The 72,089-nt window shown below is 38.7% G+C and overlaps 1 long non-coding RNA gene across 1 annotated transcript; it reads right to left on the minus strand.

Annotated features, from left to right (window-relative positions):
- Window positions 1–25,528: 25,528 nt before the first annotated feature.
- Window positions 25,529–40,341, minus strand: LOC123582762. Its single transcript, XR_006704538.1, has 3 exons — window positions 40,198–40,341; window positions 28,417–28,622; window positions 25,529–27,797 (listed from the first exon to the last, which is right to left on the minus strand). It is a non-coding gene; the product is annotated as an uncharacterized LOC123582762 (long non-coding RNA).
- Between the last annotated feature and the right edge of the window lie 31,748 nt (window positions 40,342–72,089).

The raw sequence follows: 72,089 nt of genomic DNA on the forward strand, positions 1-72,089 counted from the left end.
AAAATTTTGGTGAGAAACTATTTCAAAATAAAATATATGTATAAAAGAATCCAATCTGATATTTCACTGCTCTAGATCCTAAAAGGACTTTGCTTACTGAATCTTAGTTTCTTTCATTTTCTATAAAGTGGTTACAATACTATAAACCATAATAGTTGTAGTAACATAACTATATATACCATGGTTGTAGTATATATATACCAGACCATAGTCTAGTATATATCTGTTGCTTTTTAAATCGCTGACTATGCATTCCCCATATCTTAAAGAAATCACTCATTTGTATTTCGTCCTGACTGAACTTTCAGTTAATGGTCTCTGGTGTCTCTTAGACAAGAGCATGAGTTTGGACGGACATATTAATCAGATTAAACCAATTTAAAAGTATCAGATATCCATTGGTGTGTAACAGACCACTCTTAAATTTAACAATTAAAGAACAATATTTGTTATTTCTCACAATTCTGGATGGGCAATTTTTCTGCTGGTTTCACCTGAGTTTACTCATGTGGCTGAATTTAGCTAGTGAGTTAGAAAAGAATTGGGCTTATGTTGGACAGCTTGGCTCAAGTGTATGGGCCTCAGCTGATATGGTTGAGCCTCCTTCTTCTGAGCTCCTTTTCCTTTCATGGGATTTCTTAAACTGAACAAGGCTCTTCTGGGCCTCTTCAGAGCATGGTGGTATCAGGTTCCAAAGGAGTAAAGGCAGAAGCTGCAAGGCCACTTGCAGCCTTGCTCTGGCACTTGCACAATATCACTCCCACCACCTCCTATCACTTAAAGCAAGTCACAGCCCAAGTTTAAAAGGTGATGAAATAGACTCCAACTTTTGATAGGAATTGCTACAAAGAATTGGTGGTCATGTGTAATCTACCACGGCAAGCTCCTCTCTCCTGGGACTCGGAATATGGGGCAGAGTGCTGTAAAAAACTGATGAGAAAAGGCTAGAGTTAATTCATTTCATAGGGGAAATTCCAACAAGACAGTATGTTAATTAGTTTCTGCTTCCAAATCCTACATACTCTTTCCTGACCTTTTTAAACCTGTTTCTTCAGCTATTCATTAGATTCTGTGAACTCCCCCATATCTTTATCATAAATTCTCCTTATTCATTCTTGATTTGGATAGAGTTGGCTTCTGATGCCTACATTTGAAAACCTGATATGAATACCTCCTTCACAGAGCTGCAGTGAGGATCAAATGAGATAATATAAATGAGGCATTAAGCAGAGTCTAGACTTATAAGAAACTCTTAATACACTTAGTTATTACGATTACAGTGATTTCAACTTTGGAGGGGTGACTAGAGAGAAAAGTAAAGAAGAATGGTATTAAACAGATTATTGCTTTCTTTCCTAGGGTCACTAGAAGCTTTGGAACTGAGGCTGAACCTGGCTCTGTGAGTCAGCCCTCTTTTTATAACTTTTATGACCCTCAACAGACACAAAGAGTCTCAATCCAGTCACTGGCAAATTTTATATTTATTTTCATGTGATTCCATAATGAATTTACTCTCTATAGAAGGAGGACCAGTTCCTGTCCAGAAACTCCCACCTCCTGTAGCACAATTCCTTCAGAGTATTACAATAGATATTAAAGTAAATAGCAGGAACACAAGAACAGGGTCATACTGGTGACAGTGATCCTATCAAGGTATCATCCTCTCTTTGTTTCCCTTCCAATGATTTTATACTTTCTGGTGGATTCACTTGTTAGAAGTTACAGTCTTCAGTGACCTGACATACACTCAATGCAAATGGGAATTTTGCAATGATAAATATGGCATCTCAAAATCAGAGAGTAAAAGTACTACTTGATAAATAACAAGTGGGGGACTAAAGAGAGCTATGCTTCAACCATATGCTCACATAAATTCCATATAAATCCAATATTTAAATGTAAGAAACAAATTTATTAAAGGACTAGAGGAAAACGATTTATTTTCAGGTCTTTCAAGTGGAAAAGCCCATATAACTATGACTCAAAATCAGTAGAGATAAAAGGTTGATAAATTGACAACATAAAAGTTTAGAGAGTTGTGTATGACAAAAAATACACACACAAATCCAAATTCATAGACAAATACATAGACAAATCCAAAACACAAATGTCAAATTGAGAATATTTTTCAAATCATATCAGAGACATAAGGCTAATCTCCCTAATAAAAAAAGCCTAAAATAATTAATACAAAAGAAAAGGAAAGGTAACAGAAAAATAAGAAACAATTGAGGAAAAATAAAAAATAAATGATTCCTATATATAGTCAATTCAGGAACAAACTTGTTAAATACATATACAAAACTTAAAACTATACTGAGATAGCATTTTCATCTCTCAAATTGGCAAAACCTGCAAGATTTTTTGGCAGGGATGTGGTGGGAAAATGGGTCCTCTCAAACATTTCTGCTGGGAGAATAAGCTAATACAATCCTTACAAAGGGCAGTTGTCAATTAATGTGAAAATTATAAATGTTATACTTCTCCACCCAGAAGTTACACTTTTAGAAGATTGCCCTAAAAATATATTCTCAAACATATGAAATAATTTGTAATAGCAAAGATTAAAAACAACTTGAATTTGCATCAATAGACAACTTAAATTGACAACCTTCATAAAACCTTCATAATTCATAATAATTCATAATTCATAATAATTCATAATTCATAAATAGACAACCTTCATACAATAGAACTCATTCGGTGGTTAAAGAGAAAAAAGAAATAAGAAAGCTTTTTATATACTGATCTGGAAGTTTCTCTAAGATTTAATAAGAAAAAAAGCAAAGTACAGAACAATGGGGATAGTGTGTCACCATTTGTGGTTAAAAAATAGGTGGGCAGAGGAGAATACATTTTGAAATGTATAAATGTTTTTGTCAGCATATGCATCCAAAAGCTGTGGGAGCTTACACACACACACACACACACACACACACCACACCACACACATGTATAGTAACAGGATGAAGGTGGGAATTGGAGATGGGGAAGGAAGATCTTTCACTGTTATACTGTCTTATGTTTTTTTGCTTTTTGAACTAAATATATTGCTTAGCCAAAAATAGTAATAATTAAAACAACATCAAAGAAAAAATAAAGGTCCTGTCCTTTAAGGAAAACACAAATTGAAGGCCCTCCATTTGCTGAAATTCTAATAAGAATAATTACATGACTAACATTTGTAGAATCTATACATTTATAAAGTATTTTTCTCTAGTCTTTGATCTCCTTGGACTGTATTATTTCTTCCTTAATTCTTAAAACAACTTACAAAGTTGGTTTTGTTGTCCTCATTTGGTAGTAGCGGAGAAAATTAAACCTACAAGGTTTACAAATCTCCAAATCTCACATGCACTAACAGAGCTGGAACATAAACCTGGGTCTCTTCACTTCAGGTCGACTTTATTTTACCACGTCATGCTGTCTTGGGGCACTTGGCCTTGACTCTTGCTTTAATGGCTATACTCCACATGTTTCCATTGTCCTGTAGGATGAAGTCCATACTGATTCTCTGGAGTGATGATACAGATACTTGTGCTGATCTCGTTCCATATCAAGGCTCCTAAAGTCTCTTTACCACACAAGAACATAAACTATCATGTGACATGATAACCACCTGATTCAAAGAACCATATGCCTAGCAAAGAGCACCTATATCACTCAACTAATTGGGCCAGGTGTGGCACATTTGGATAGCTTCCTAATTCTTGACAAGGATGAAAGTGGTAATTTGAAAGATGAATGAGGTGGAATAGATAAGAAAAGGGGCATAGAAAGGACAGTGGGAAACTCACTCACGGCAGGAAGAATCCTAGAAGACTCACAATATATTTGTTCTGGTAGGAATTTGGAGATAGCATAATTCCTTTATTTTACAGATTATAATAGGGAACTTTCATAAGCCTATGTACTAGGCAGTGTTATAAGTGTTTCACATTAATAACTCATTTGATTCTAATATCAACCTAATGAAGCAGATACTATTCTGCATCTCCTTTTTTACATGTGGATAAACTGAGACACAGAAAGTTTTAAAAAGCCATATAAAGTCTAACTGATAGTAAGTGGTAGAGCAGTCTATTCAAATCCAGACAGCTATCTCTGAGTCCATGTTCTTAGTTATTAAACTTCCAGGTAAAGTGATTTGTCCAACTCAACTAGTGAACCAAATGGGCTAGAGCCCAGGTTTTCCACATTGAAGTCCAGAGAACATCCATTGTAGACACATAGCCACTGTTTGGACAGGATAACTGTGATGGAGTTCCAAAGATATATCAGGAAGAGAAGGAGATGGAGAGAGAGAGGAGAGAGAGAGAGAGAGGGAGAAAAGGAAGGAAGATCAGGCCACTTTTCTTGTCCTCAGGGAATATGGTCTAGCTGTCCATTGGCTTCCTTTTGTTCATCTATAGACTGAAAGCTCTGATGGTCTGCTGTAAGACACTTTAAACATATCTCAGAAGACTGATATCATTTTGTCCAACCTGACTTCTGTCGCACCTAAGAAATTAGTAAAAGTGTTAAAAACAAATTTTTATCAGTACATAACACTTACCCTTCACTTTAATTAGATTCATTTCCTCTTCATTCCTGTTTCTGTGCCTCCCCTCATACTTTACCCTGTCACTTAAATTACCTTACCCCCTCTCCAATTCATTGACTAATCATTCAAGGCCCAGCTAAGATCCCATCTTTCTCATGATGTCTCTTCAGCTACACTGCTCTCTCTCTTTACCAAATACTTGGTTGGATTATTGTATTTTCTTATTTTTAACTCATTTCTCAGTGTAACTTAGCATTGGATTGTATTTATATTTATCTATTCCCCCCTCCCTTGGCCCTACAAAGGATTGAAAATCTCTGAAGGGAAGCATATACAACTTTAGGTAATTGTATATGCCTATGTTGGTCAGTTCAGGCTGCTAAAATAAGACACCATAAAGTGGATGGCTTATCAACAATAGAAATTTATTTCTCACAGTTCTGGAGCCTGGAAGTCCAAGATCATGGTGCCAGAAGTTCTGAGCTTTGCCATTATCTAACTGCATGACTGTGGGAGAACCACCCTTGTGGGTTTCAGTTTTTTCCATAGAACAAACAGATCATCTGGCTTATCTCTAAGAACCTTTTAATTTAAATGTTCTATTATTTGTGATTTTACTGTGATCTTATGCCTATTTGGTATCAGTTTCTAAGCATCAAAGAATATCTTTGACTCAAAGTACTATGTCCATCTGGCTTGCTCAAGGCTGTAGCTAATTTCTTATTATTTTCTGCATCCTGGAATTTCTCATAAGTTCCAATATCAGTCTCTTTAGGTCTGGTTTATAAAGGATACAACTCGTCTCTAGTTTACTCTGCTTCAACTGCAATATTTCATAATCAACATGACTTATCCAAATTTTAAGATAAAGTTTCTAAACCATAAACAAAGGAATTTTCATAATTGGTACAGTGCCTTCATGGCTGGACTCACTAAAATTTGGGGGTTGGAACTATTGAAACCCAAGTTACTCAGACACTGAGGTCTCCAAGGTCACCTGGCTCAGAATAGCTGGTATTTTTAGAAACTGGTGTAGAGTTTCTATTGAGAAATGTGAGTGTTATAAAGTTACTTCCAGCAGTATTCTTGGCTGAACTGAATAATCTTGAAGCTTGTTTTGTCTTGTGATGACAAGGTGAACAAAGTGTATAAGAGTATGGGATTTAATGCATTCAGAGATCTTTTTCTCACAAGCTTCTAAATGAAGCTGATCTCAAATACCAAAAGAGTGAACACTCTTTCTTAGAGGATTTTATAATATCTTTGGTAACTTGAGGGTTGAAGCATCAACAGTACAGGTTTCTCAATCTAGGATCTCAGGAGGACTCTTCCTTACTGGACATAATGGTAGTTCAGGTGACCATATCAGTAGTGAGGTGGGAAGGAAGTCTTGATGTAGTTGCTGGTCTCAGGGCTAGGGAAGGAACATAGAGCTATGAGGTAATAAGAAACTAAAAGGTCATATTTAGATGTTCCTAGGTTGGTGTGCCATAAATTCTCATAGAAAATATCAGAAAACTTTAATGAGAATTCCTGGTTTGGTGGAGCTATTTTTGTTGTTCCTCTTCTTTTCTGTGTTAGACCATTTTTCAGAAAATCCAAACTTCCCGTTAATAATCTATTGAGGACCTATCATAGTCTAGACCTCTGATTTCTAAAACAGTAACAGTATGGGACTATTTAAATTTAAATTAAATAAAATGAAAAATGAAAATTTCAATTCCTCAGTCACACTAGACATATTGCAAATACTCAGTAGCCACATAGGACTAGTAGCAACTATATAAGACAGGGAAGAATAGGGAATTTCCATTATTGCAGGAAGTTCTTTTAGACTATGGTGCAGGCACTCTCTAAATGCATTATGGGTATTATTCCTGATCCTCACACATCTGTTAAATATTATATATTATATATATTATATAAAATACATATAAATAATATATAAATAAATATATTATATAAAATAATTTATATAAATCATATAAATAAATAACATATGATAATAATATATAAAATATTATATATATTATAAATATTATTACCTTATTTTTGCTGCTAAGGAAACCAAATCTCAGAGGGGTTCAGTGATTTGACCAAGTTCATGTACAAAGTGGCAGAGGTAGGGCACAATTTTAATTTGGTCTGGTTCCTAAGCCCCTATTCCTCTCTTTGTACCATGTTTCTTAATTGTAGTTTCTCATCATGGAACCTTCTTTTCAGAACATCTTTCAGAAGGGCATTCACCAAAGAACAGAATTATTGAGCTATTGAGAATTTAAGTAGACAATCTGATAAACTACCAAGGTGAAGGGTTATTTAAGCTGTTAGAAAAATGGCATAGGAACTTCAGTATGGTTATGTGTAAATATACTCTATAATATTTAGGCATAAGTAAGGCAAACCAAATTTGGAAGCTGTTAGACTATATCCAATAGCTCGTCATCCAAGAAATGGATATACACATCCTTGAAGGAATCATTCCATTTTTTTTAATGTTTATTTATTTTTGAGACAGAGAGAGACAGAGCATGAGCGAGGGAGGAGCAGAGAGAGAGGGAGACACAGAATTGGAAGCAAGCTCCAGGCTCTGAGCCATCAGCCCAGAGCCCGACGCGGGGCTGGAATCCACAGACGGCGAGATCGTGACCTGAGCTGAAGTAGGACACTTAACTGACTGAGCCACCCAGGCGCCCGGAAGAAATGATTCCAAAGTATGCCTAAAGTCAAGAAGCATCAACCTGTCCTTAGATACCACCTATAAGCAGTGAAAAATAAGCAGAAAATGTGCCTCTATCTTATAGAAATTTATGTTTTGTCTAAAGCAGGAAGACTGTGTATATAGTTCTAGAAAACACCTCAAGAAAGTCTTAAAATAACTGTATAGAAATATTCTAGGGGCGCCTGGTGACTCAGTCAGTTCAGCATCCAACTTCAGCTCACATCATGATTTCATGGCTCATGGGTTTGAGCCCCATGTCAGGCTTTGTGCTGACAGCTCAGAGACTGGACCCCGCTTCAGATTCTGTGTCTCCCTCTCTCTCTGTCACACTCTCTCTCTCCTTCAAAAATAAACATTAAAAAAGAAAAATAAAGATTCCAGAAATGGGGAACTAAATTTATTAATGAAATAGATACCCTCTGGTGAAAGGAGAAAAAATATGAGAGTTTTTGCCAATGGAATAATAAAGGCAGGATTATTACTAGAGTAACTGGTCACTGTGTTTCTCAAACACAAGGCCAGGTTTTGTTTTGTTGTTGTTAATCTCCTACAGCACATTGCATATTACTGGCATACAGTTGTTGCTCATGAGTTATTTCTTGAAATGAACCAAATGTAAGAATTTCTGACTCCACAAATCCTAATGAAATAATTAGAATAATAGAATAGATAATACCATGTGGCATTTTGGTCAATGTTTGCATTAGAGCAGTTTTGCTCTTCTACAACACATTCATCTTTGACACTGTGTTCAGTTTATGTGGCTAACAATTATTATGGTTTACCCTCACAAACTCACTGTGAGAAGACAAGTTCATATCCCTCAAATGTGCAGACTCTTAACTGAACAGAGCTCAGTTCCAATGGAATATGTGTGCCCCGCCTCAGATGTTCATATGATGGTCTGAGTATAGACGGTGAGTCCTTGAGGCTTGGGTGTCTGCCCTGGAAAGCAAACTGGACAGAGATGACACCAGCTGACCTCAAACACAAGAGGACAATGTGTTAATGATACATGGAATAGGAATCAAGTCAGAGGGTAGCAGATGGAAATGGAATGGCCAGAAGGAAACACTCTGTCTTGCCAACATTTTTCTACCTCTAGGCAAGCAGTCATCTTCAAAGCTACTTCATATCAAGGTTACAGTGATAGGAGGCAGATCCTGCCTTACCTCTTTATGCTGTGTATAATCGTACCTTATATTAATAGAATATTATCAGCCCAGGTGTCAGGCTCTGTGATTCACAAGAGAACAAATCAGTGGCACATGTTGGGTAGTTAACTTCCCAATAGTACAAATCCCAGAGCTGGGAACAAGTTCCTGCTCTGAGTGTAGGCAGAAAAATTTTACTAAACTTTTTCAAAGAGGCCTGCCTTGGGTCATGAAAAAAACAACTGTATATTCTCCAAGCCAGGAAATAAGGCCTGGGGATTGATCAGGGAGTGATTTAATGGTTCCCTCTACTTTGGGTTAGATAGATAATTGATAAAAATGGATCAATAGTAGCACAGAGGATATTATAGGGATGAGAAGGAAGGAAAGCACTCCTTAGCAACTCTTAGTGTCTGCTAGTTTTAAAACTCCTCCATTGAGCACTTTTGTGCCAGATCAGTGCATTTAGAAAGCTGTCTAGTCATGTTGGGAATGGTGTTTCAATTCATTCATTTAACAGATATTGAGCCCTAATTCAATAGTGTTTGGTCATGACAGGCCTCTAGGATCACATGGGGGAGTGCCTAAACTAAAATGGGGATGGTGTGTAGAGATCATTCCTCAAGGGAAAGATTTCTGAGATAATGATATTCACACGGCAGTAATTAAAAACAAAACAAAACAGGGGTGCTTGGGTGGCTCAGTCGATTGGGTGTCCGAATTTGACTCGGGTCATGATCTCACAGTTTGTGAGTTGGAGCCCCACATCGGGCTCTGTGCTGATGGCTCTGAGCCTGGAGCCCGCTTCTGATTCTGTGTCTCCCTCCCTCTCTGCCCCTCCCCTGCTCATGCTCCATCTCTCTCTGTCTCAGAAATAAATGAACATTAAAAAAATTTTTTTAAAAACAGAACAAAACCTAGGGGAAGGTTTTTCTTTGCCATGGGAGTAGTATATGCAAATGCCTATGGGTGTATATAAGAGCGAGAATATTCAGGGAAAAGAGATTCACAGTGACTAGAACATAAAACATAAAGTGGAATCAGTATGAATGATGATAGAGAGAGAAGGGCGAGAGAAGCCCTGTAAGCAACATAAGCCTAGTAGCTCACATCAGCCAAGTATTGGTATGAATTGAACACTTTGCTTTATGTGTTTAATTTTATTTACTACTCACAATAGCCCTAGGAAGTAGTTATAATTATTTCCCCCAATTTTAAAGATGAGGAAAGTGGCATTTAGTGAATTTATATGACTTGCCTGTGATCATTGTTCTGTAGTTAATTAACGAGAGCATCAACATTTGAACCCAGGCAGTCTGTCATCAGAATAATTTCAGGATTAAGTGATAGGATTAAATGACGTAAGTCAGAGTTCTAGAATTGTTGAACAAAACTAGATGTTACCATAACCACTGAGCCACAGTGCTTTATAATTTGGTTAAAAGGATTACTAATTAATATCAGAATTTAATTATATAACTCATTCATTTATTCCTTCAGTAATTAATCACCATATACTTATGGAGTTTCCACTATGTGCTAACACTGTTGTAGAAACTAGAAATAAACCAGTGAACAAACACACAAAATTTTTGCTTTCACAAAATCTGCATATCTAATGAGGAGAGTTAGGCAGTTAACAAAAATTACAAAAATATAATAAATATAATTATGATTTATTTCAATAAACAGAAATCTTTAATACAGCTAAATGTATATTCTTATATGATCAATTTTTATATCTATCATTTAAAAATGTTTTTCTACTTTAAAATTTAAAAGCTACCCATGTATATTTTCTACTACAGTTTTCCCCCAACATTTTATTTTTAACAGCTTCAAATCTACAGAAATATTGTAAGAATAGTACAAAGAATGTCCATAGAGTCTTCACCTAGATTCAGCTAGATTTATGAATTGTTAATATTTTAACATACATAAGAATTACTACTATTGCTACTGCTATTTTTATTATTTTACTGAAACATTTAGAAATAAGTTGCAGACATTAAACACTTTACCCTTGAATAGTTCAGCATATGTTTCCTACATTCTCCTGCATAACCACAATAAGACTACAATACTCAAGAAATGTAACACTATTTTATTATCCAATATGTATTTTATATTCTAATTTCCCCAGCTGTATCAAGAACATCATATAAATATGGCACCTAGGGGCAATTAGCTCTTTCTACCATAGCCATGCACTAGGTTATTTCCTTTAGTGAAGACTCAGTACATGAACAAGTGAATTCAGCTTGTTAACCTAACCATGTCCTTGGGTTCTCTTTTATAAAACTTATTCAGATGTTTTCTTCTCCAGGTAGAAGTCTTCAGAATTTATATATGTATAACATACATTATATACATAATTGCATACATACCTAATTTTTTTTTTGTTCTATTTTGATACAGAGTCTAATCAAAGATCACACATCACGTTTACTTGTCATGGTCCTTTAGGCTTTTTTAATCTAGTACCATAGCATCCTTTAATTTTTATAATACTGACAATTTTTAAGAAACCAGCCATTTGTTTTGCAGGTCTCCCTATATGGATTTTTTCTCATCATTTTCTCATGTTTATATTCAAGCTATTATTTGTTCCTGATCTTACTAGTGGTCACAGACCTTTGATAAAAATTCATCTTGGGGCGCCTGGGTGGCGCAGTCGGTTAAGCGTCCGACTTCAGCCAGGTCACGATCTCGCGGTCCGTGAGTTCGAGCCCCGCGTCGGGCTCTGGGCTGACGGCTCAGAGCCTGGAGCCTGTTTCCGATTCTGTGTCTCCCTCTCTCTCTGCCCCTCCCCCGTTCATGCTCTGTCTCTCTCTGTCCCAAAAATAAATAAACGTTGAAAAAAAAAAATTAAAAACAAAAAATTCCCATCTCCTGTGGAACTTCTATTGAAATCTGAAGATCCTGTTCAATCATTGCACTAATTTAAGCAAAGGTTAAGCTACTGTAACAAAGAAACCCATAACTTTGGGTTGAAACAAAATATATTTTAACATCTCTCTCACATAAAACTCCAAAGGTGAAAAGTCTGCCATCCTGGTAGAGTAACTCTGCTCCATAAAGTTACCCAGGGACCCAGGTTCCTTTTATCCTGGTGTTCCAGGATTGTCATCCTCAAGTATTTGTTCATCACAAAGTCAAAGCTGCCTCACTAGCATGACATCTGAATTCCAGGCTGCAGGTAGGAAAAATAGAAAGTAAAGTACATGCAATTTCTCTTTTTAAAGGATCAGACCTGGAAGTTGCTCTTGTAACTTCCACTTGTACTCATTGGCCAGATCTTACTTCTGGCACAAAGGAGGCTGAGAAAGGCAATTGGTAGCTAGGACGCCAACTGCTTAGCTGAAACTCTAATGGTTACAGTTGGTGCTTGAACAACATGGTGATTAGGGGCACTGACACCCTCCCCACCACACACACAGTCAAAAATCTGCACGTAACTTTTGACTCCCCCCCCCCAAACTTAACTACTAATAGCCTAGTGTTCACTGGAAGCCTCACTAATAACATAAACAGTTGATTACCACATTTTAAAAATCTTATATGCATTATATATGTAGTAATGTAGCAATGAAGTAAACCGAGAACAGACATTTACAGTACTGCACTGTATTTATCGGAAAAAATCTGAATATAAGTGGATCCACACAGTTCAAACTCATATTGTTCAAGGGTCAACTCTATATTAATAAAAGGAAGAAGGACAGAGTGTACATTCAGGGGTCACTAGTGGCCTCTGTCATAGCCATCCACTAGATTATTTCCTTGAAGACTCAAAACATGAACAGGTGGATTCGGTACATTAACCTGACCATTTCCTTGGGTTCTCTTTCATAAGACTTATTCAGATGTTTTCTTCTTTAGTAGAGATATTCAGAATTTTCTTAATATATTTTTAAAATACCAAAAATACTCAGTAAAAAATTATCAGATCTAATTTCCAGGGATGGAGGATTGTCATCTCAGAAGTCCTTTTCATAGTTCTGTTTTCTCAAAGACAATTTTGATGGTGATGACAAAATTAATTTAAAAAGCAGAAACAAATTGCTTTCATCTCAGTATCAGTGTTTTTCACTTTTCTTTCATTACTAGTGAATCTCAAGGAGAAAAGACAACATATTTATTTCATTGGCTTATTTAATGTATAAAAGGCACAAAAACATTGAAAGACAGCTATAATATGATAATGTCAAAAATGAACTTACAGGTTGTTTTAACGTTATGTTCTCAACTTATAGGTGATACAAATTATACAGCCTCCCAGTTAATTAACTGTAGATTAAAAATTGGAACCAGATTTCCTGACTCTGGTTCATATTCTCCTCCATGTCATGCAACCTCTAATTGATATAGTTTTTCTGTCCCTACATATCTGGCTGTTACCATAGCCCAGGTACTATCTCTATCTCCTCTAAGTTATCTAAAAAATAAGTGCATTTTTTTTTTTAAAAAGCAAGCAAATAAACAAATAAGCAAAACAATTATTGAGATTGTTTGAGTCATGTTTTGGAATCTCTTTTAAATAGAGGGTAACACATGGTACCTCGGCTGAGTATATCCACCTTCCCTCATACTTGGGGATTATTGGTTCCATCTTTGCCAAACTCCATCATGAGTCACTGTCCAGATCCCAATGCCCTTTCTGTCAACAGCTTCCAAGACTTCATATAAAAACAAAAATCAAGCAGGAAGACATAACCTTATCTTTTGAACTGTTTCCACTTTGATATGAAAGAGATCCATGGTATTTTATTTTTTTAATTCTTATTGTAAAATATATCAAATATAAAAACAGTAACAGACAATAATATGGCACTAATATACCCACTACTGAGTTTAAAGGACTCTTAACATTCTGCCATATTTGCTTCAGATATATATTTTTTTTCAGTTTTAAACCTTGTAGATACTCTCAAGGCTTGATTTTATTTCTTTCCTTTTCTCCTCTTCCTCTTCCTCTCATCCTAGAGGTAATTAATAATATTTGAAATTTTCTCCATTGAGGCCTTGCATACCTGTGTATCTGTTAGCATTACTCATTAGTACATTGTAATTGCTGCTATTGGGCAGAGACTTCTTTTTAACTCTTTGTTTTAAAGCTAGGGAGGTATATTTTGGGTTTTATTATTTTTATTTTTATTTTTAAATATATGAAATTTATTGTCAAATTTGTTTCCATACAACATCCAGTGCTCATCCCAACAGGTGCCCTCCTCAATACCCATCACCCACCCTCCCCTCCCTCCCACCCCCCTTCGGCCCTCAGTTTGTTCTCAATTTTTAAGAGTCTCTTATGCTTTGGCTCTCTCCCACTCTAACTTCTTTTTTTTTTTTTCCTTCCCCTCCCTCATGGGTTCCTGTTAAGTTTATTATTTTTAATTTAGTATTTATATTAGCTTCCTGTGGCCATTGTAGCAAATTACTGCAAACTTAGTGGTTTACAACAACAAATGTACTCTTTCACAGTTCTAGAAACCAGAAGTCTGAAAGCAAGTTGTAAACAGGGCTGAGCTCTCTACAGAGGTTCTAAGGGGAAACACTTTCTTACCTCTTTCAACTTCTGGTGGCTGCAGGATTCCATCATTCGTGGCCATATCACTCTAATCTCTGCCTCCATTCCCTTCACTGCCTTCTTCTTTTCAGTCTGTTGTTGAATCTCCTTCTGTCTATCTCTTATAAAGACACTTGTGGATTGTCTTTTTAGCCCACCCAGATAATCCAGGATAATCTCTCCATCTCAAATTCTTTAACTTAATCACATTTGCAAAGTCCTTGCCATATAAGACAACTTTTATAAGTTTCAAGAATTCGGACATGGGCATCATAGGAAACATTTTCAGCCCACTACAGGGGCTAGGCTTAAATTTGTAGTATACAAATATTCAGCTATTATTGTTCTAACAAAATATAAAGCTGACTACAGCAAGGAGCACTTGCTGTAAGGAGCACTTTATCCTTAGAACACCTTCCATTTGATTTTTTATTACATGTTTTATTTCTACCCATTTTTAAAAAATAAAACATTTTTTAAGTTTTTTTTTTTTTAATTTCAGTTAACACTGTAGTATAATATTGGCTTTATGTGCACAATTTAGCGATTCAACACTTACGTACCACACCTAGTACTCATCACAAGTGCACTCCTTAATCCCCATCATCTATTTAATCCACCCCCCTCCCCTCCAGTAATCATAAATTTGTTCTCTGGAGTTAAGAGTCTGTTTCTTGGTTTGCCTCTCTCTTTTTTCCCCCTCTATGGTCATTTGCTTTGTTTCTTAAATTCCACAAATGAGTGAAATTATATGGTATTTGTCTTTCTCTGACTTATTTCACTTAGCATAGTACTCTTTAGCTCCATCCACGTCTTTGCAAATGGCAAGATTTCACTCCTTTTTTATGACTAATATTCCACTGTATATATATACAACTTCTTCTTTATCCATGCATCAGTCATTGGACATTGTGCACTTAATTTGGCTATTGTCAGTAATGCTGCTATAAACATCAAGGTGCATGTATCCCTTTAAATTAGTATTTTTGTATTCTTTGGGTAAATACCTAGTAGTGCAATTGGATTGTAGTTCTATTTTTAACTTTTTGTGAAAACTCTATACTGTATTCCAGGGTGGCTGCACCAGCTTTCATTCCCACCAACAGTGTAAGTGTGTTCCCTTTTTTTCCACAACCTCACCAACACCTGCTGTTTCTTGTGTTGTCAATTTTAGCCTAAAATAATAATACATTTTTTATTCAGTAGTTAATTAAATTGCCATTTGCTATAAATTTATGTTACTATTGTTTCTGGGACCTGGATTCACTTTTTTCTTGATGATATTTTGCAGATCTTTTAGTAAAGATCGGGGCGCCTGGGTGGCGCAGTCGGTTAAGCGTCTGACTTCAGCCAGGTCACGATCTCGCGGTCCGTGAGTTCGAGCCCCGCGTCAGGCTCTGGGCTGATGGCTCAGAGCCTGGAGCCTGTTTCCGATTCTGTGTCTCCCTCTCTCTCTGCCCCTCCCCCGTTCATGCTCTGTCTCTCTCTGTCCCAAAAATAAATAAACGCTGAATTTAAAAAAAAAAAAAAAAAAAAAAGATCTATGAGCAATTAATTCTCTTGTTGATCTTAATATCTTAAAATACCTTTATTTTGCCTCCACTCTTTAATGATTCACTTACTGAGCACAAAATCATGTTGACTGTTATATTCCTTCAACACTTTAAAACATTATGCCATTGTCATCTATTGTAGGTGGTGAGAAATATATTCTATGTCCAATTCTTCATGGGTAACATGACCTTTTTTTCTGGCACATTGTTAAATTTTGTTTCAATTTATATAATTTCTCTAATTTTCCAATTCACATAGTCTCTCTTTGACAGCTCATTCAAAATTTACATATTCATTTAATTTTGTCAAAATTGTCTCAATTATTTCTTCAAATATGGTCTTTTAATTTAACCATTTTTTTATTCTGTTCTTCCAGAACTTTTAATAGACAAATGTTGAGCCCTCTCTTTATTCTGTATGTCTTACACCTGCTATTTGCTTGTTTATGTCTTTGTGAATTTTGTACAGAACAGAATTTTGTGCTAAATTCTGTTTAGATTTATTTCAGATCTCTAACATTCCAATTTACCAATTCTCTTTCCAACAGTCTAATCAAGATTTAGTCATAGGCAGAATTATGGGATGTTTAAGTGTGAGGACTCTGCTTCCAATCTGTCTAGATTCAATTCCACTTCTACAATTCATTAGATAACTGGCTTAAACAAACTAGCTTCTCTGGAAGCTAGCTGCATTTTCCTCATCTGTAAAATGGGGATAATAGTACTTACTTTGTAGTTATTATAAATATTGTGAGAGCCAATATATGTAAAACACTTAAGATTAAGTCTTAACACACAAGGCTTAATAAATACTAACTTTTATTGATATTGTTCTATTAATATTTAAATTTATTTCAAAAAATTGAGGGAGTATGGGAAGATGGAAGAGAAGAACCCTAAGTTCACCCCATCCCACCTTTACAACTAGATATCACTCATATCCCAGTCAATAAATCAGAGAAGAATCAGAAGGCTGGCAGAAAACACTCTACAATTAAATAAAGAGAAGAAGCTGCATCTGAAAGTTTAGGAACATAAGAAAGGTGGAGGGAGGCTGCCTGCAGGAGAGAAGTAACTGTGTACACAAATAGGCCTTTGCCCCAGGGAGCTCACATGGGGAAAACTAATTCCTATAGTGTTTGGCTCTGAAAACAAGAGGGGCTGATTTCCAAGAGTTTGTATAACCAGTGAGACTTGGAGCCTGAAGCTTTAAAAGTCAGCTGACTCAACCCTGGCTTGAAGGATGGGTGAATAGTAACTGGGTTACCATCCTTAAAGAGATAGCAGCCCACACAGAGAAGCAACATAAAAACGGCAGTTTATACAATGCCAGGGATAAATGTGAAACATATCTGTTCATACTGATTTCAGAGCATGTTGGGGACTTCTCCAAAAGCAAGGGAGCTGGGAGGTGCCATTCCTCTGCCCCTGAGCATAAGCATGGGGGCCATCTGTAGGAAGCAGCGCTGCACAGACACCCACTTCCTAACCTGCTAGCATTGTGGCACACCCATAAGTTCTCCTGAGGACTTGTCTCATCCAAGCCTGTTAGTCTCAGCCCAGGGCAAATGTTGTTAAAGCTGTGCATGAACAGTGCCCAGCCACCAGGTACACAGCTGCTTCCACATGCTGCATCCAGCTACCAAGTACATTGCTGGCATGGTGTGCTGCACCCAGCTACCACACTATTCCCAGCATCTGTGTACTGCCCAGCCACTGCTCCTCACAAAGTCAGACCCAGCCATTGCTGCATGTAGCCTTGCACCCCCCAGCAACCCCTGTGATACATTACATTAATAAAAGAAAGGATAGGAACCATAGGATCATTTCAAAAGATGAAGAGAAAGCATTTGACAAGATACAACATCCATTCATGATAAAAAACCTCAACAAAGTAGGTTTAGAGGGAACATACCTCAACATAATAAAGACCATAAATGAAAAACTCACAGCAAACATCATCCTTAATGGGAAAAACTGAGAGATTTTCCCCAAAGGCTAGGAACAAAAACAAGGATGCCCACTCTCATCACTTTAAGCACATTTATTGGACAACAAAAAGAGATAAAAGGCATCTAAATTGGTAAGGAAGAAGTAGAACTTTCACTATTTGCAGATGACAAGGTACTATATCTAGAAAACTGGAAAGACTCCACCAAAAAACTGCTAAAACCAATAAATGAATTCATATTTGCAATACCAAATTGGGACAGGACAGTCTCTTCAATAAATGGCATTGGGAAAACTGGACAGCAACATGCAAAGAAAAATGAAATTGGACCGATTTCTTACATAATACACAGAAATATATTCAAAATAGATGAAAGAGGGGTACCTGGGTGGCTCAGTCAGCTAAGCTTCTTACTTGGCTCAGGTCATGATCTCATGGTTTGTGAATTCAAGCCCCACATTAGGCTCTCTGCTGTCAGCACAAAGCCCATTCTGGATCCTCTGTCCTCTTCTCTCTCTGCCACCTCTCCCACTTGTGGTCCCTCTCTCTCAAAAATAAATGAACTAAATGTGAGACAGGAAACCATTAAAATCCTAGAAGAGAACACGGACAGTAACCTCTTTGACATTAGTCATAGCAACTTTTCTAGATATGTCTCTCGAGGCAAGGGAAACAAAAGCAAAAATAAACTAATGGGATTACATTAAAATAAAAAGCAAGAGAGGATACAATCAAACTAAACTAAAAGCCAACCAACCAAATGGGAGAAAATCCCAGTCAATAATGGGATTACAATTGAGATTACAAATGGGATTTACAAATGATATATTCAATAAAGTGTTAGTATTCAAAACATATAATGAAATTATAAAACTCAACACCCCAAAACAAATAATCCAATTAAAAAATGAACAGAAGACATGAACAGATATTTCTCCAAAGAAGACATCTAGACAGCCAACAGACACATGAAAAGATTTTCATAATCACTTACCATCATGGAAATACAAATCAAAACTGCAATGAAATATCACCTTACACTGTCAGAATGGCTAAAATCAACAACACAGGAAACAGCAGTCATTGGCAAGGATATGAAGGAAGGAAACCCTCTTACGCTGTTAGTGGGAATGCAAACTGATGCAGCCATTCTGGAAAACAATATAGAGCTTTCTTAAAATGTTAAAAATAGAACTACCTTACAATCCAGGAATTGGTCTACTGGGTAATAGCTCAAAGAATACAAAAACACTAATTCAAAGGGATATATTCACCTTTATGTTTATAGCAGCATTACTCACAATAGCCAACATATGGCAGCAGCCCAAGTGTCCATCAATTGATGAATGGATAAAGAAGATGTGGTATACACATGAAATGGAATATTATTCAGCCATAGAAAAATGAAATCTTGTCATTAGCAATGACATGGATGGATCTAGAGAATTTTATGCTAAGTGAAATAAGTCAATCAGAGAAAGGCAAATACTAAATCATTTCACTCGTGTGTGTAATTTAAGAAATAAAATAAATGAGCAAAGGGGGAAAAAGAGAGGGAGGAAGAGACAAATCAAGAAACAGACTCTTAATTATAGAGGAAAAAAACATGATTACTAGAGGGGAGGGGTTGGAGGATGGGTCAAATAGGTGATGGTGACTAAGGAGTATACTTATGGTGAGGAGCAGTGGGTGATGTAGGGAACTGTTGAATACCTGAAACTAATACAATACTGCGTGTTAACTAACTTGAATTAAAATCAAACCTTTAAAAAGATAAAATAAGGTAATGGGAAAATGTATTTTAAAAGTATTTAAAAAATTTTTAGAGTTTTTATTTAAATTCCATATAGTTAACACACAGTGTAATATTAGTTTCAGGTGTACAGTTTAGTGATTCAGCACTTCCATACAACACCTAATGCTCATCACAAGTGCACTCTCTAATCCCTACTTCCTAGTTTACCAATTCCCTCTCCCACCTCCCCTGTGCTATCAATTTATTCTCAAGAGTTAAGAGTCTGTTTCATGGTTTCCTTCCCTCTCTCTCTCTTTTTTCCCTTTGGTTGTTTTGTTTCTTAAATTCCACATCAGTTTTCATATCATTCTTTCTTGAGTTCCTGCCTTTAAATATAATTGTTTATTTTTAATGCAAATTGCATCTTCATTTATCTCTTTGAACATCATAACATCTTTAAGTATTTTCCATATTGCTCTACAAGCAGAATTTCATCTGAAGAGAATTCTTTTTCTGATTTTTTAGTCAGTTGGCTATTTTATTAAATGTCATGGGTTTGGGGATGTTGAGTAACAGGTTCATTGTGAGTAGGAGATTTTTTTTTTTCTTTTCTCTATTGTTCCAGGTAAACTTGGGATCACCTCTTTCTGTCTAACAGCTTTGTGGTTGCTTCCATCTGGCCTTCCAGACTTCCAAGTAGGAAGATCTTTAAAAAAAAAAGTTTTTTTTAAATATTTACTTATTTTGAGGGAGTGGGGAGAGAGAAGAGAGAGCGTCCCAAGAAGTCTCTGTGTTGTCAAGATAGAGCTCCACGTGGGAATCTATCCACAAACTGTGAGATCATGACCTGAGCTAAAACCAAGAGCCAGATGCTCAACTGACTGAGCCACCCAGGTGCCCCATGAAGAAGATCTTTTTGTAATAATTTGGAGCTGATTCCTATCCTGGATTGATGTTGGGGATATCAAAGATAGTGTTACAGAGACAATTCCTAGTTGGGAACTATGAATTAAATAAAAGCAATGTATTATGTTCTGTGAAATTCAGGATGTGACTAACTGGAGAATACTATCTTATGGCATTTTACGTAACACTCAAAGAAAAGAAAACTGCCAATTAAGTCTTGCTACAATGCTTTGTTATCACATATAATTTTTATTTTACACTTATCAGAAAATATTTCTGGGGTACCTGGTTGTCTCAGTTGGTTAGGTGTCCGACTTTGGCTTAGGTCATGATCTCATGGTTGCTGAGTTTGAGCCGCACATCAGGTTCTGTGCTGACAGTTCAAGAGCCTGGAGCCTGCTTTGGATTCTGTGTCTCCCTCTCTCTCTGCATCTCACCCCCACTCCCACTCACACTTTCTCTCTCTCAAAAACAAATAATCATTAAACAAATTTAAAAATTTTTCTTTTGACTTAGGTGTCAATTTTTATTATAATTACTTTAGGGGTGCCTGGGTGGCCCAGTCGATTGAGTGTCTAACCCTTGACTTTGGCTCAGGTCATGATCTCACAGTTCGTGAGTTCAAGCCCCACATCAGGCTATGTGCTGACAACTCAGAGCCTGCTTGGGTTTCTGTCTCCCTTCCCCTCTGCTCCTTCCCCACTTGGTCTCTATATCAAAAATAAATAAATAAATAAATAAATAAATAAATTATATATTACTCTATATAATTACTCTATAATTTTGCTACTTATGATCTGTCAGGGACATCTTGCCTCACAAATGCCTGCTAAGAGAAGTTCTGGGATGCTTTCAGATTTTAGAGATATTGCAGTGTGAAAAATGCATATCATAAAATTGTTTTTTAAAGTGGCAATTATCAATTTGTATTTATATCCATAATAATATATTTAATAGGATCTGAGATATTTTAATTAAGAATGAAAGGGGAGGCATGTTAGAATTTCCACCACTCTTCTTAAAGGAGAATCTGTAATGCTTAAGAGCCAGCAAGCAAAGCAAAACAAAACAAAACAAAACAAAACAAAACAAGACAAGACAAATATCTACCACTTCTTAGAAATATCACCTTGGTCAAACTAGTTAAGCTCTCTGTACCTCTGTAGTTTTCCCTCACAGGGTTATGAGATGTGTAAAGTACCTAGAACAGTGTGTGTTCATGATTATCCTTCTTCCCATTCCTACGCTTGTCTAACTGCCCAATTCAAAGTTCCGTTTTCTTTCTAAGTTCCTTTCACTGGCAGAGAAAATCCTTACCCCAATCTTTGGCTTCTAGCTGCAAGGTTGGCTCAGGGTAGTGACCTTTCCCCCCTCACCTCAACACTTTCTGGTCAAATAAGGCTTATTTCCAATTATCTTTTCCAGGCAAAATCTCAATTCTGGACACAGTACTTGTTTCCAGGTCCAGAGTCTGTCTCTTTAGCCCTGTTAACTGCTCCACTTCCAACTCATAGAAATGTTTGTCTGATTTTTAAGCTCAGCTATGTCTTTTTGTTTCTCTTTTTAAATATATTTTACCAGTATTAAAAGATAAACTGAGACATATTAAAAATTTTAAGGCTGTATTTAAGCAAGAATCAACTCAAATCAAGCAGCAACAAACCACAAATGGTTGAAGCATTCCACTCCCAGAAGCTAGAGGAGACTTTTATAAAGAAGTCGTGAAAGCAAAACAAGAAAATTATTTGATTGGCTTAAGCAGTTGCATTATTTGGAAAAGACTATTTGGTTATTTGTGACTGATTGTCCTTAGGTTTTGATTTCTTAAGCTTGAGGAATTTACAGGCTTAGGCTTGGATCGCTTACTTAGGGGGCTGCTAAAGTGTTAGGGCTGCCTCAGCCTAAAGGCTTTGTTTAATTTAACACCAATAATTACCATATCTTTTGATTAGAGGGGCGATTACAGCATGAATTCCTTGCGTCACCTTGCTTGAAGTTTTTTTTAATCATGTTTATAAAATATTAAACATATTTTATATTTTTAAAATATACATTTTAAAAATATTTTTTAATGTTTATTTTTGAGAGACAGAGACAGAACACAAACAAGGGAGGGGCAGAGAGAGAGGGAGACACAGAATCCAAGCCAGGCTCCTGTTTCTGAGTTGTCAACACAGAACCCCACACAGGGCTTGAACCCATGAACCCTGAGATCATGACCTGAACCTAAGTCATACACTTAACTGACTGAACAACCTAGGCACCCCTACATATATATCTGTATGCTTTACTAGGGTTCATGCCTTATACATCTTGATGTTAGTCCAGAACCTGATACAGTGCCTGCTGTATTATAGAACTAAAAAAAAAAAGCTGTTTAGATGAATGAAATAAACATTTTAATTTCTAAACTGATCTCAGTATCATTTTTTAATTTTTTTGATGTTTAGTTTTTTTAATTTTTAAATTTTTTAATGTTTATTTAGTTTTGAGAGAGAAATAAAGACAGAGCATGAGCAGGGAAGGGGCAGAGAGAAAGAGGGAGACAGAATCTGAAGCAGGCTCCAGACTCTGAGCTGTCAGCACAGAACCAGACACAGGGCTCAAACTCATGAACTGTGAGATCATGACCAGAGCTGAAGTTGGACTGACGATTAACCAACCGAGCTACCCAGGGACTCCAATGTTTATTTATTTTTGAGAGAGAGAGAGAGCATGAGCAGGAGAGAGGCAGAGACAGCGGGAAACGTAGAATCTGAAGCAGGCTCCAGGCTCCTAGCTGTCAGCAAAGAGCCCAATGTGGGACTAGAACCCATAAACTGAGATCATGACTTGAGTCAGTCGGTCTCTTAACCAACTGAGCCACCCAGGCACCCCTCAGTATCATTTTTTAATGTTTTATTTAGTTTAATTTAGGCTCTATGTTTCTATTTTTGTTCTTTCTTATTAGACTTATTGGTCATGAATTTTTGTGTTTTTTTAAGCAAGGTGGGTTTTTTTTTTGTTTTTTTTTGTTTTGTTTTGTTTTGTTTAATGTTAGAGAGAGCATGAGTGGGGAAGAGGCAGAGGAAGAGAGAGAGAATTTTAGGCAGGCTCCACACCCAGCATGGAGCCCAATGCCGGGCTCAATCCCATGTCCCTGGGATCATGACCCGAGCTGAAATCAAGTCAGATTCTCAATCAACTGAACCACCCAGGAGCCCTTAAGCAAGTTTCTTTTAAATAGTTTTAAATCTATAGAAAATTTGCTAGAGAAATATATAGAATTCTAGCTTTTCCACTTAAAATTTCTATTTACTACATTATCTCCACCTTCATCCTTCTCTCCCTTCTCTATCTATATGTATATATGTATACACTCACACACATACACAGAATTGATGCCCCATCACCCCTAAATACTAGAGGGTGTAACTTCTAAAAACAAGAACACTCTCTTACATCACCATCTATAAGCCTTCCAATTAGAAAATCAATAATGTAACAACATAAGCATCCAATCTATAGACTCCATTCAAATTTTCCTAGTTGTTTCAATAGTTTTTTGTTTTTGTTTTTTTTTTTCCCTTTCTGGCTTAGGATACTATGCAGAAACTACTACCTTATCTGGTTGTCATGTGTCTTAATCCATCCGGACTGCCATAACAAAACACCATAGACTGGATAGCTTATAAACAAACAGACATTTATTTCTCAGAGTTCTGGAAACTGGAAGTCTAAGATCAGGATGCCCGCATGGTTGGGTGAGAGCCTTCCTATGATGACAGTTTTCTTGTTATATGTTAAGGTAGGGGAGAAAAATATATTTTCTCTTTCTGAGTTCATGGCTGAGACCTCCCTATAATAAAAGACAGAGGAGTAAAATCAATTTTAATTACATATGTACATTTGTACACAAAAACATGAGACTCAAAAGGCAGGGATAGGGGTAGGAAAGGAATAGGGGAAGGCAATTCATGGGAAGGTGAGAGGACAAAATATTCCACAAATATTGTCCTGCCCTGTAGATAAGTCTCTCAGATGAAAAAGTTTTCTCTGGTAATAGTTCTCTACCTGGTATAGGCCCACTTTGTGATCTAAATTTCCTTTATAAATGAAGATTTTCATTTCTTCTTTCTTCTTTTGTGTCTTCAGTTGCTCAAAATAATAAACTCAAGATAATTCTTATGCCAAAAAAAGCCTATGTTGGAGTAGCATATTCTGCTACCCTTCATCCAATGTTGGAGTAGCATATTCTGCTACCCTTCATCCAATGTTGGAGTAGCATATTCTGCTACCCTTCATCCACGTGGTGGAAAGGCAAAGGAACTTTCTCTGGCCTTTTTTATAAGAACATTAACCTCATGACCTAGTGATTTTCTGAAGACCCCGCTTCCTAGTAACATCATACTGGGGCTAAAGTTTCAACATATAAATTTGGGGGGGGGGGGCACAAACATTCAGACCATAGTGTCACATTGCATCAATTTCCTTCAGTCTGAACCTGTTCCTCAGTCCTGCTGTCTTGATCCTTCTCAGGCATTTGCTTCTGTGATATGTCCCTTAATCTGGGTCCATTCAACATTATCCCTAGCCAGACAGAGACTATGCAAGCTTGCTAGGGGATCCCACAAAATTTCTGCTGCTCCTTTCTTAGCTCATTAATCATGAAGGACAAAATGTTGGTCCAGACCATTGCTGGTTATGTTACCCTTGATTATCTGGTCAAACTGGTGTCTTCCAGATTTCTTTACAATAAAAACCATTATTTTTTTAGTGTTTGATTAGCATTTTGTAAGGAAATGTCCAATATTATACCAATATCCTATTTCTCACCAAACTTTCTCCATTTATGAGGAACAGAATGTGATACCCCAAAATATTCTCTTTGGCATAAAGATTATCTTGAGGTGGTTAATTTTAAGAAACAGCAGGCATAGGCAGAGCTCTGAAAACTGAGTGGAAGTTACCCTTTTGTAAGGAACATTTACATTTGTAAAGGAAACCTCTGTCTTTTTTTAAGTTTTTTGTTATTTATTTTAAGACAGAGAAAGAGAGAAGGGCAGAAAGAGAGAGGGAGACAATACTAAGCAGGCTTGACACAGCATGGAGCCAAACACAGGCCTCGAGTTCACAAACTGCAAGATCATGACTTGAGTGTAAATCAAGAGTCAGATGTTTAACTGTCTGAGCCACCCAGATGCTCCTTAAAGTTTTTGTTTAAAATCCACTTAGTTAATATACAGTATAATATTAGTTTCAGGTGTACAATTTAGTGATTCAACACTTTCATACAACACCTGGTACTCATCACAAGTTCCCTCCTTAATACCAATCACCCATTTAACCCATCCCACCTCCCAGCCCCCACCACCCTTGTGGTTTGCCTCTCTTCTTGGTTTGCCTCTCCCCCCTCACCCATGATCAAAATCTCCATTTGTAAGGGTGTATCCCTCTTTGTACCAGGAAGAGAAAGAAGGCTCTAAATCACAAGATAATCTTATTAATGAAGAAGGCACTTACTTAAATCTATATAACAGCTTTACCCCTGTTTACTTTCCTTGATAACCTCCCATAATGGCATTCCTCCCTCCTATCCCCACCATCTTTTCATCTTTAGCTGAAGATGGTATTTAAGGTATTGTCTTGGGCCATTTGCAGGTGTTACTCAGTTTTCTTCATATCTTCCATTTGCACAGGGGTTTACATATTATTAAACATGTTTGTTTTTCTATTGTTAATCTGTCTCTTATTGTAGAGGAGTCTCAGCTAAAAAAGTAAAAAGGTAGAGAGGAAATTAATTTTCCTCCTCTGCACATCAACTTCAGCATCCATAGATTACTCCTGCCTATATCAACTACCACTATGAAGGTTGACAAAGAACTATTCTCTATTTCCATTGATGAGATTCAGAGCAGGCCACCCAAAATATGCTACTTGGCATATTGATCATTTTGAATCAAACTCACTTAAGAAGGAACTGGTACAATGAATGACACTTTGATCCTCCCCTGTCCCCTTAAAAGCAAGAGGTAAATCTCCTATATGAAAAGTACTCTCCCTATACCAGAAGATAGAGATACATTTATCACAAGAGATAGAGAATTTAGGGCTGAAAAGCTATATAAACTAACCTTGTTATTTCTTCACCAATTTACTACAGAAGCCCAAATTTCTTTGTCTTGTCAATTCCTTGTGAATTTATTCTTCTTTTGTCTAAAAGCTGCCTGTTTGGTCACCTCTTGGAGTCTCATATTTCTATAAGATTCTAGATTTGTGACATTAAAGTTTGTTTTTCTCCTCTTAATCTGTCTTCCATCAATTAAGTTATTAGACTAGTCAAAGAACCTAGAAGGAAACAAAGGAAACGTCTTCCTTCTCTACAGTTTTGGTGCCCAATATGCAGTCCTCCACTGGCTGGACGCTGCCCATCTCAGGGCTGCTGCAGCTGAGAATTTAGGGCCTCTGACAAGAGGTGGCATAAGGTAGAAATTCTTACCACAAAAGCCTCTTGGATCTCTGCCTGCAAAGTCTGGTGGAAGCAAGAATGATGAAAGTCCTTTTCTTTTTCTAAATTTAGATTAGCAGGAGAAAATACTCATGTGAATTAGTTCCTTACATATAGTGACTCTGATAAAGATTTGTTTTAAATATGTTTGATTGTTACTGATCTCATTCCACCCAGAGACGGTCATTGTTTTCTTTTGCCTCTGTCTTCTATATAGTTTTTCATAAAGAGGAAGCTGTAGAGTTAGAGGGAAAAACAACAACAACAACAACAACAACAAACCTCTCTAAAGGCCTGATATATAAGAGAAGCCATTTTAGATTTCTTTCTAAGTCAGTATGACTGTACATAAACTTTGTTTAAACCAAAAGCCTGATTTATGGCCCACCAAATATATATTGTACATCAGTTTTGTAAATAAGTAGCCTAAAGGAAAACCATTCTGTCCTAAAATTATCAGTCAATGCTTCCACCGCCTGCATTCCTCAATGTTAAAACTCGTGATTCCTGCCTATATGCTAATCTATAGTCCTTTAAACTTTTACAAGATGTGAAAAAAAAAAAGTGTATAGCCCTGTAAAAACTATTCATTCTCTGGAGTACTTTTTTCCCCATGAAGAGTATGTTTTCTGGGCAGTTTACCTAACTTGGGCTTGAATAAAACTTTTTTTACTTTTAGAGATTCTAAAAGGTTTATTTATTTTGTGTCAACAGAGTAGAACCCAAGCTTACTTCCTATCTGCCTGCTGGTGAGCCAGCCTCACACCTTGGTGAGTTCACCATTCTCACCAGACCAGTGTCTTTTTAGTCAAGCTTTGCTGTGGGTCCCCTATGTAAAAAACCAGGAATGGTTTTTGTTTCACCTTATTCTGTGTCTTGAGTGCTTAGCTTTGTGACCAGGGAGAATATTCTCTCTGGTCACTGTCATCCAGAAGGTGCACATACTGATATGGATCTGGTGGCCATTTGAAGAGACTGAGGTTCTGAGATACAAAGTCACAAACAGAATTCTCTTTGTCCAGCTATGTTAATTCTCAAAGGAGTTTGTCATAAGGGATCCCCGTCCTTAGGGGTCTTTGTCATCTCAACCGTTGTTATCTTGCTACTGCTGGAAAAGTCCCAGTCCAGCAGCACACCATCCCCCCTGCCAATGTCAGACAGGAGGAGCCTCATGTTCCTGTGAAAGACCAGAGACACTGTTTTAGTATATTATACTTCTGCCTATGACAATAACGGTCTTTGTTTTCTTAGGATAAATCTGGTAGTAAATTTCTGGGTCATAGATGTTTCACTCCACCCACTTTAGGAATGCCTCTCACATTGTGGTAAAGATTTATTCTAACCCTTAGAAGTCACGTCCAACTCTTCCCATAAAAAAGATACAAAGGAATATAATGGCTAGCCTTAGGGACTCCTTTAATAAGATGAAAAAAAAAAGAAATTGAACTTAGAAAAAAAATTAAAATCTACATCCAATGTAAATTCCCCCTTTCACCCTCTCATACAACTCTTTATTCCCATCTCCCTGTCTCTGACCCTCCAGAAGATTTTTTGAATCTCTGGGCCCCTGGTCTGAATCCCACTTCTCAAAACCCAGCCCCATATCCTCCTCAACAAATTTCCTTAGCTCCCCAAATTTCTCCAACTTCCCCAGAAAATCCCTTACACACCTACTTGTTTTATCATCTCTTTCCCTATGAGATTTACAGAAAACACTATGGCCTGACTTCCAGGTCTAGGGTATACAGACTTTTTATATAAATGCTATATGTCAGGAAAGAATGTAGCAGAAATACCTGGGAGAGGTGGTGATGAGGTTTTACTGTGCCTTGCAGCTCCTCCTCCTTTCCACATCTCTGTAATCAGGTTCTGCCTTCCTATGGGCCTTCCTATGCAATGTCCATTGTGAGTGTATCCTGGATCCCCACAGCAAAGAATTCATGTCCCTTGTACAACAACAGATCTTTTAAATTATAAAGCCTGCTTCTACTTGCAGAAGATCCTACCAAATTTGGAGAGAAATTAGAAAGATTAGTGGTCATTCACAACACCATTCAGAGAGACTGTTAAGGAGTGTTTTTCCCTCCCATCATTGTACTGTAGTTAAACAAGCCAGATGGCCCCCTGGAAACTACCCCCATGCCCCCCCCCATCCCCACCCAGGAAAACAGATGGTCAGAAAGTCTCCCAGGTCCTCCTAAAACTGACCAGGAAATAGCTCAGCTGGAGGATGATATTGAAAGTTTGATAGGAGCAATGTTAGAGGCTTTCCACCCTAAAATGAATTGGTCTAAGGTTGAATTGTGAACTCAGAAAGGAAAGCATCTGAAGGTCTTTGTTGAATGTTTTATGCATAATTTTCAAAGGCATACTACACTAAACCCAGAAGTTCCAGAGCACAGGAATTGTTGTTGTTGTTGTTGTTTTGGGAAAGTAATCTTTTAATTTCCACCTCAGTAGGAGGTTTTCTCCCTGATATAATGAGGAAAATACAAAATAATGTAGTTGACTGGGCCAGCAAGCTAGCCTATGAGATAGAAACAACTACTCAATTATTTGAGAATAGCTTGCAGGAATACAGGGGGGAAAGAGTAAAAAGCAACAATCGTTGTTCTGAAACTTAAATCTTTAGTTAGATAAAAGTATAACTCTAAAAGCTACTCAAAAATAAAATAAAAGCAACTAAAAGTGCACTCAGAGCCCTTCCTATTTTCCTCTAGACAATTGCAGACATTATGAAAGAAAAAAAAGGGGGGAAGGGAGGGCATTGGAAGAATAATTGTTCTGCAATTAAGAGAAAGGAACATTTAAAAACTAATCCACCTAGGCCCCAACACCCCCCAGAGGGTCAGTTTTTTCCCCCTCCTCTGAGGCAATTCACCATTGACTGATTGAGGTCAGCTGATCCTCAGTCACATCTCAGAGTTCACCATTAAATTTTTTTCAAAGGATAAAAAACTGGATTTTAAAATTAACATTGGTGGGACTTTACCACATGTTGAGAGGATTTATCTCTGTCACCTCTGATTTTATTGAGGCTGTCAGAGTCTCAGGGCAACCTATTTCACAACACCATGCCTTTCTAGTTTTCAACTCCTCACTAGCAAAACTTTTTGGTAAAGACTTGTTTCTTTATTTTTTTATTTAAATTTTTTTTTAAGATTTATTCAGCTTTGAGAGACAGTGCAAGTGGGGGAAAAGCAGAGAGAGAGGCAGACAGAGAATCCAAAGCAAACCCCAGGCTCTGAGCTGTCAGCACAGAGCCCATCATGGGGCTCGAACTCATGAACCATGAGATCATGACCTGAGCGGAAGACAAACCTTAACCGACTGAACCACCCAGGTGCCCCTGGTAGAAATTTTTTATGCAAATTAAATGCCACTATAAAATGTAATGCAAAATGCATTTTTATTTCTCCACCTTCAGATAAACCCCCAAATTTCCTACTTTCCTTGATAGCTAGCCCTCTTGATCAACTATAGACCCCAACAGTTAAAACCAGAAATAGGTAAGATCTCTTACTTGACTCATGTTCTAACTGAACACTATTGTGTTTATTTCTTATAACACTTTTTTGAAGCATCGATGAAGGTCATTTGCAATGACTGGGACATCCCACCTCCCAGACAAGAAAATCCCTGATAGCAGTGGAATGCTTAGAAGACCACACCCCACACATCCCCTTCCCTGCCCTTGATCAGAGAGCAGGCAGAGGGTGCGTGATCATGGATGGGGGTTGGTATGATCTCTGCCTGCTCTCTTGTATATACTCCCTTAACCTCTCCTCATAAAACTCCAGGTGTTCATCATGTGGGCTGAGAGGTGGGTTGTTAAGGTTGAGCCTGCCACCTCCCCTGGCTGCCAGCACCCAAAATAAATTTCTCCCTTACTCTTTCTGAATGCTCATTCTTGAGTAATTGGCTTCTTTTACAATGAGTTTATCCAAGTTTGTTTGGCAACAGTGTTGTGAACACAGCCAGGGGCTATACTCTCAATTTGTCCCGCCCATTTGGGATTCTCAGGGAAAGAGCAGTTGGCCTCAGCAGTGCACCAGGGCTTACCTGTCCATTTCCTGGGTTAGCAGCTGTGATAAATTTGTCAGTGATATCCTTACTAGAAATTCATCTTAATGGAGGGAGGTGGGTGGGGGATAGGGAAGATGGGTGATCATAACAAGGAGGGCACCTGTTATGATGAGCACTGGGTGCTATATATAAGTGATTAATCACTGAATTCTATGCCTGAAACCAATATGGCACTCTATGTTAACTACCTAGAATTTAAATAAAAATTTGAAAAAAAAAATTTTAAATATGTTATTAAAAAAAGAAAAAATTGTCTTGATTTAAAATCCTCTGAAAAGAATAGTCTTTAAAAGATGCCCCAGTTAGGGGCACCTGGGTGGCTCAGTAGGTTGAGTGTCCAACTTCAGCTCAGGTCATAATCTCCTGGTTTGTGAGTTCAAGCCCCACATCAGGTTTACTGCTGTCAGTGCAGAGCCTACTTCAGATTCTCTGTCCCTTTCTGTCTGCCTCACCCACTTATGCTCTCTCAAAATGAAATAAAACATTAAAAAGAAAAAAAGAAAGAAACCTTCAGGCTAATAAATAAATAAATAAATAAAATGATGTCCCAGTTAGACTTTAACACTCCACTCACATCAATGGATAGGTCATTCAAACAGGAGATCAATAAGGAAACAGTGGCTTTTAATGACATACTGGACCAGGTGGATGTAACATATATTCAGAACATTCCATCCTAAAATAGTGAAATAAGCATTTTTTCCAAGAGTACATGGGACATTCTCCAGAACATAGAACATATTAGGCTACAAAACAAGTCTCAACAAATTCAAAAAATTGAAGTTATGCCTTACATCTTTTCCAATCACAACACTATGAAACTAAAAACTGACCACAAGAAAAAATTTGGAAAGACCACAAATACATGGAGGATAAATAACATGCTACTAAACAATAAATGGGTCGACCAGGAAATCAAACAGGAAATTAAAAAAACAATGCATGGAGACAAAACACAACAGTCCAAATTTGGGGATGCAGCAAAAGCTGTTCTAAGAGGGAAGTTTATAGAAATTCAGACATACTTCAAGATGCAAAAAATATCTCAAAATCTCAAATAAACAACTTGACCTTACACCTAAAAGAGCTAAAAAAGAAGAAGAAGAAGAAAAACCAAAACCCAAAACTAGTAGAAGGAAGAAAATAATAAAGATTAGAGCAGATAAACAAACTAGAAACTAAAAAAAAAAAAAGAAAAAGAAAAAAAAAAGAACAGATCAATGAAACCAAAAGCTAGTTCTCTCACAAGGTCAACAAATTGATAAACTGTTAGTAAGACTCATAAAAAAGAGAGAGAGAGAGAGAGCAACAACTCAAACAAAATCAGAACTGAAAGAGGAAAAATACAACCAATTCCACAGAAATACAAAGGATCATGTGAGAATATTATGAAAAACTATATACCAACAAGTTGGACAACCCACAAGAAATGGACAAATTCCAAGAAACATATAACCTACCAAAAGTGAAGCAGAAAGGAATAGAAAATTTGCACAGACTGATTACCAGCAAAGAAAGTAAATCCATAATTACAAAGAAAAAAATCCTAACAAAAGTCTAGGACCAGATGGCTTCACAGGCGAATTCTACCAAACATTTAAAAAAGAGTTAATAACTATTCTTCTCAAACTACTCAAAAAAAAAAAAAAAAAACAAAACAAAAAACAGAAGAGGAAGAAAAGCTTTCAAATTCATTCTATGAGGCAAGCATTACCATGATATCAAAACCAGATAAACTCACTACAAAAAAAAGCTACAGGCCAATATCTCTAAAGGACATAGACACGAAAATCCTCAACAAAATATTGGCAAACTGAATCCAACAATACATGGAAAAAATCATTCACCACAATCAAGTGGATTTATTCCTGAAAGATGCAAGGGTTTTTCAATATTCAAAAATCAATCAATGTGATACATCACATCAATAAAATAAAGGATAAAGATCATATGATCATTTCAATGGATGCAGAAAAACAATTTAACAAAGTATAACATCTATTCATTATAAAACATAGGTTTAGCAACATTTTTCTAGATGTGTCTCCTGAGGTAAGAGAAGCAAAAGCAAAAATAAACTGTTAGGATTGTATCAAAATAAAAAGCTTCTGCACACCAAGTGGAACAATCAACAAAACTAAAAGCAACCTCTGGAATAGGAGAAGATATTTGTAAATGATATATCTGATAAGGGGTTAGTATCAAAAGTATATAGAGAACATATATAACTCAACACCAAAAAACTCAAATAATCCAATTAAAAAATAGATAGAAGACATGAACAGACATTTCTCCAAAGAAGATATCCAGATGGCCAATACACATGAAAATATGCTCAACATCACTAATCCTAAGAGAAATGCAAATAAAAACCATAATGAAATATCACCTCACACGTGTCAGAAAGGCTAAAGTAAAAAACACAAGATACAACAAGTATTATCAAGGATGTGGAGAAAAAGGAACAACATGCACTGTTGGTGGGAATGCAAAGTGGCACAGCCCTCTGGAAGACAGTATAGAGGTTCCTTAAAAAGTTAAAAATAAAGTTACCGCATAATCCAGTAATTTCACTACTGGGTATTTACCCAAAGAGCACAAAAACACTAATTCAAAAAGATATACACACCCCTATATTTATGATGACAGGATTTACAATAGTCAGCTTATGGATTTAACACAAATATCCATTAATAGATGAATGGATAAAGAAGATGTGTTTTATACACACACACACACATACACGCACACACACACACGCACACGCACACACACATATATACACACACATATACACACACACACACACACACATATATACACAATGGAATATTATTCAGCCATAAAAAAGAATGAAATCTTGCCATTGGCCACAACATGGATGGATCTGGAGGGTATAATGCCAAGTGAAATAGTCAGAGAAAGACAAATACCATAGGATTTCACTCCTATGTAGAATTTAAGAAACAAATAGAAGAAATAAACAAAGAGACAAAAAAAAAAAAACCTCCACAAAAACCCAAACTCTTAAAAATAGAAAACAAACTGATGGTTATCAGAGGGAAGGTGGCTAGGGAGATTGATGAAATAAGTGAAAGGGATTAAGAGTTCACTGATCATAATGAGCACTGAGTAATAAATAATTATTTAACATTGTACACCTGAAAATAATATAACACTATGTTAACTATACTGCAATTAAAATTTGTAGAAACAATTTTTCCAAAAAAAATTTTAAATGACCCAATTAGTCTTTGGGCCACACATACAAGTGAAGTTGGATTGTTACTGAGTGCAGAGCCTGCATTCATTACTTGGGAAAAAAATATATAAACATTTCCATCAAGTAACCCAATAACCTCTCTTGAGAGATGCATAGTGAGGAAACTGAATGTATAATAAACTTTCTTTTGCCCCAGGGTGTTCTTGGCTTTACTTCCTCACCCTCTAGTACTCCTCCAATCCGACAGGTAAAGAATGAAGACAAATTTGACTCAGAAACCAAATCTATTGGTTTGTGCAAGACCTAAGAGCCATAAACTCTTTTGTAATTGCTCACCTCCCAATACTCCCTAATCCAGCTGCTATTCTTACTTCAGTTTTTGCTTATGTAGCCTGGTTTACAGTAATTTACCTCGGCTCAGCTTTCTTTTGAATCCTATTGCATCCCGACTTACAATTTTTCTTTGCATTTACATTTAGAGTGAGACAGTTAACATGGACTTTCATATCTCAGGCATATTGTGAGTTCTTTAATAGCTTCTCAGGCTCCTAAAGCTCACTTGGATTCTGCAGCCTTTACCAATGGCTCTACTCTTGTTTGTTATGTTGATAACCTTTCACCCTGTAACCAAACTAAGCAGGGCACTCTTACAGACTCCCTTATTCTCCTAAAGGTACTAGCTGAAGGAAACCATAAAGCCTCCTACCTTAAACTTCAATGGGTACAAACAACTGTTACCTACTTAGAACATAAAATATCTCAGGGCATTCAAAAGTTCACCCCAAAATGTCTTGAGTCACCTTTGTCAATCCCTCTCCTCAAAATGAGTAAACAATTACATACAGTTCTAGGGGTAGCTAGCTACTGCTGCCTATGGATTCCTATTTTTGCTATTCCTGCTAAACCTCTATGTGCTCCTTCCAGATATCCCAGAGCCCATTTCCTGGCCTTCAGAGGCATTAACCCTCTTTGAAGCCTTACAATTAACATCACATACACCTTAGCTCTCAGTTTATCCAATTCAGCACCTTTTAACATAATTCCAAGAAAATAATGGGATTGTTGAAGTATTCTAGGACTGAATTTTGACACTCAGATAAATCCTATGGCACATATCTCATGTCATTAGACTCTGTGGGTATGCCCCCATGCCTTGCATGTGGTAGCCAGAGCTGTCACCTTGAATGACAAAGCCAGTACTCTCACATCAGTCTCCCACATTCACCTGTGTGTTCCTCATGCTTTGTCTGCTCTCTTACAGGTTCATGGTAACAGGTTCTGGTAACAGACAACCTATAAACAGGTCCTTTTGATTAACCATTCCAGCATCTTGCATTGCGGTAACACTTTAAACCCAGCCACTTTACTACCCCTCCTTGATGATGAAGAGCCTCATCCCATTCCACATTATTGCCTTGCAACTACAGTAATGGTTTCACACACAAGAGGACTTCTTAGACATCCTTCTAAATAATCCAGACTTAATACTATTTTGTGATGGCTCCTGTAAATGAAGTTTCTGGGAAAACATAATAACCAGTTATGCCATACTTTTACCACACAAAACACAAGACATACTCTTTGCCCACTGTAAAATCAGCCCAAGCTGCTGAACACATTGCCCTTACCAGAGATCGTACGCTAACAAAATGGAAAACTGCCAGTGACTGCAGATATGGTTTTGGAGTCTGCCATGCTGTTGGCACAATTTGGAAATTCCATGAATTCTTAACCTCTATGGTGCTCCTCTTGCTAATGGGTCTATAATTGCTGCTCTGTTACAAGCTATTCATCTCCCTTCTAAAGTTGCCATTGTTCATTGTTCAGTCCATATTAAGGAGGCTGATATTCTCTCTTTAGGAAACAATAGCTGCTAAATATGTAGCTCCAAATGGACCTCCTCTCCCCCACCCTTTTTCCACCCAATTTTTAAGCCTGCTTTTATCCTTGGCTGATAGTCTTAACTACCAGGCAAATGCCCCACGGCCTAAAAAAGATAAATGAATACTACTGGTGCAAAATAATAATCAGATGGATTATACTTTGGGCCAAATAGACTTCCTGTAGCCCCCTCTCTTTTGCCTTTTTTGCTTGTACTTATCTCTCATTAAATGGGACATATATGTACATGAGGATAGCTAAGGAACTAAAAGACAATTGGTTCTACCCTGACATCCACACAATTTCTGAACAAAGTATTTCCCAGTACACCAATTGTAAATACACCAAGTTTCTGAAAGAAATCAGTATACCCCAGCAAGTCTGTCTAGGCCCATACTTCCCTTTGCTGTACTTCAAATGGATTTTATTAATTTGTCTCCAGCTTTTTGCTATTCTCACTGTTTGGTTATTGTCTTCATGTTTAGTGGATGGACTGAATGTAGTTTCATTTACATTTAGAGATAGACAGTTAACATGGACTCACATATCGCAGGAATATTATAAGTCTCTGATGCTGTAATTGTAGTAAAGAAATTAATACCATGACAGTTGCAAATAAATTAATAACATATTATTTAGGTTTTGTCATTCCTTTATGGATTAAGTCAGACCATGGAACTCGTTTTATAGTAGAGACAAACCATTTGCTTGCAAAGACCTTGGAGTACTCCTTAAAATTTCATATCCTATATAATTCTCTATCATCAGGGCAAGTGAAACATAAAAATTTAGGAATAAAAATGACTTTGGTAAAGATCTGTCAAGAAATTGGGGTTAATTGGCCAGAAGCATTGCTCTTGGCCCTTATAAAGATCCAGAATATTTCAAATAGGAGCCATTAATTGACCACTTTTGAAATAGTGTTTGGACATTCAATGCCTCATGGCATCTCTAAATTTTTCATTCCTGGATTAAGTGAACTTTGTGGGAACTTAAGTAACCAACTTGAGGCTATGACTAGCTACATATAAAAAGTAACTGGTATACTAGGCATATCACCAACAAGTGAAAAAGCCATGGCCTCCACTGACTGACAAGCCTTGCCATCCCTTTGAACCAGGAGACCAGGTGTACATCAAGGCCTTTAGAACAAAACATACTCTGTCACCTCTCTGGGAAAAACTTTATGAGGTATGATAACCACATACGATGCCACTGAAATTTAAAAAAAATCCTCCTGAATTCATGCAAGCCATGACAAAATAGATCGAGGTTATCACTCCCATAATAACTGGAAGATAATCCCTAAGAGGGATTTCCAGAGTCAACTCCCAGGTTTATGAAGCAGAAAGCAACACAAAGTGGACAACTTTTCCCAAGATCTTGGATCAAGAAACTTTGCTTTTATCTGTTTCCCTTCCTTTGTAAGACATTCTACCACACACACATACACACATACACATACAGAGAGAGCTTATTAATGGATATGGATACTTTTTTCCTTATTAATTATTTGTTAGAAGACTGACTGGAGATTAATTGTTTCAATTTATCCTACTCGCCTTCTGAGTTTACATAGTAACTCTTTCAATCTGTGTCTTGCTCTTATTAAGCCTTACTTTAACAAGTCAGGTACAGATGAAACACACCCTTATGCCATTTTACCAAATCCTGGCCATTTCAATCAATCCAACTATTGGTTATGTCAACATCTAGATAGTGCAAAAAACCTGAACAAAAATTTCCTGCCAACGTGAATACCTGGTGGACTAAGTATAGAAGATGGATGAATGATAGGGTAAGGTATCCACAACTAGAAAAACATCACTCTGTTTCTTCTTCTGGTAACTTATTTGGGCTCAGAAAACCTTTATAGAAGTTCAAGGACTTCCCTTTTCCTAGAGAAAGGCAATAAGTGGAATTATTTCCCTTTGTATTGAAAACACACATGACACTGGACCTTTCCTGGGTAACATGCTAGGACAATATTGCAATAAAAGCCTGTGGTTTGATTTCATAGATATCTCCAAACCTGTCATGGAGATTAGAATTGACTGTAGCACTACCTTCTATAGCACAGATGTTTGCCAAATGACAAAATGTTTTGGATGGTTCACAGACTACCTTTGTATGACTTGGGTATCTCAGCTGCTCCTCTGATTAGATTGCCAAATACCCCAAACTATATATGGGTGAAGCAAAAATCTGGACTAACTTGAAAACCAAGTATTATAGTTGCCAAAAATAGACTGCAGGTCTCTCATATCAGACATTTTGCAATGTGTTCTACAAACTGATAGAAGTACATGTAAAGTGGAGATGTATTAATGCTAACATTACTTATTGCAAAGGTCTTGGAATGTCTCAGATCTGGAAGATTACTGATTCCACTCTGACCTTATCTTTGAATCACACTGTTTTTTTGTTTGTTTGTTTGTTTTTTATGTTAAATGGCAATAGGGTATATAAAGTGTTCAATCTAAATGGCCAGAATGATGTGGACTCAGATACCTGGCTCCTTCTGTCACCAGATCTTCCACCTTAAGTGCCAGTCAAATTATAAATTTGGGCTCCTTTGTTCATAAAGTCATGCCATATAATCATATGGGATGAGAAACTGTAGAAAATCTGCCACTCCAAATTCTTTTCAATGTTGAGGACCTTATTTCCAAGCCTTGGGGCTTATTAATTCCCAAGAATTAAGACACAGGAAAAGGCAATCTTAAATCTTTTTATGGTACTAGAAAAAGAGTTCAACACCACTATGCAAACTTTTGAGCTACTCCAGCCACAAGGTAACAACTAAGCCTCTGTTGTCCTCTAAAATCATGCCCTAGATACACTCACTACCCAGCAAGGGATAGTAAAAAAATACTGTTTTTATGTAAATAAAACACAACAAGTAGTGTCTAACTTACATCTATTAAAAAAGATTAATACTTTCCATTAGATAAATGAATCGCAGCCATTTTACTGAGAGTGACCTATTCCCAACACTGGGAGCTGGTTTAATGGGTTGTGGGGAAATGTGCTTCATTTTTTTTTTCCTCTTTGCTAATTCTTCTTCCAATCTATGTTCTTTTCTCCCTTTACAGATTTTTTACCTGCTGTAAACTGATTCTGCTCTCCATAGCCATCACCTCAACTGTTGATATGTGAAACATCCAGAGAAGTTTTAGAGAAGGGAACTGATGGGGTTTAGTGAAGTCCACTCTAAAATATGCCACTTTGGCATTTTGGTCATTTTGAACTAAAGTTACTTAAGAAGAAGCTAGTGCAAGAAGGACACTCTGACCCTATGTTATCCCCCTGAAAGCTGGTGTCTTCCCTGTACCAGAAAGTAGAGAGACATCTTTATCACCAGAGGTAGAGAATTTAGGACCAAAACAAACCTTGTTATGTCTTCACCAATTACTCCAGACTCAAACCTCTTTGTTTTATCAACTCCCTACAAATGTATTGTTTCTTTGCCTAAAAGATATAAAAGCTGTTGACTGGTCACTTCTTTGAGTCTTATATTTTTATGAGATCCTGTACATAGGAAATGACTATTTTTTTTTCTTTTCTTAATTGGCCTTTTATCAATTTAATTATTAGACTAGCCAAAGAACCTAGAAGGAAAGAAAGGAAATGTTTTCCTCCCTTATACCATAATCACTTCTATGTTTATTAAATGACAGTCTAATGTAAGAAATAGACCTTACTTCTCCATTTAATTAGTTAGTTAGTTAGAGTTAGTTTCTTAGTTATTACAGACTCATGATTTTTTCATTTTATTCATTGGTTAATAATATGATATTCAGCATTTATCTTGATACTCAAATTGTCATTTTAGCTAGTAAGAGTTCTGTATCCATTGTCTTTTTGGCATGTCCCCATCATTCATTGAGCACTTACTAGCTTTTTTATATAGTAAGATGGTTCAGCCTCATCTTGGAATTTTCTTACTACAGTCTTAGAATCAGCCATATTTCTAGGGAGTCCTGGTTCCCCTTAGTGGAGGATGATGTTTAGAAACCAAGATCTGGAATCTTACTCTTCCCATCATTTTGTGTGCCTCTTTCACCCCACCTCACTGTCCTGCTTCTTCAGACACCAGACAATCCCTTCATGCTACACCTCCTTCCACTCACCATACCATTTCCTAGGACACCAACATTCCATTCCAGGAAGGAAAAGGAAGACAAGAAAGATGGGAATAGTGGGAAGACAAGAAGGGGAGAAAGAGCTGATCTTTATTGTTGTTGTTTTATTTTCTTCTCTGCTTCTGTTTAAAAGATATAAGAGAACGCTTTGGCTCCAAGTTTCCACAAAAAGTATAAAGTAGATGATAATCTCAAGACCCCATTTTTGTGAGAAGCTGATCTGTCTAAACAAGGATGCTCACCCAGCAGCAGCTCTGGGCCTCCCATCGATGCTGGTGGCAGCAAACTCCCTCCGTTCCAAATCTCTCACTTGCCTGAAGTTCTCTAAGTTCCAACAGTTGGAAGGATAAGTAATGCCACTGATTGAAATTCTTTCCATTTCACTGGGAAACAAGTAGAATGATCTCTGTATGCATGGGAAGGAACAGAACCAAAAATATCACAGGCTTGTGCAGAGCTGTTGCTCAGTGGCATTCAGGATAGAAAGGATGAAAGAAGGCCTCAGGAGACTGATTGCAGCTGGCAGAAGCTCTGCTGGAGACCCACTCACAACTATTTTCTATTTGGCCACCCAGGACACTCTTGTTCTTAAAAACTGGCTTCAGGAAAGCTTTCCACTATAGCCAGTCAGTAGACAAAGAGCCAAAATCTATTGGTTCAGTTATAAGATATTGAGTTTGGGGCCTTTCCCAGTTAGTCTCTGGTCATGTGTTCAATTTCTACACCCTTATGGACTGGCATGATGAGGCTGCTGGGTTCCCTGTTGGGTCTCATAATAGTTAAACCCCAAGCCAGCTGAGGTTCTAGAAATCCTCCCACACACTCCAGGGAAATGACTCCAGGGGCAGGGTTTCAGCAAATGTAGAGGGCATCCTAGTTCTAGCAAGAACTAATTATGAAACTTTGCAAAGCACTTTCTGTTTTCAGTTTCTTCATTTGAAAAACAGATAAAAACACTCAAGAATTTTGTGACTCTCACAAGACATATTAGATGTGAATATATTTTCAACAATTATGAGGTACTATTATTAAGGATCTAGTTAATTTAAACCTAATTGAAATGGATTTACATAGTGCTTTCCAAACAAGAGTGAACTTTCAACCTGTTACTAAATTTATCCTAGTCGAGAACTGCCTGGTGCTTCAGAGAGTGGTCTGAGAATTAAGGGAAATTAGAATCCTACTTTGGCTAGAAATAGCCAATGCTCTCGGTTTGTTTTATTAGCCTTGGCTGTGACTATCCCACTACCATGAGTGGTTTTCCAGCATATATCCTTTCTCCCTTTCTCCATTCAACTTTCTGCTCTATGTTACATTATTACAGTGGCCTTCCTTGATCATCCTGTATAAAATGCCTCCACCCTTGACTCAGTATTTTTCTTCCACCACCCCTGCTTAAATTTCCTTTTATACTATGCCTCACCACCTGACAAACAATATGCCTATTTGTTTATTTGATTATCATGTGTTTCCCCCAACTAAAATGTGAGCTCCCTACAAGTTAGGACACTTTCCAGTTTTATTCACCATTGCCTCCCTAGCACTCAGAACAGGTCTGGCACATGATAGATACTTAATAAATACCTCCTTAATAATTATTTGAGTTCTAATTTTTATAACAGGGCTTTAGTTTTCAAAGAACTTTCATACATGTTAATAATAACACCATGGGATAGGTATGGTAGCTATTTACATCCTCATTTTAAAGATCAAGACACAGAGAAGGTCAGTCACTGGCCCAATATCACACAGCTACTTAATAAGAAGATACAGATCTCCAAATCTCTTTTACATGACATAATTTACTAGGTTATATATGAAAATTTCCAGAAGAATTATTTACATATTAAAATACCCAAATCTCAGAATCATTTGGTGAATAAAATAGACAGGGCTTCTGTCATCAGAGAAGTTGTAGCCTAGATTGTTGACTACTAATGAATAGACTTTACAGTTAAAAAAGAAATCTACTAGCAAAATAAGTTTTATATTCTTAAATGTTCTTGATAATAGAGACCACAATAGAAAGTAAAGGACCACCATAAGAGATACTAAAAAAAACAAAGAAAAAACTATCTGTACAAGAATCAGTATATAAGAAATCATCTTAAGAATATGGGCCCCAGGATGCCTGGGTGGTTCAGTTAGTTAAGTGTTTAACTCTTGATCTCTGTTCAGGTTATGATCTCATGGTTTGTGAAATCGAGTCCCATGTTGAGCTCGTGCTGACATCTCAGAACCCACTTAGGATCCTCTCTCTCCCTCTTTCTCTGCCCCTCCCTCACACACACTCTCTCTAAAAATAAATAAATAACCTAAAAAAAAAAAGAATATAGGCCCCAAATACACATGAGCTTGGAGGAGGACCCCCAGGTCTCAAACACCTTAGATGCAGCCTTGTGGGACACTGAGCAGAAGATTCATTTCCAGCATGCTGAGACAGCTGACACATGGAAACTGTGGAAAAATAAATATATGTTTTAAGCTTGAAAAAAAAAAAAGAAAAGAAAGGGAGGAAATAAGGAAGAGAAAAGAGAAAAGAAAAGAAAAAAAAAAAAGACAAAAAAGAATATAGACCCCAAAATGGAAGACGAAGGAAGAGTCATTATTTTCAGGCTCCAGAATGGCTTGGTGGCTCCTGTGAATTCCTAAACCAATGGAATAGTACCTGCAATGAGTTTTTACTAAACACTTTCAAATTCCAGCCAAGATTCAGTTGAGCCAGGTCTGGAAAAGAGATCCACATGATTAAGTTTAATGTAAAATATAGTACTGCCACTCTGCGCATTCCCTTGCCCAATGATTGTGAAGGTCATAATGTGAAACACAAGCCTTCTCCAAACTGACCTTTCCCTCCTAGAGCATTGAAGGGAAGCTGAATTGGAATGAGAGTTTTTGAAATGACTTGAACTACTGTATTTTATGCTGGATTTGTTCTCCTAACAAATATTAACTGTTGTTGATTCTTGGTTTAAAATGGCATCTGGCTAGCCATCCCTCCAACTTCTCTGCTTTATGAATTAAAATACCCAAGAAGATAGAAAAATACAAAAAATAAAAATGCTGGATAATTTTGAGAAATTTCCACAAATGGTAAAGCTATTTGAACCACTGAAAACCAAAAATGGAGATAAAATTTACTGTTTTAGCATCATTAAGACTTTGAGACTGCTTATACAAAAATAAGAAATAAGACTACCTCATCTTCCATCCCTCCATTACACTTGCCCTAGGTCAGAAAGACAAAGTTTCCACCAACCAGAAGACTGGCCAGCTAAATTTGATTTAGCTAGTATATTCTCCTACCCTGCCTCCATAGTAGTATCTCTCTTCCTATAGCCATATGAAGTCTGTAGTTCTAAGAATGCAATTAGGAAAGTGAGGGAAATGAAGGATGTCTGGTTAGTTGCATCTTGGGAAGAATGCATGTATCACCCTTTAATTTTGAGTATAATTCATGGTTATAAATACATGTAAAAGTCAACTAATATGTTATTTATTTATACTCTACATTTTGGATATATCTCTAGAGTTCATTTATTCTATTTTTACATTTTCCTTTACAAGTGAACCTATAATGATATGGCTTAAACCCAATAAGCATCTCATTAAAGTTAAAATAATGATTTTTGACATTTCTAATTATTTTCATTCCTGTATTAAGTCTTTAAGTCCTTTACTTCTTATTACTGCCATCAACACTTATTTTTTCCATTTTATACTCCATTTATGAACTGAAGGATGAACTAAAATATTCAAATAGTTCAAACACTGTTATAAATACAAAAATTATAATAAAGCTAAAATATAACTTGTTGGCTAGGAGGCACGAGCAGTGAGCAATAGTTCAAACATTCGTGTGTCAGTGTATATACAAAATTCTGAATATGATGCATAAAAGGCAAAACTAAATAATTGAGAAGATGTTTATATGCTATACTAACCATTTTTTTAAACAAGGAAATGATAACTACAAAAATCTTTACAGATATGTCTGCAAGAGAGAGCGATGGGGTTAGGAGAAATACGCAGATAGATACAATGTTACCAGTAATTCTAGATCTTATTTTGGATAGTAGGCTCATACATGTTTGTTTTCTAACTATACTTCATAATGTACATCTATGTTATATATATATATATATATATATATATATATATATATGACACATATAGATCATATATATAATTTGATTTAGTGGTCATACAAATTAGCCCTTCTCTGTAGAATTATGAATCCCAAACCTGTTGGGAGTCATCAGTTATTGTAACATAAGCTAGTGTATCCTGACTGGCATGGGGTGTGTGTGTGTGTATGTGTACCAACCATTACATCAATACATTTGAGTACTTGGAGGAATTAGAAAATAATGTACAAAAACATGTTATAAAAATTTTTATCTTATGAAAGATAAGGACCATCTGCAGTTCCCACAATTAAATCAATAAAATGAATGAACAAGATGGAAAAAGCCCTAGAAGCGGTGCAATCTGAGAACAGTAGATTTTGAATATATTCCATCTGTTCAAATTATCAGAAATCCAGGAAGTCACATAGAAAAATATCCCACTTTAGGCCAAAGCAGCCACAGTAGAGTATTTGTTAGGTTTTAGGAACTGGGTTAGAGGCTCTAAGCCTCTACCTGCCACCTCCCTGCAACACTCAGGAGACACAACTGTACTAGGGTATGGAAATGTGGAATCAGGAAGAACCACACACCCTGCCCGTTCACCAAAGATAGGTCTGTGGGGTTTCCTCACTCATAGATGAGTACATATGAAACAAAAATATATGGAATTTGTTAAAAATTTAATACATATTTATTGTGTATCTTGTATTAAGGGGTGAAAATATCCTCCTGAAATAATAGGAACTTCTAAAAGAAGAAACTTTTAGAAAACTATTTATTACTGTCAATAATATGTGATGGCACAAGAACAGACACTCAGATCAATGGAACAGAATAGAGCACCCAGAAATGGACCCACAAACATACAGCCAACTAATCTTTGACAAAGCAGGAAAGAATATTCAATGGAATAAAGACAGTCTCTTCAGCAAGTGGTGCTGGGAAAACTGGACAGCGACATGCAGAAGAAGGAACCTGGACCACCTTCTTACACCATACACAAAAATAAACTCAAAGTGGATGAAAGACCTCAATGTAACACAGGAAGCCATCACAATCCTTGAAGAGAAAGCAGGCAAAAACCTCTTTGATCTTGGCCGCAGCAACTTCTTACTCAACACGTCTCCAGAGGCAAGGGAAACAAAAGCAAAAATGAACTACTGGGACCTCATCAAAATAAAAAGCTTCTGCACAGCGAAGGAAACACTCAGCAAAACTAAAAGGCAACCGACGGAATGGGAGAAGATATTTGCAAATGACATGTCAGATGAAGGGTTAGTATCCAAAATCTACAAAGAACTTATCAAACTCAACACCTGAAAAACAAAGAAATCCAGTGAAGAAATGGGCAAAAGACATGAATAGACACTTCTCCAAAGAAGAAGACATCCAGATGGTCAACCGACACATGAAAAAAATGCTCAACATCACTCATCATCAGGGAAATACAAATCAAAGCCACCATGATATACTACCTTACACCTGTCACAATGGCTAACGCTAACAACTCAGGCAACAACAGATGTTGGTGAGGATGCAGAGAAAGAGGATCTCTGTTGCATTGTTGGTGGGAATGCAAGCTAGTGCAGCCACTCTGGAAAACAGTATGGAGGTTCCTCAAAAAACTGAAAATAGAACTACCCTATGACCCAGCAATTGCACTACTAAGCATTTATCCAAGGGATACAGGTGTGCTGTTTCAAAGGGACACATGCACCCCCATGTTTATAGCAGCACCATCAACAATATCCAAAGTATGGAAAGAGCCCTAATGTCCATCGATGGATGAATGGATAAAGAAAAGGTGGTATATGTATATATACAATGGAGAATTACTCAGCAGTCAAAAAGAATAAAATCTTGCCGCTTGCAACTACATGGATGGAACTGGAGGGTATTATGCTAAGTGAAATTAGTCAGTCAGAGAAAGACAAAAATCATATGACATCACTCATATGAGGACTTTAAGAGACAAAACAGATGAACATAAGGGAAGGGAAACAAAAATAATATAAAAACAGGGAGGGCGACAAAACAGAAAAGACTCATAAATATGGAGAACAAACTGAGGGTTATGGGAGGGGTTGTGGGAGGGCGGATAGGCTAAATGGGTAAGGGTCACTAAGGAGTCTACTGCTGAAATCATTGTTGTACTATATGCTAACTAATTTGGATGTAAATTTTTAAAAATAAAGAATAAAATTAAAAAAATAATATGTGAGAAGCTATAGCTTCTATTAAATGGGAGAAAAAATACTAAAGGACAGGATGAACACAAGAGGATTAGATAAATAGGGACATATATGAAACAAAGATTTTCCCTCAAATTAGAAATTCAAAAGAATAATTTTAATACCCTTTGAAGGGAATAAAGAATAAAATGACACTACAGAAAACTGAATGATTCATACTGATGAAAAAATTGAGAAATCTTTCTATAATGGAAAGGAGAGGTCAACAAGATAAAACTCTGAAGGAGACAATAGAGAACTAAAGAAATAAGTTCCACCTCAAAAATATGCATGATCTTTAGGGAAAAATCAAGACACAAAGAACAAAAGCCAGGGTGAAAAACTTACCTGGATAAACCTTTCCCAAATTGGAAATATCTGATTACATGCATATCTGAATGAGTATGCAGACAAAAAGTGCCATATTTCAAACAAAAATCACAAAAAGACATCTCTATATCTATTCTTGATTAGGCTTTCAAATTATAAAGAGATAACTCTTCTCCAGGAATTCAGGAAAATTAAAAAGGGCAGCTACTTTTATAAAGGAATGAAAGTTTAACAGCCACGAATAATGGAGTAGTACTCATCAAGTTATTGGTGTGAAAAGGCTTCTGCCTAGTCAGGTTGGACCTCATGGGTATGAGCAACAAAAATAAATGTGCACTGTACTAGAGTTTAGAAAGCATTTTGCATATTGCTTTCCTTGAAAAAAATTGAAAAAAATTTAAAAGATACTCTGTAAACTGGGAACTAATGAAAATCAAATATTCAAGAATATTCTAAATGAAATATTCAAGAAGGCCATAACCTGGCTTTATTGGCTTGGGTCCCAAATTCAGGTAAGAATCATCAGTGGATGCTAAAGTTAGTGAAAGTGTGATAAAAAACAGGATATTCACACAGTCTCAAAGCACTTACCCATAAAATAGTTATTAATTTAAAAAGGAAGAATTATAACTTTACAGAGGAGAAATCATGCAGAAGCCAACATAACCAAATGATTAAAGTTATCATCACCAGTAATGAGGCATAAAGACATCATGTATCTCCTTGTGTGATACACTGAGAAGACTACATCATTTCCATGGCATTCTCCCCAAATGTGAATAAACTCAACTAAACCAGGAGACCATATCAGACAAACCCAAATTGAATTATGTTCTACAAAATAACTGGCCAGTACACTTCAGCTACAAAAGTCATAAAAGACAAAGAAAGACCAGGAGATGGGCATAGAGGAGGTAAAAAAGACAGGACAATTTGATATAACATGGAATTCTAGTTTGGCTCCCAGGCTAGAAGAAGAACATAGGTGGGTAAACTAGTGAAATACAAATAAAGTCTGTAGATTAGTTAACACCTTTATAAACATTTTAACACAATTTTACATATGCTATATGATCATATGTTCAAAGATTTTTGCAAAATTTCCAAAAATAAGCTATTTATTCCCCCAACTGGTGAGGGCCATTTTCTTTCACTACTCTGACTTCTCTGTCACATGGTAGTGTTGGAGAAATGGCACCAATATTGAGATCTTGCTAAGTGCAAGCTGATTTACCAAGACATTTAATTTTGGCTCAGTGGGCTATATTACGTGGCTAAATAGAACGTGGTGTAGTTATTGCTACCTATTACAGCATAAGCATAGCTTCCAGGTAAACCCCTGTTGCCTACTGTGGCAACCATCCAACATTGTACATAAAAGTGAAGGTTAGAGATTGTATTGACACATAAACATATCTATGAACTAACATAGGAGATCATAGGTACAGGAAAAAAAAAAAAGTTTAAAACGTATGGAGCCAGAATCTAGCATGTGGAAAGATGCTCCAAATCGTAAAGCCCCATATGAAAGAATATTGTTGGAGGATTACTCAAATTTGACAAAAGTTTTAGAAATTAACATTACATTGTCAACAAAAATTGTGGAGCTGAAAGAAACTTTGGTAATAGTTATGAAGAACAAGATCATTCACACTAGAAGAAATAATGTGTGCATAACCTCTTATATTCTATTTCTATTCTCTATTATAAAATCATTGTTGTATAAAAAGTAAATCAGAATATTCAGCCCAAATAATGTTTAAAAGGTAGAAAAAAGATATTATAGAATGTATCAGTTAGTTAGCTGATAAAAGCATGTTATCTTTGGATTTTGTAATATTTTTTTAAAATATGTAATTTATTATGCTTTTTTCATTTTAAATATGCTTTCTTTCATCACTAATTTTATATTGGGAGTTAATATTATTTTTTAAAAGAGCTCCCTTCCCTCAATCTTATAAGCTCAGGCCACCAAAGCTGGATCTGTGTGGAAACAGTCTCCCAAATATGTCTTCTGATTGCCTTTGGGACTGCTTCCTCATTCAAAGAATGTTACATAGAACAGTGATACTTTAGCTCTTAATAGATTAATAGGTAGGTATTCAGCACTAGAGATACTAAATCTGAGACACTAAGGGAGAATATACAGAATTTAGTGGAGTGGGAGGCATAAGATGGAATCAGAAGTATCAATTTGTGGTGCTTTCTATGCACCAATGGTTTCATGCACATCAAAGACTGTTTATATCTAAACAGAATTAATTTTTAATTCATTAATGTAAATATTTAAAAATCCTAGTTCTTTTTAAGCCTAGTTGTACATAAGTTTTATGTTGATTTTTGTTGTTCTATTTATAAATACAGTAAATTTTAGGGCACTTGTGTGGCTCGGTCGGTTAAACATCCGACTCTTGATTTCAGTTCAGGTCATGATTTCGCAGTTATGGAATTGAGTGCTGCCTCAGGTTCTGCACTGCCTGCTTGGGATTTTCTCCCTCTGCCCCTCCCTCACATGGGTTTCTCTCTCTCTTTCTCTCAAAATAAATAAATAAAACTTAAAAAACAGTGAATTTTAATAACTTTAAGAAAGATTTTTATTGTCATTTATCAAATGTTTATATTGAACATTACATCCTAATAATCAACCTATATACAACTTAATTATATTTTTAAAAGCATTTTAAACTGCTTTTATAGGTCTAAATATCCTTGCTTTTTTTTTTTTTTTAAGGACTTGGAACATTAAACCTAAAAAGCAAAACCTTTTTTACCTAGCCACTCCTAAATCTAAATAAATTAACTAAAAATATTGTAAATCCCAAATTTCCTTAAACATTTCACTATTGTTTACAAACTTGATCGCTTATCCTTTTCATCTAAAAACTCAAGAACATAAATTACTTAATAATACATTTTAAATTGGAATCACAAAGCTAATTTTTCAGATATACATGAATATAGCAAATTCTCTTAAACATAACACCAAATATACAAATGATTCCTAAATTTACCCCAAAGTATCACAGAATATTTTATTAATTATCTCTCTATACACAATTCTATGCCTTTGCAGGTTAAAAGTTTGACTATCCAAGGCAAATTGGGGTTGCTATCTCCAACCATAGACTTTCAGCCAGGATAAGAAACCTGGTGTGGTATTCTTCAAAGATGGTTGTCTCTATAAACCATACCTGCTACAATCCACACCCCTATATAATTCCTCCTTTCAGAATCTGTGAGTTTCTTGTAACTACTAGAATGTGACAGAAATGAAGTCTTGTTGCGCCCTCCCTCCAATCTCTTTGAATGTTCACTCTGAAGGAAGCCAGCTGTTATGTAAGATCTGACAACCAGTCCACCATGCCTCAGAAAAGCCCAAACTAGCCATAAGCAGATGCCAGCGTGTCCTCTCTCAGCCCACAACAATTTACATCATCCCAGTTGGGGTCTAGATATTGTGCTTCTGAATCAAATCATCCCTGGGGAATCCATCTGATTCCTGACCTATATATAAATTTGTGAAATATAAAAATAAGGTTGTTTTTTTTTAGCCACAAAGTTTTAGGGTAGTTGTTATATGACAATAGGTAACTGGAACACCTACAAGGAGACTAAGCCATTAAATGACCTGCTGAACGCTTTTATGGTTTTTATACGGTAGGATTCCAAGCCTATCTCTTTCAATTAGGATTTCATCCTCCTACTTATTTCTTCCACTATCCTATATATACTATTCCCTAGATCTTCAAATTTGATTTGAATCAGCACCCAACCTGAAGGTTACAGCAACTTCTTTCATTTTTTCGTAGAATGTTACTTTTGTTTGTTAGTTAATTTATTTTCTTTTTGTCTGGACTAAAAATTTCACAGAAATTAAATTACATTTGATTGGATTGTGCATGCCTTTCTTTGTCAGGTTCCAAGACAACAGAATGAAAGTCTGCTAATAAAAAGGAGACTTGTGCCTCTGACAGTATGTAGAATCCCCTAAATCAGCATTTTGGGGCACTACTTCCTTGAGATAGATAGCATTTGCCTTGGCTCTGACCCGTTTCTGCCTTGAGACCAGGCAGCCAGAGGACTACTTTGCTCATAAAATACTAGAGCTATAGTGCTTAGGGACTTGAATCTTGTTAAGGTTTGAGACCTATAGATTGTATTACTGGCTTCAAAATATGCTGATGGAAAAATATTTAATTAAATGCCCACAAATACCTTTTTCCAAAAGAATTCCAAGAATGGGAATGTTCTCAGTATGGCCTGGAGATCCCTACTACGTTCTATGCATTCCAGGGCCATATCCTCCTTCTCTCCAGGAGCGCATGCCACAGCTCCACTCCAGAGAAAGTTGTGCACTTGCAAACCCTCAGACTTTAAGCTCCAAACACTGCATAAAAACTGTGACACTCAGTCCTTCTCACTCCCCAGTCCATGGGTCTAGAGAGGTTTTCCTCTTGTGAGAACTCAGTGCCACACTCACTCAAGTCCTCTCTCTTTTGTTTCTCCACAGAAAGGATTCCATCGCTCATGGCACTACAGTTTTTCTCATCCAATTCACTTCCATGCAACCTCCCACCAGCCACACTGTCTCCCTCCAACCTTGGATATCTTCTTACACTCTGCAGGTTGATGTCCTGGGTGTTTCAAGTAATCTGACCTCAATACAGCTGTGTTGAGGGATGAGGAAGGCCCAGGGTCCTCCCACTTCTCTGCCGTCTTAACTCATTTAATCTTTTCTAAAGACCTAATTTTGAGTTAATTTATTATTTATTTATTTTTTCTCTTTTGCAACTCATTTTTATATTTCTGTGGTTTTATTATTTCTATACCCCTTAGATTTATTTTATTATTTTTTTCTTTATCTCTTAAATAGATATTTCATTTATTTTCATTATTTCGTATTTATTAAGTGCTTAGAACCACAAGCATTGTTTTAGCTAAAATCTGTAAGTACTGATATGTAATGTTTTCATGATTGTTATATTCTAAGATTCTGGAATCATTTCGATTTTATTTTTCTCCTAAACCAAAGAGTTCTGTGAGAAAGTTTTTGTTTTTCACCTCCTTGTGGTGAGTTTTGTTGGTTTCTTTCTTTTTAGTTATGTTATTCATTATTGGTTTTATTATACTGTGATCATGGCTGTCTGTACCATGTCTACTTTTTGGAACTTTTATTAAGATTTTATTAGTGGCCTAGTATTTATGGTAAGTTATTTTTATAATGTTTCACTTGACAAGAAGATGCTTTCCCTATTTTAATGACAAAACTACAGAGATAACAATAAGAATAGCCTCATTTCATTGTTACTTAGGTATTTTATGTCATTGTCTAATTTTTGATGGCTTGAATATTTATAGGTTGAGAAAATGATTTAAAGTCTTTGCTACTCTATTTCTTAATTTCCTATGGAGTTTATTGTGTGAATACTATATTCTATGGATAGAATATAGAATAAAAATTCTATATTTTTTGATATATTAGCAACTATTAGATTCGTATTTTAGATTATTCATCCTATTATGAAAATACATCTTTGTCTCAGTGTTTTTGGCTCTGAAAATAATTTGGTCTGCTATTTTTTTTATTTATTTTTTTCAATATATGAAATTTATTGTCAAAATGGTTTCCATACAACACCCAGTGCTCATCCCAAAAGGTGCCCTCCTCAATATCCATCACCCACCCTCCCTTCCCTCCCACCCCCCATCAACCCTCAGTTTGTTCTCAGTTTTTAACAGTCTCTTATGCTTTGGCTCTCTCCCACTCTAACCTCTTTTTTTTTTTTTCCTTCCCTCCCCCATGGGTTTCTGTTAAGTTTCTCAGGATCCACATAAGAGTAAAAACATATGGTATCTGTCTTTCTCTGTATGGCTTATTTCACTTAGCATCACACTTTCCAGTTCCATCCACGTTGCCACAAAGGGCCATATTTCCTTCTTTCTCATTGCCATGTAGTACTCCATTGTGTATATAAACCACAATTTCTTTATCCATTCATCAGTTGATGGACATTTAGGCTCTTTCCATAGTTTGGCTATTGTTGAGAGTGCTACTATAAACATTGGGGTACAAGTGCCCCTATGCATCAGTAGTCCTGTATCCCTTGGGTAAATTCCTAGCAGTGCTATTGCTGGGTCATGGGGTAGGTCGATTATTAATTTTCTGAGGAACCTCCACACTGTTTTCCAGAGTGGCTGCACCAATTTGCATTCCCACCAACAGTGCAAGAGGGTTCCCGTTTCTCCACATCTTCTCCAGCATCTATAGTCTCCTGATTTGTTCGTTTTGGCCACTCTGACTGGCGTGAGGTGATATCTGAATGTGGTTTTGATTTGTATTTCCCTGATAAGGAGCGACGTTGAGCATCTTTCCATGTGCCTGTTGGCCATCCGGATGTCTTCTTTAGAGAAGTGTCTATTCATGTTTTCTGCCCATTTCTTCACTGGGTTATTTGTTTTTTGTGTGTGGAGTTTGGTGAGCTCTTTATAGATTTTGGATACTAGCCCTTTGTCCGATATGTCATTTGCAAATATCTTTTCCCATTCCGTTGGTTGCCTTTTAGTTTTCTTGGTTGTTTCCTTTGCTGTGCAGAAGCTTTTTATCTTCATAAGGTCCCAGTGTTCATTTTTGCTTTTAATTCCCTTGCCTTTGGGGATGTGTCGAGTAAGAGATTGCTATCGGCTGAGGTTAGAGAGGTCTTTTCCTGCTTTCCCCTCTAGGGTTTTGATGGTTTCCTGTCTCACATTCAGGTCCTTTATCCATTTTGAGTTTATTTTTGTGAATGGTGTGAGAAAGTGGTCTAGTTTCCACCTTCTGCATGTTGCTGTCCAGTTCTCCCAGCACCATTTGTTAAAGAGACTGTCTTTTTTTCCATTGGATGTTCTTTCCTGCTTTGTCAAAGATTAGTTGGCCATACGTTTGTGGGTCTAGTTCTGGGGTTTCTATTCTATTCCATTGGTCTATGTGTCTGTTTTTGTGCCAATATCATGCTGTCTTGATGATGACAGCTTTGTAGTAGAGGCTAAAGTCTGGGATTGTGATGCCTCCTGCTTTGGTCTTCTTCTTCAAAATTACTTTGGCTATTCGGGGCCTTTTGTGGTTCCGTATGAATTTTAGGATTGCTTGTTCTAGTTTCGAGAAGAATGCTGGTGCAATTTTGATTGGGATTGCATTGAATGTGTAGATAGCTTTGGGTACATTTTGACAATATTTATTCTTCCAATCCATGAGCAGGGAATGTCTTTCCATTTCTTTATATCTTCTTCAATTACCTTCATAAGCTTTCTATAGTTTTCAGCATACAGATCTTTTACATCTTTGGTTAGATTTATTCCTAGGTATTTTATGCTTCTTGGTGCAATTGTGAATGGGATCAGTTTCTTTATTTGTCTTTCTGTTGCTTCATTGTTAGTGTATAAGAATGCAACTGATTTCTGTACATTGATTTTGTATCCTGCAACTTTGCTGAATTCATGTATCAGTTCTAGCAGACTTTTGGTGGAGTCTATCGGATTTTCCATGTATAGTATCATGTCATCTGCAAAAAGCGAAAGCTTGACTTCATCTTTGCCAATTTTGATGCCTTTGATTTCCTTTTGTTGTCTGATTGCTGATGCTAGTACTTCCAGCACTATGTTAAACAACAGCGGTGAGAGTGGGCATCCCTGTCGTATTCCTGATCTCAGGGAAAAAGCTCTCAGTTTTTCCCCATTGAGGATGATGTTAGCTGTGGGCTTTTCATAAATGGCTTTTATGATCTTTAAGTATGTTCCTTCTATCCCGACTTTCTCAAGGGTTTTTATTAAGAAAGGTGCTGGTGGGGCGCCTGGGTGGCGCAGTCGGTTAAGCGTCCGACTTCAGCCAGGTCACGATCTCGCGGTCCGGGAGTTCGAGCCCCGCGTCGGGCTCTGGGCTGATGGCTCAGAGCCTGGAGCCTGTTTCCGATTCTGTGTCTCCCTCTCTCTGACCCTCCCCCGTTCATGCTCTGTCTCTCTCTGTCCCAAAAAATAAATAAACGTTGAAAAAAAAAAAAAAAGAAAGGTGCTGGATTTTGTCAAAGGCCTTTTCTGCATCGATTGACAGGATCATATGGTTCTTCTCTTTTTTTTTTGTTAATGTGATGTATCACTTTGATTGATTTGCGAATGTTGAATCAGCCCTGCATCCCAGGAATGAATCCCACTTGATCATGGTGAATAATTCTTTTTATACGCCGTTGAATTCGATTTGCTAGTATCTTATTGAGAATTTTTGCATCCATATTCATCAGGGATATTGGCTGGTAGTTCTCTTTTTTTACTGGGTCTCTGTCTGGTTTAGGAATCAAAGTAATACTGGCTTCATAGAATGAGTCTGGAAGTTTTCCTTCCCTTTCTATTTCTTGGAATAGCTTGAGAAGGATAGGTATTATCTCTGCTTTAAACGTCTGGTAGAACTCCCCTGGGAAGCCATCTGGCCCTGGACTCCTAGTTGTTGGGAGATTTTTGATAACCGATTCAATTTCTTCGCTGGTTATGGATCTGTTCAAGCTTTCTATTTCCTCCTGATTGAGTTTTGGAAGAGTGTGGGTGTTCAGGAATTTGTCCATTTCTTCCAGGTTGTCCAATTTGTTGGCATATAACTTTTCATAGTATTCCCTGATAATTGTTTGTATTTCTGAGGGATTGGTTGTAATAATTCCATTTTCATTCATGATTTTATCTGTTTGGGTCATCTCCCTTTTCTTTTTGAGAAGCCTGGCTAGAGGTTTGTCAATTTTGTTTATTTTTTCGAAAAACCAACTCTTGGTTTCGTTGATTTGCTCTACCGTTTTTTTAGATTCTATATTGTTTATTTCTGCTCTGATCTTTATTATTTCTCTTCTTCTGCTGGGTTTAGGCTGCCTTTGCTGTTCTGCTTCTATTTCCTTTAGGTGTGCTGTTTGATTTTGTATTTTTCTTGTTTCTTGAGATAGGCCTGGATTGCAATGTATTTTCCTCTCAGGACTGCCTTCGCTGCGTCCCAAAGCATTTGGATTGTTGTATTTTCATTTTCGTTTGTTTCCATATATTTTTTAATTTCTTCTCTAATTGTCCGGTAGACCCACTCATTCTTTAGTAGGGTGTCCTTTAACCTCCATGCTTTTGGAGGTTTTCCAGACTTTTTCCTGTTGTTGATTTCAAGCTTCATAGCATTGTGGTCCGAAAGTATGCATGGTATAATTTCAATTCTTGTATACTTATGAAGGGCTGTTTTGTGACCCAGTATATGATCTATCTTGGAGAATGTTCCATGTGCACTCGAGAAGAAAGTATATTCTGTTGCTTTGGGATGCAGAGTTCTAAATATATCTGTCAAGTCCATCTGATCCAATGCATCATTCAGGGCCCTTGTTTCTTTATTGACCGTGTGTCTAGATGATCTATCCATTTCTGTAAGTGGGGTGTTAAAGTCCCCTGCAATTACCACATTCTTATCAATAAGGTTGCTTATGTTTATGAGTAATTGTTTTATATATTTGGGGGCTCCGGTATTCGGCGCATAGGCATTTATAATTGTTAGCTCTTCCTGATGGATAGACCCTGTAATTATTATATAATGTCCTTCTTCATCTCTTGTTACAGCCTTTAATTTAAAGTCTAGTTTGTCTGCTATAAGTATGGCTACTCCAGCTTTCTTTTGGCTTCCAGTAGCATGATAAATAGTTCTCCATCCCCTCACTCTCAATCTAAAGGTGTCCTCAGGTCTAAAATGAGTCTCTTGTAGACAGAAAATAGATGGGTCTTTTTTTTTTTTTTTATCTATTCTGATACCCTATGTCTTTTGGTTGGCACATTTAGTCCATTTACATTCAGTGTTATTATAGAAAGATATGAGTTTAGAGTCATCGTGATGTCCGTAGGTTTCATGCTTGTAGCGATGTCTCTGGTACTTTGTCTCACAGGATCCCCCTTAGGATCTCCTGTAGGGCTGGCTTAGTGGTGATGAATTCCGTCAGTTTTTGTTTGTTTGGGAAGACCTTTGTCTCTCCTTCTATTGTAAATGACAGACTTGCTGGATAATGGATTCTCGGCTGCATATTTTTTCTGTTCATCACATTGAAGATCTCGTGCCAGTCCTTTCTGGCCTGCCAAGTTTCAAAAGAGAGATCAGTCACGAGTCTTATAGGTCTCCCTTTATATGTGAGGGCACGTTTATCAGAATTTTCTCTTTATCCTTGTATTTTGCCAGTTTCACTATGATATGTCGTGCAGAAGATCGATTCAAGTTCCATCTGAAGGGAGTTCTCTGTGCCTCTTGGATTTCAATGCCTTTTTCCTTCCCCAGTTCAGGGAAGTTCTCAGCTATTATTTCTTCAAGTACACCTTCAGCACCTTTCCCTCTCTCTTCCTCCTCTGGGATACCAATTATGCATATATTATTTCTTTTTAGTGTATCACTTAGTTCTCTAATTTTCCCCTCATACTCCTGGATTTTTTTTTATCTCTCTTTTTCTCAGCTTCCTCTTTTTCCATAACTTTATCTTCTAGTTCACCTATTCTCTCCTCTGCCTCTTCAACTAGCCATGGATGTTTCCATTTTATTTTGCATCTCATTTAAAGCGGTTTTCAGCTCCTCCTGACTGTTCATTAGTCCCTTGATATCTGTAGCAAGAGATTCTCTGCTGTCCTCTATGCTGTTTTCAAGCCCAGCAGTTAATTTTATGACTATTATTCTAAATTCACTTTCTGTTATATCATTTAAATCCTTTTTGATCAGTTCATTAGCTGTTGTTATTTCCTGGAGATTCCTTTGAGGGGAATTCTTCCGTTGGTTATTTTGGATAGTCCCCGGAGTGGTGCGGACCTGCAGGGAACTTCCCCTGTGCTGTGGTGTATAACTGGAGTTGGTGGGCGGGGCCACAGTCAGACCTGATGTCTGCCCCCAGCGCACTGCTGGGGCTACAGTCAGACTGTTGTGTGCCTTCTCTTCCCCTCTCCTAGGGGCGGGATTCACTGTGGGGTGGCGTGGCCCATCTGGGCTACTTGCACACTGCCAGGCCTGTGGTGCTGGGGATCTGGCGTTTAGCTGGGGTGGGTAGGCAAGGTGTACGGGGGCAGGAGGGGCAGGCTTAGCTTGCTTCTCCTTAGGTGATCCACCTCAGGAGGGGCCCTGTGGCAGCAGGAGGGAGTCAGACCCGCTGGCGGAGGGGGTCGCTCCGCAGAAGCACAGGGTTGGGTGTTTGCGTGGAGCCAGCAATTTCCCTGGCAGAAACTGGTTCCCTGTGGGATTTTGGCTGGGGTATGGGCGAGGGAGATGGTGCTGGTGAGCACCTTTGTTCCCCAACAAACTGAGCTCTGTCGTCCGGGGGCTCAGCAACTCTCCATCCCTTTGTCCTCCAGCCTTCCCGCTTTTGGAGCAGAGCTGTTAACTTATGACCTCCCAGATGATATGTCGCGCTTGCTGTGGGAACAGACTCCATCCGGCCCCTCCGCTTTGGCAGCCAGACTTGGGGGCTCTGCTTGGCAGGCAGGCTGCCCCCCCACCCTGGCTCCCTCCCGCCAGTCCGTGGAGCGCGCACCGCCTCGCCGCCCTTCCTACCCTCTTCTGTGGGCCTGTCGTCTGCGCTTGGCTCCGGAGACTCCCTTCTGCTAGTCTTCTGCTGGTTTTCTGGGTTAGTTAGGCAGGTGTAGGTGGAATCTAAGTGATCAGCACGATGCGCGGTGAGCCCAGCGTCCTCCTACGCCACCATTTTTCCTTGGTCTCCAATCCTTTATTTTTTAAAAAAATGTTTATTTTTTGAGAAAGAGAGCACAGGGGAGGGGCAAAGAGAGGGAGAGAGAATCCCAAGCAGGATTCATGCAGTCAGTGCATGGCCAGACCCAGGACTCAATCTCACAAACCATGAGACCATGACCTGAGCCAAAATCCAGAGTCAGATCCTTAACCAATGAGCCACCTAGGTACCCCACAGAAAACTCCTTTTGAGAGTCATTAATGGCAGCTATATTTTCTGGAGACTTTGCTTTAGTCTGATGAGGGGTATTCAAAGAAGATTTCCTTCTGATCTGAATTTAGTTCAGATCTTTTTACTTTAAAATAGTTGTGAGGTGGAGTGGCTGGGTGGCTGAGTCAGTCAAGTGTCTGACATTTGATATCAGCTCAGGTCATGATTTATGGGTTCAAGCCCTATGTCGAGTTCTGTGCTGACAGCCTACTTGGGATTCTCTCTCTCTCTCCCCCTCTTTCTCTGCCCTTCCCACACTTGCATTCTCTCTCTCTCTCTCAAAATAAGTAAAAACCTAAAAAGTCTTGGGGCACCTGGGTGGCTCAGTCTGTTAGGTGCCTGACTCTTGATTTTGGCTCAGGTCATAATCCCATGGTTCATGAGTCTGAGCCCTGTGGGCTCCACATTGATAGTTCAGAACCTGTTCGGGATTCTATCTCTCCCTGTCTTTTCCTCCCCATCAAAATAAATAAATACACTTAAAAAAAACAAACAAAAAAAAACACAAAAATAATCTTGATACCAACTCTAGAATTCTGAGTGAATCTCCACAAAGTTCAGCAGGATCCATCAGAGAAATCCAGCACACAACCCAGGCCCCCACCCCAATTGCATGAGGATGAGTACTTAATACTGGGAAGAGGTGGGAAGCTTTGCAGAAGAGAATTAATGACAGAGAGAGAGAGAGAGAGAGAGAGAGAACTTTAAATTGGCTAGATTGATGAAATTTGGAGGGCAATGATGGGGGTTCAGAGCGGATAGCCAAGAAATAGTTCTTGAAGATGTCTTTGGTGCAAAAAGGTGATTTTCTTAAAGCACAGGGACAGGAAGACTTGCACTGGGGTTGTGAAGAATGGTTACTTGTTACTATAGGGAAGTTTCCAAAGAAATTTTCATATGCTAAAGACTTACAGATTACTGGAGGCCTAGTTATTGTCAAGCTAAAGTTGTTTAACCTAAAGGAAAGAGAGGGGTTGTTTAAAGCACCAATTCAAATATTCATGTCAGTTAGAAATCCAGAAATATTTTTTGTGGTAATCTGGAATGTATACACAACATTTTCTTTTTATGAGAGCAAAAGTTCCACCTGTGCAACAGCTAAAACATCTAACACTGTTCTATTTTGTAGAACATTTTTATGCATTTGAATTATTTTAGTATTTAATAATATAACGTTATTTTGAGAGTCATTTAAGGTTTTTAACTGTGTAACAGGTGGTATATAGCCATTACATAGACTCTGTTTTGTTTAGTAAACAACCAAGTAATTAAGAAGAGGTACTTTCATAGAAACAAGAAAAATATAGGTTAATGGTTACAGAAAATTACAAACTCAGGGTCTACCAGTGCTGCCAGTAAGATTTTTTAGATATCAGGCTTGAAGCAGCCTCAGATGGTATGGTAACTGGCAGCAGAGATCATATGGTCTTTCTGGTTTGTAACTCAAATGTCTGTGGTGATCCTTTTGAATGCCCCATTGTAAGAAAGAATTGTTAGTATAAATTGGGGAAAGGGGAATGAAAAAGAAAGGTACAGCCATCAAAAGAGAAGTTTGAAGTCTTCCACAAGTTTGTAGGAATAAGTACTTTAGTTTGCTCACTGCTTTCCTGTGAAGGGGGTACAGGTTTATTTTAGATATAAGAGCTTATGAAGAGTGCCCCTATAACTTTATTGCAGTGGGAGTATATAATATGACCTAGTAGGGGCCCTTCCATTTTGGAATTAAATCCCCTGCTGTATTAGACTTTCAATCCTTTAAATAAACTAGGCCTCCTGGGTTTATATGGATGGAGTGGGTTTCTAGTAACTGTCAGTTCAGGTTTAGGAAGGATATGGTTTGCATATTTATTTATAGATTTATGGATTAACCTGGCTTCAAGTGAGTAATTTAATAAAACACTATAGTCTTCATCGATTGATAGGTCTACAGTGAGAAAAGTCTTTTCATATACAATTGTTGGGGGAGTCCATTCCCCATTTTTTAGTTGTTTAAATAATCATATGCCCATGGGGTTCTGTTATCACCACAGAATAATAAGCAAGAAGATTGTTCATACCTGTGCTGTTGTGACAATTTTTCTGAAATTTACCTCAAGTTGTCTAGCATAGGCAAACATTTAAAGACAATCAGAACTAGAATTTAACATCCATAAAGATGCCTTATTAAAAAATTTTACTCTCTAATAACCTTCATTTCCAGAGATAGTCAAACCAAGACTAATTTATTTGTAAAGCAAGTTCAGTTTTAACAAGTTCGGCCTAATTATTTACATGAGTTTAGCAAGAGTAGTGATTGATCGTATAGATCTTTTAAAATTTGCTTTGCTGGAACTTTTTATAAGGAACCTCTAAATTGAACTTTTAGTAGCCCCTCTAGGCCAGAAGCCAAGCCAAGTACTTGCCATCAGACATGCCTGCAATACCTATAGATTTGGGCAAATTCCTCTTCATGAGATTCCTGAAGTATCCTGAGGTACTTGCACCTTTCAGAAATTGGCATTCTTTACTCACCTGGTAAGGCTGCTGGGAGCTCTATAAGCAAGGTATCAGGCTAGCTTTTCCAAGGAGCTTAATGGCTCCATGTTTCATAAAGTCAACCTTAGTTCCTTAAAATTGTATGGTCATATCTGAGCCTATGCATGTCTCTCAAATACGATATTCCAGTCAAAGCCTTGGTAAAATAAACAGTATTTCCAATGATGTCTTGTTACAAGGTGAACAGAGTCTTATTGAACTTATGCAAATAACTGTAATTGCCATGAAAGAAAGAACACTCACTGAGTTTGTGAATTTCAGAAGATTCAGGTAAAAAGAAAAGGTAAACAGTTCAGTTTGTTTACAAATGAATACTTTATCACACTTCTGTATGTCATAGATGTCTTAAGAGAAAGTTTCCTTAATCTGGAAAAGCAAATATTTGGAGAATCAGCAATATTTTAAAACAAGGGTCACAAAAACTATAATCTTCCTCAGTTCACTTGGTCCGATGTTCCTAATTCTTGTTCAGTTTGAATGTAGCTTTTTAGTTCTGGAAATTCATACCCATTTTAGTATTATTCTTAAAGATGTCAAATACCTGTATTTGTTCTAAAAGTTTTTTATGAATCTCCTTGAAGATGAAATATGTTTTGTGAGAGAATAAGAACAATTATAAATGACAAAAACTCAGAAATGGACACTGTTACAGATCTGATGAGAGTTCATTATGATGCAATTGACAAGGTAATCCAGTTATTTCTGTAACACATCTAACACTTTGATAATCAGAAAATCAAGTGATGACCTTATTACCAAAACATTAAAAGTTTAGGAGTTGCATGTATATTTGAGCAGTTATAGCATTTACCCAAGCAATACAGCCCCAAGGTTTACCATTTGTTTGACAATGCTTTTCAGAGTAACTTTACATAAATAAAGCTTAATTGGTCAAAAATACTTCATTTACAATTTAAAGCTTGGGAAAGTTTGTTAAAACCTTAGAAAGCTATAAAGCACATCCTAAATAGGATTATAGATCATTACAAATCTTATTTAACCAAGGTGGCAATAAGAGGTTCCAGAGGCAAATATGTTAGGGTTATATAGTTAGCAAAACTTAGCTCCTTTAGTGGATCCTGAGAAACTTAACAGGAACCCATGGGGGAGGGGAAGAGAAAAAAAAGAGAGAACTTAGAGTGGGAGAGAGCCAAAGCATAAGAGACTCTTAAAAACTGAGAACAAACTGAGGGCTGATGGGGGGTGGGAGGGAGGGGAGGGTGGATGATGGGTATTGAAGAGGGCATCTTTTGGGATGAGCACTGGGTGTTGTATGGAAACCAATTTGACAATAAATTTCTAAAACAAAACAAAACAAAACAAAACAAAACTTAGCTCCTTTAACATTGAGAAGTTGTAACTAAGTAATCAAAGACCTGAAAAAGACAAACATAAGCTTTGGTTTTCTTGGCAGACAAAAAGGAAAAAACAGAACAAACAAACAAACAAAAAAACTTTTTTTTTTACATTTTCTCATCAAGAGCAGGTCAACAGTCCAAGAAAACTTAGTCTTTTGAGCAGAGAGAAAAGCAGAATCCATTTCAACCTAAGTCTGTCCTAACCACACATAAAATTCCTTTCCAAAATTTCCCTTCATGAACCTTCTACACCTCTCCTTTGCCTTCAAATCATGTCCCAAGCCATATCTCTCCAAACAACCAATCTCATTTAGAACAAAATTACTTTCTTTTACCTTTAACAAAAATACTTTGCATTCCTTTTATCTTTCTTATAAATCTCTTATTTTTTTTTACATACAGAGTTGTTTCCCTTATTTACATCAGTCTTAACTTCATTCAGCAGAATTAACTCTTAGAAACCATAGTCTTCAGTGAAAACTAAGTAGTAACCAATTGTAAACTGTTACACCACAATTCTTTAGATGGCAAATTTATAAACCACTTAAGCACCAAGCATGTTTACCAACAGACCCAAAATAGCCTTATTTGCTCTCCAGTAAATCAAAAACACAAACCTATGTTCAGTAATCAATGCTTTAGTATTTTATCCTCTTTGGAAAAGACCTAGATGTCCAACGAATTCAATCCCATTTATCATGCAAGTGAAACTTCAAAGTTTCATTTTACCAAAGACTTTGAAAACTATCTTAATAATTACCCATGAAAACTTTAAGATAGACAAAATTAACCTTTAAGTCATCTTTTTACTAATAAGTTGGAACAGAGATAATATGAGCTTATTTGACCTTTAGCAAACATAGGTAGAATAAGTTTCATATTTAATGCTGATAACTCTAAAGACATGTCTACCTTAATTAAACCAACAAACTTAAATTACTTTGATTGTTATGCCCAGAATTCATGATCCCCAAAGACTGCCAGGGAGCCGAGTCCGATGGCAAAAGAGCCTTTATTCGAGCTAGCTCGAGCTCAATCCCCTATCTGCACCGACACAGTGGTGAGATACCAGGGAGAGAGAGAGAGTTTCAAAAGGACAAAGATTTTATTGGGGCCTAGGGGCAGTTGGTGAGGTAATGGCTATAGCCTTCCCTGGGGAAGGGTCTGAGTCCGGTAAGCAGGTGGGGTGGGGTTACTCAAGGGGAGGAGGTGTGGTCAAGGTGAAGGTCACAGAACAAGATGGAGTAGGTTGGCATAGGCCCGCCCTTTCATTCCCCCCTTGTCATGTAGCTTAGGGACCCAATCATGGGACTGGCTGCATTTATGGTGACAAGGGGAACAGAGTTTGGAGGTTTACGCAAAGTTCTGGGAACCAAGTGTCCCTGGGGTGGCTCTGGGAGGTCTGATTAAGTATTGTCCCCGAGCTGGTGTCTATGTTCTGCCAGGTGATGTTTTGGGGGCGTGGGGACTCCCGGCAGCATGAGCAATGACAAGCAGAGTTAACAGAGTTACCAATATTAGGTGGGTCGAATGCACTGTAGCTTGAGCTTGAGTGGGTTGTGTTGGTCCCGACTGACGGCCCATCGCGTGACGAAGTCCTTCCGGATCGAGGAGGGGTCCGCTGGCCGAACATAGGTGTGATGGACCCAGGTCGCGATGCCGTCTACTTTGAGAGTGGTGGGGGTTGTCAACACCACGATGTAGGGTCCCTTCCAGCACGGCTCAAGAGTCTCTCAGTGGTGCCTCTTGACATAGACCCAGTCTCCTGGCCTGTACTGATGAGGTGTCGGGTTCGGGCCAGCCTTATAGATGGCATGGAGGCGCAGCCAAATGTCCTCGTGTGCCCTCTGGAGCCCTCTCAAGGAAAGAAAAAGTTCTTGATCTTTAAACTCAGCAAGAAGTTCAGCTCGAAGGCTGGGAATAACAGGGGTGGCCTGCCAAACATGATCTCGTAGGGAGTAAAACCCAGAGTGTAAGGAGTGTTTCTAACCCGGTAAAGGGCGTAAGGTAGGAGAGTCACCCAGTCCCTGCCAGTCTCCATGGTTAATTTGGTAAGGGTCTCTTTCAGGGTTCTATTCATTCTTTCTACCTGTCCTGAGCTCTGGGGCCTATAAGCACAATGTAATTTCCAGTTTGCCCCCACCGCCTTGGCTACTGCCTGTGTTGCCTGCGAGATAAAAGCTGGTCCATTGTCTGATCCTAACATGGCAGGAAAACCATACCTGGGTAAGATGTCTTCCAGTAGCTTCTTAGCCACCGTCTGAGCCGCTTCATGCTTGGTTGGGTATGCCTCCACCCAGCCAGAGAAGGGGTCTGTAAATACTAAAAGATATTTATAACCATACTTTCCTGGTTTGACTTCAGTGAAGTCGACTTCCCATTGGGCTCCCAGTCTGGTGCCTCTGAGCCTGGTTCCTTTTTTATTTGATGTGGCTCTCGCATTGGTGAGTTGGCAGGTCTTGCAGGCAGATACAACTTGCTCTATTTTGGTGTCCTGTTGGTGAATCTTGATTCCAGCATGTCGGATTAAGTCTTTTAATGTTCGGGCCCCCATGTGAGTAGACCGATGCATGTGCTCTAATATTGAGACTCCGAGCCGGTCTGGCAGCACAAGCTCCTTGTTAGGTGTATACCACCATCCCTTTATCTCCTGGGCCATGGGGAGTTTCTTGATCCACTGTAACTCCTCCTGGGAGTATTTGGGCTGGTCTGGTAAAACTGGGTCTCCTGGGTCCAGTAGTTGTATGGTCATGGTGGGGACTGGAGTAAGAACTACTGCCTTGGCTGCCTGGTCAGCCTTTCGATTACCTCTAGCTACTGGGTTATCAGCTTTTTGGTGCCCTTGGCAGTGGATAATGGCTAGCTTGGCAGGAAGCCATAAGGCCATAACCAGGTTAAGTATCTCCTGCTTATTTTTTATAGTCTGTCCTTCTGCCGTCAGTAACCCCCTCTCTTGATAAATTGCCCCATGAATATGAGCTGTGGCAAATGCATAACGGCTATCTGTGTAGATGTGAAGCCATTTTCCAGCTCCCAGCATCAGCGCCTTGGTGAGGGCTATGAGCTCTGCCCCCTGGGCTGACGTTCCAGAGGGTAGAGCCTCCGCCCATACGGTGTCTGTTTCGGTGACCACCACTGCACCCGCATACCTGTGTCCGTCTTGCACAAAGCTGCTGCCATCAGTGAAGCAAGTAGCCTCAGCATCGGGGAGGGGCCAGTCAGTCAGGTCCGTCCGGAATCCATGTACTTGTTCCAGGATTCCCGCACAGTCATGTAGTGGAGCACCTAGGTCAGGGTCGGGCAGCAGGGTTGCAGGATTGAGGGCTGCACTGGGGTGGAACCGCACTCCTGGAGGGTTGAGAAGGAGGATCTGGTAATAAGTCATACGTGTATTGCTCATCCATCTATCCGGAGGCTGTTTCAGGACCCCTTCAATGGCGTGTGGGGTCATGATCCAGATCTCCTGTCCTAGGGTCAGTTTGTCTGCATCCTTGACTAGGAGTGCTGTTGCCACAATAATTCTTAGGCATGGCGGCCAGCCGGCAGCCACTGGGTCTAGTTTCTTAGGCAGGTAATCCACTGGGTGGTTCCAGGGGCCTAAGGCTTGAGTTAGAACCCCTTTTGCTATTCCCTTATGTTTGTCTACAAAGAGGTGGAAGGGCTTCGTAATGTCTGGTAGGCCCAGGGCTGGGGCACTTAGGAGGGCCTTTTTTAACTGATTAAAGGCAGTTTCTTCTTTTTCAGCCCATTTAAATGTTTTCCCCTCTTTGGTAGCTTTATATAGGGGCCTGGCGATCTCAGCAAAACCTGGAACCCAGAGGCGGCAGTAGCCAGATGATCCTAGGAATTCCCTTACTTCTCTTCAGGATGTGGGAGTAGGGATATTTATGACAGTTTCTTTTCTGGCATCTGATAACCGCCGCTGTCCACCCTCCAGGATATATCCCAGGTAACTTACCCTCTCCCTGCATATCTGAGACTTCTTCACGGATGCCCGGTACCCTAAGGCCCCCAGGGTAGCCAGCAGATCCTGGGTCCCTCGCTCACAGTCTTTGGCCATGTCGGCAGCAATCAGGATGTCATCTATGTACTGTAGAAGGGTGAGGCCAGAGTGCTCCCTTTTGTACTCACCCAGGTCCTCGTATAGTGCCTCATCGAAGATGGTGGGTGAATTTTTGAATCTCTGAGGTAGCCATGTCCAGGTGAGTTGCCCACTGTAGCCCTCCTCCGGATCATGCCACTCGAAGGCGAACAAGGGTTGGCTCTGGGGTGCCAGCAGCAGACTGAAGAAGGCATCCTTTAAATCTAGTACAGTATACCAGACCCTGGAGGGCGCCAAGGAGCTCAAGAGAGTATATGGGTTGGGAAGATTTGGGTGTATGTCCGCGACCCTCTTAGTTACTTCCCGGAGGTCTTGTACCTGTCGGTAGTCATTTGTGTGAGGCTTTTTGACTGGCAGTAGGGGGGTGTTCCAGGCAGACTGGCAAGGAACTAGTATCTCTAGGCTTCGTAGTCTCTGGATGTGTGGCTGGATCCCCTTCTGGGCCTCCTGAGACATGGGGTATTGTTTGATCCTTACCGGACTCTCTCCTGGCTTGAGCTCTACCAGGACTGGGGTCCTGTGAGGGGCTAGTCCCATCCCCCCCGTCTCTGCCCAAACCGAGGGGAATTCTCGTAGCCATCTGTCTATATTATCCTCTCTCGGGAGCGCCTCCTGGTGGAGGAGGTATTCATCCTCCAGTTTCATGGTCAGGACCTGGATGGGGTGGCCCTTGCCATCGGTGATCTGAGGCCCCCCTTGTCTGAAAGTTATCTGAGCTCCAATCTTGGTCAGTAAGTCCCGTGCTAACAGCAGGTAAGGGCATTCTGGTATTACCATAAAGGAGTGGGATACCCGGCCCATTCCCAAATCTACTGTTCTTCGGGTAGTCCATGAATACTGGCTTATACCAGTTGCCCCTTGTACCCAGGACTTCTTGCTGGCTAGTTTTCCTTGTGGGGTGCGGAGGACCGAATGTTGTGCTCCGGTGTCGACAAGGAAGTCAACAGGGGTCCCCTCCACTTTAAGAGTTACCCTGGGTTTGGGGAGAGGGTCCGAACCCCGACTTCCCTAATCACTTAGTTCATCTAGCTCTAGGACTTTTACTTGATCAGTCTTGCTTCCCTTCCCACTGGCCCTTTTTGGACAATCACGGGCCCAATGCCCTATCTCCTTGCAGTATGCGCACTGATCCTTCTGCAGCCTCTGCTTCCCCCCCTTGGTGGTTCCTTTACCTTTTCTTGCATCGTCTGCCAGCTGCCGGAGATGGCAGTCTCGTTCCTCGGGGGAGTCAGCAGTGGTAGCTAGTAGTATTCTGGCCAGGTCTCGAGTCTGCTTACTGCTGGCAGCCACCATGGCATGAGCCTGCTTGTCCTCAGGAGGCTCCCGGTTATTATATACCTTTTCGGCTACCACCAGTAAGTCCTGCAGACTTTTTTCTCCTAGTCTATTTATTTTCTGTAATTTTCTCCTAATGTCTATGGCCGATTGGTTTACAAAGGCCATGATAACAGCTGCCTTGCTTTCTGGAGCCTCTGGATCCATGGGGGTATAGGTACGGAATGCCTCCATGATCCGTTCTAAAAAGGCAGCCGGAGATTCATCTTTTCCCTGTTGTACATTTCCTACCTTGGCCAAATTGGTTGGCTTTCTAGCAGCCACTCGGAGACCCCCTCATTAGAGTCTGGCGGTAGACCCGGAGCCTCTCCTTACCTTCTGCCATGTTGAAATCCCACTGGGGCCGAGTTAAAGGGAAGGAGGCATCTATCTGAACCTGGTTGGTGGTGGGATTCCCGTCTGTGCCTGGAACTAGTTTTCGGGCCCCATTGAGGATTCTTTCTCTTTCTTCAGTCGTGAGCAGGACCTGCAAAAGCTGCTGGCAATCATCCCACGTGGGCTGATGGGTAAAAAGAACAGAGTCTAATAAATCAATAAGCCCTGCCAGTTTCTTGGAAAACTTAGGATTCTGAGCTTTCCAATTCTAGAGGTCACTAGTGGCGAAAGGCCAATAGTGATGGGGCTGATTCCCCTCCGCGTCTGGGGGTCCAGTGGCTCGCAGGGGCAGAATAGTGGAGTCGGCGGTGGAGGCGGATTGTTCCCTCTGAGCCCTTTGTCTGGTAAAGGGCGGGCTTCCCACTGGAGTGTTTCTGCCTCCCACTCTCGGAACAGCGTCTGCCTCCCCTGGAGGGGGAGGATGATGTTCTTCCGGCATCCTAGAGGGGTTATACGGGGGAGGAAAAATTAATTCTTCTTCAGTACCCCCCGGTAAGACAGGGTAGAAGGGTGCTGAAGGCTGGATAAGACTTTTCTTCTTCTTTGTCCCCTGCAAAGCAAGAATGGGTTTTGGCTCTGGAGGGAGCGGGGCTAGGAAGGGCTTAAGCCAAGAGGGTGGGTCTTCTACAAGGTCCTGCCAAGTGATAACGTAAGGGAGCTGATCAAGATGGCCCATCTTAGGCCAAGAGATGATACTCCTGACTCGGTGGATGGTAGGGAGGTCGAAGGTCCCCTCTGGTGGCCATCCGACATTGAAAGTTGGCCACTCACTAGAACCAAAAAACTGCCACCGACCCTTTCAGACTTCCACACTGAGGTTGTTAGCTCTTCCCCTCACATCCTTAAAGTGATCAATCATAATACTTAGAGGAGTAGTCTGAGTCTGTCCCATAACATCCGTCCAGTAAGTCCACAGAACAAAACAGAGAAACACAAAAACAAACAAACAGAGGGCCCCTAGAAAGTCTTCCAACTCCATGGAAGCAAAACTGAAAGCTAGCTTAGACCTTTGAGGGGATTCCACGTCCCTCCAAAACTGATGAGGGGATTCCACATCCCTCCAAAGACGACGGCCTCACGCCGACCAGTGGGAGCGACCTGCCTCGTCTCAGAACTTTGAGGGGATTCCACATCCCTCCAAAACAGATGAGGGTATTCCACGTCCCTCCAGAAGGGAGGATTGGAACGTCTTCTGAAACTCCCAGCCCGTGGTCCTCCAGTGCGTCCACTTAGACTGCTTCGGGCACTACCAGAATTCCAGAAATGAGCTCACACAGAAAAGACAGAACAAACAGACAGACACTAACCATGGTCAGTCAGGCTCTCCGGGTCGGGGGTCCCTCGGGGGTCTTGGAGATCCCGGGTCGAGCCCCCAAATGTTATGCCCAGAATTTGTGATCCCCAAAGACCGCCAGGGAGCAGAGTCCAATGCAAAAGCAAAAGAGCCTTTATTCGAGCTAGCTCGAGCTCAATCCCCTACCTGCACCAACGCAGCGGTGAGATACCAGGGAGAGAGAGCGAGTTTCAAAAGGACAAAAGTTTTATTGGGGCCTAGGGGCAGTTGGTGAGGTAATGGCTATGGCCTCAGCTGATTGGCTGGGGAAGGGTGGGAGTCCTGTTAGGCAGGTGAAGGGGGGGTTACTCAAGGGGAGGAGGTGTGGTCAAGGTGAAGGACACAGAACAAGATGGAGTCAGCCGGCGTAGGCCCACCCTTTCATGATCACCGAATATATTTCATCTGTGTCTACTGAAAAGACAATCTGTTTCCCATTGTCAGGTTTTACCTAAGACATCAATGGGGGGATCTGAAGTGGGCGGTCCAAGTGGGTGCTCTTCACTCCTAGGCATTGAGGGTGGGAGGAGCAAATGGTGCCTGAGGCACTGAGGATGGTATAGGAACCAGTTATGTAGGCCATACCCAAGGTGGTGCACAAACAGAAAGAAGGGGAGAGAAAGGCAAAAGAGGTGAGATGCCAGCAGAAGGAATACAAAGAGAATCCCCAGTTCTAAACCTTGTCTTAGGTTCTAAACCTTATCTAGGGAAGAGGAACAGACATCATGTCTCCCCGTCCCCCCCCCCCCCCACCAACTAGTGGAATTAGGCAGTCCATGTCAGGCAAGAAAAGATAGGGAACTGCCCCCCAAAAGTGGAGTTTCAGCAGCTGCTTGGGAATATTCCTTACGGTACCCATCCTGAGGTAGACTAACCACAATTGGTTCCAATTATCAGGGCCATTAACACGGGAGATGAATGAAGGAGAAGACCTCACATCTATTAGGGGAATGAACAAAGAGAAAAGATCATCATCCCCTTTGTTAGGGATGGCCTATGTTTCTTCCGGTGCCTGAGTTCTGTCAGTGATGTGGGAACAAAGACAGAAGGAAATGGCAGATAAAATTAAATTTCCTTATAACCTGCTTGAGGAAGGCAGAGTAAAACTTTTCTCTAGGAACTCCCTACTATCCTTAATGTCAATGCTTTGCTAGAGGGAAAAACAACCTAAGCTTGACAATTGCTATTCCTCCAATTAGTCTTCTTTAGCATATGAAAATCTCTTTGGAACCTTCCCCTTGACTTTACCTCCCCCCAACTCCCAAGTATATAATCAGTCTCTCCTCAGGGTCCCAGGGTAGTTCTTCCTTCCCATGGGTCCTGTCCCCACACTTCAATAAAATCACCTTTTTTTTTTGCATCAAAAATATCTCAAGAATTCTTTCTTGGCCATCAGCTCCACACCCCACCATCACCCCAAAACCTCATCATCAGGAGGTTATTTAAATAATTATCATTCAATATATTAGGAGGGAGTTTACAGACTTGATTACTGACAAAACATGTTCTGCAAGAGGTCCTTGGGTCCAGGGAGAGCCATGAAGGCCTGGACCTAGGGTACCTCTGTCCATTTGCCCTGTTTACTAAGACCATGCAGTATTACAAGGAGATCAGTCCTTTTCTACATTTTGTAATCTAAATTATTTCCAGTGGGTTAAAAAAGCATCCCAAGGGAGAGTCCTTGGAGACTGAAGAAAAGCTCCCATGTTCCTCCTAGAGAGAAAGAGAAGGTCCATTACCATGAGAATCCACCCTCCCTCTCTCTGCCACCCCCCCAACTCCTGGGTGGCATCCCACGCACAGGATATGTCAGAGGTTCCTGGTATCAAAACAACCTGAGGCATCCCTCTAATGAAGTCACTATGATCAATGACCAGCCTTTAAGCGCCCCTGAGGAGGGATGATAGCATCCCCCCTGCTTTCCCATTGCGTTCTAAACTACAGATCGGTGCCTGAGTATGGTCCAAGTTTGCCTTGCTGAGAAGGCCATGAGGAAACCACCATTTTTAAACCATGGAAAGTACTGGAAAAGTTTTATAAGGGGGAATTACCAAATTTTGTAATTTTAGGTAGTAGAGGACATTGACAGAAATCATCACAGATAGAAATCCATCATGATCTAAAGTGACATTCCAGCACATATAGTCTTTACAGCCAGCTTCCTAGAAAACTGTTCCTCGTTGGGTTTTAATTCAATCAGGTACTTGTTTCAGCCAGCTCCCAGGAGAGTGGCCAGATCAGGGATATGCCGGGAATCACATTAGACCAATGAGGAGGAAATCCCACATGGAGTCTTAAGATTGGTAGCTGTCCTGATAACTTAGGTTGCTGTCCCGTGCCCAAGACAGACAACTTTGCATAAGGACAGGAATAAAGAGAGGGCATCAAGTTTCTGGGCCTCATTAAACATTCTGGCCAGGGTACTAACTTCCAGCCTGA

This window comes from Leopardus geoffroyi, chromosome B1 (genome assembly GCF_018350155.1).
Source record: "Leopardus geoffroyi isolate Oge1 chromosome B1, O.geoffroyi_Oge1_pat1.0, whole genome shotgun sequence".
Lineage (NCBI taxonomy): Eukaryota > Metazoa > Chordata > Mammalia > Carnivora > Felidae > Leopardus > Leopardus geoffroyi.